Here is a 72,089-nt window from a genome sequence, read left to right on the forward strand (position 1 = left end):
CCGACGGAATGAATGTATTTAGTGCATGAATTAATGTAAAAAATGTAAAACGTGCAGATCGGTCCTTCGTACGAAGGCCCGATAGTTCGCTGTATTTCGTATTACTTTTGTGATATTCTTTTTCATTAGTTTTTATTTAGTTTTTATTTAGTCATTATAAAGTGTATTAAATGTAAAGAATGTATATTCCGTGCAGACATTTCGTGTAATAAATGTACAAAATGTATGAAATGAAAAGAATGTATTTCGAGCATGAATAAATGTAGGAAATGTAAAACATGCAGAATTCTTGACTACTGGCCATGGATGAGTTTTGTTGTTGATATATGTCTTGCGTTTAATACACAGGAACATCTTGGTTCCAGAACACTTCATTTAATGGCCTTAAAAGAAGATCCAAAATATGTTCAACTATGTATTGACCTTGGAGCAAATATAAACATCATGGATGACGTAAGGTTTACTTGCTACTACTATATAGATAACTTTGTTGCGCTGATAATAATGTAAGAACTTACGCCTAAAATAAAAGTAGTCATATAACGCTTCTGTTCCTCACAATATAATAAAATATTACGCCATTTCTCCATTTATATCTAGCTTGTATATCTTGACAGTGGGCACAATTTATCAAACTCGATATCAGCGGGAAATTTATCGTTCGAGACAAGAAAGCGATGTTGACCCCTAAGTAACCCATTTAATTTACTTAGCTATGGTCGGTAAGAAGATTATTACGTTTTCGTTGCTGTTCTATCAACAGAACGATCAAACACCTCTTTTCTATGCGTAGAAAAGAAAAATAAAGAAACTGTGAAACTACTACTCGAGAACGATGCAAACTTTGTATCAAAAGACGAGGTTAGTCTGACTAATATTGACGTTTCACATTCATTGTCGATTTCACTGTCAGGTATTGAAATGTTTATCACGAGAACATTTACGTTACTGTATAAAAATAAAAACTAATGAAAAAGAACAGCACAAAAGTAAGGAGTTCACTGCAGAAATTATAGTATGATTGATGCACGTAGACACTTGCAACATAGAATTGTCATGTCTTGGAAATTGCAATTGATTTGTAACACCTTCAGCATTCACTTTTAATCCAGCAAAATAACTTTAAGATGAAATACTGAACGTTTTTTCTTTATTTCAGATATGTGAGGAAGAAAGGTTTACAAGAACGAGCAGACCTCTATATGTTGCAGCAGCAAAGTATGAAAATGTTGAGTTTGTGGATTTCTTAAACCAGTTTGGAGACGGCATTGATGGTAGAAATCAGGTAATTGAGTTTCAGGTTTCTCTTAACCGATTTTACAAAAAATTCTTAATGGCAGTTGTTCATATTTCCATACAGTAATACGCTTTCAAGTAATTACGGTGATGCTTTGGGTATAATTTTCAACACAACATTTACAATGGTTCGTTAACAGTTACGATTTTGGACATTGGTACATGGCATATTATTAGGGTTTCGACACCATGGGTGCGAAACCCTCTTGTAATCGTTCTGTTTTTAGGGTTTCGAGACCACGGGTCCGAAACCCTCTAGTAATCGTTCCGTTTTTTATTATTATTATTATTATTATTATTAGGGTTTCGAGACTTTCGTCTCGAAACCCTCTTGTAATCGTTATGTTTTTTATTATTATTATTATTATTGTTCCGCCACCTTTACATGCTTGCCATTCGAACACCGTTATACCAAATGACTTCCAATTTGGCACATAGGTAAAACTCAAAGACCATATTTTTTATTTCGTTACCATGGCAACAGGTCACATGACCTGCCGTCAATCTTAAATTTAAACTTTTAAATGCCTCTCATTTGCATAAATATTCACGTATCAAAATTCCGCGAGGTCATTTTGTAGACCATATAGCCATGCTCCTTTATGCCAAAAATCAAGGTCACAGGTCTTGCCGATTTCGAGAAGAAGATTTTTAAAGTATTATTTTTCACATTTTTCAGTGACCTTTGACCTCGCCTATAGATTTACAAATGCCCATTACAGGCTACCCAATCGAGCTAGGAGTCTGGTTCTTTTTCGACATAGACGATCATTGGCTGTTAATGTTCACCAAAATATTTTGGGTCAGGTCACGTGACCTTGACCTCATTAATTAAGCACATATCTAATTCTAGGCTAACCAATAGGGCTAGAGATCCGAATTTTGGTACACATGGACTACTATGGGATAGAAATCTATTGCAAATATGTCACGTGACCAGACCTCATTAATTATGCGCATATCTAATTCTAGGCTAACCAATAGGGCTAGAGATCCGAATTTTGGTACACAGGGACTACTATGGGATAGAAATCTATTGCAAATATGTCACGTGACCAGACCTCATTAATTATGCGCATATCTAATTCTAGGCTAACCAATAGGTCTAGAGATCCGAATTTTGGTACACAGGGACTACTATGGGATAGAAATCTATTGCAAATATGTCACGTGACAAGACCTCATTAATTATGCGCATATCTAATTCTAGGTTAACCAATAGGGCTAGAGATCCGAATTTTGGTACACAGGGACTACAATGGGATAGAAACCTATTGCAAATATGTCACGGGACCAGACCTCATTAATATTATGCACATATTTAATTTTAGGCTAACCAATAGGGCTAGAGATCCGAATTTTGGTACACAGGGACTACTATGGGATAGAAATCTATTGCAAATATATCACATGACCAGACCTCATTAATTATGCTTATATCTAAATGTAGGCTAACCAATAGGGTTTGACATCCAAATTTTGGTACACAGGGACTACTATGGGATATAAATCTATTGTCAAAATGTCACATGACCAGACCTCATTAATTATGCACATATATAATTCTAGGCTAACCAATAGGGCTAGAGATCCGAATTTTGGCACACAGGGAGTACTATTGGATAGAAATCAATTGTCAATATGTCACATGACAAGACCTCATTAATTATGCACATATCTAATTTTAGGCTAAGGTGATAGAGCTAGAGGTCTGATTTTTGGTATAAAGGGATAACTATGATATTGAATTCTTTTAACAAAATGTGATATCACCTTGACTACTTTTGACCTTGATTTCATAAATACTACCATAGCCTCCAATCTTTTTGCTTATGTATATCTCTATTGCCCCTGTTGACCGAGATGTCTCGAAACCCGGTGATTGCTGCTTTGCAGCTATATTTATTATTATTATTATTATTATTTTTCTTCCGCCTCTTAAATGCGCTTGCCATTCGAACACTGTTGCACCTAGAGTCGCCAAATTTGGCATATAGATAAAACACCTCGCAAGTAATTTTTTGATCTCATTACCATAACAATGGGTCACGTGACATTTCGGCCATTTTGAAAATAAACTTTAAAATTGAGCTTATTTGCATAAAAAGTGATAAATCAAAATTCTGCTCAAGTCACTTTTTAGACCATATAGCCCTGCTCCCTCATGCCAAATATCAAGGTCATAGGACTAGCCAGTTTTGAGAAGAAGATTTTTAAAGTTTTCAATGACCTTTGACCTCCCCTATACCTATGCAGCTAAGCTATGGCAATGGCTTATTCTGGCATATGTTAAAGTCCAAGACAGCCAGCGTCTATTGGACCATGGCCAGCAGGGGTTGAGGCCGAGGGGCAGGGGACCAAATTGGACTCCGCAATTTTGGGGATTCCACGTGACCTTTGACCTTGGCCTTTCCTGCAACTTATTTATTATGTGCATATCTAATTCTGAGCCAGCTAATAGAGCTAGAGGTCTGATTTTTGGTATATAGGGATAACTTAGCAATACAAATTTTTTGACAAAATGTCATGTGACCTCGATGACCTTTGACCTTAAATATGAGTATATGTCCATAACTCAGTAACAACAAGTGCTACACCCTTCATATTTGGTATGATGGGAGACCTTATGACACCTCATCCTGTACCTCATTAATTATGCGCATATCTAATTCTGAGCCAGCCAGTAGAGCTAGAGGTCTGATTTTTGGTATATAGGGATAACTTAGCAATACAATTTTTTTGACAAATTGTCATGTGACCTCGATGACCTTTGACCTCAAATATAGATATATGGCCATACCTAAGTAACCACAAGAGCTACACCCTTCATATTTGGTATGATGGGAGACCTTATGACATCACATCCTGTACCTTATTAATTATGCGCATATCTAATTCTGAGCCAGCCAATAGAGCTAGAGGTCTGATTTTTGGTATATAGGGATAACTTAGCAATACAATTTTTTTGACAAAATGTCATGTGACCTCGATGACCTTTGACCTCAAATATACATATATGGCCATAACTAAGTAACCACAAGTGCTACACCCTTCATATTTGGTATGATGAGAGACCTTATGACATCACATCCTTTACCTTATTAATTATGCACATATCTTATTCTGAGCCAGCCAATAGAGCTAGAGGTCTGATATTTGGTACGCTGGCATAAGTATTTGATAGAAGTTTTATGCAAAACTACCAGGTTGAAAGGATGACTTTTAGTACCATTTTAACAAATGTGCCAATTATTCATTAGGTAGGTGCAGATCTAATTTTTCTTTTGCTCTAATGCTGCCACTTGTGTCGAAACCCGGTCATCGCTGCTTGCAGCTATATTTTATTATTCTTCTTCTTCTTCTTCTGTCGCACGTTTGGAACTCTGGAGCAAAAACCGCTGGACCTAGAGTCTTCAAATTTGGCATATAGGTAGAAGTCTGCGAAAGTAAATTTTTGATCACATGACCATAATCAGGGGTCACGTGACCTTTTTGCTATTTTGAAAATAAACTTTAAAATTGACTTCATTTGCATAAAAAATGATAAATCAAAATTCTGCTCAAGTCACTTTTTAGACCTTGTAGCCTTGCTCCTTCATGCCAAATATCAAAGTCATAGGTCTGGCCAGTTTTGAGAAGAAGATTTTTAAAGTATTATTTTTCTGAATTTTCTATGACCTTTGACCTCCCCTATACCTATGCAGCTAAGCTATGGCAATGGCTTATTCTGGCCTATGTTAAAGTCCAACACAGCCAGCGTCTATTGGACAATGGCCAGTAGGGGACCAAATTACACTCCACAATTTTGGGGATTCCACTTGACCTTTGACCTTGGCAACTTCCTTAAACTCATTTATTATGCGTATATCTAATTCTGAGCCAGCCAATAGAGCAAGAGGTCTGATTTTTGGTATGTAGGGATAACTTAGCAATACAAATTTTTTGACAAAATGTCATGTGACCTCGATGACCTTTGACCTTAAATATGAGTATATGTCCATAACTCAGTAACCACAAGTGCTACACCCTTCATATTTGGTATGATGGGAGACCTTATGACAACACATCCTGTACCTCATTAATTATGTGCATATCTAATTCTGAGCCAGAAAATAGAGCTACAGGTCTGATTTTTGGAATATAGGGATAACTTAGCAATACAATTTTTTTGACAAAATGTCATATGACCTCGATGACCTTTGACCTTTAATATAAATATATGGCCATAACTAAGTAACCAGAAAGGTTACACCTTTCATATTTGGTATGATGGGAGACCATATGACATCACATCCTGTACCTCATTAATTATGCACATGTGTAATTCTGAGCCAGCCAATAGAGCTACAGGTCTGATTTTTGGTATATAGGGATAGCTTAGCAATACAATTTTTTTGACAAAATGTCATGTGACCTCGATCACCTTTGACCTTGAATATACCTATATGTCCACAACTTGTTAACCACAAGTGCTACAGACTTCTTATGTGGTATGACGGGAGACCTTATGACACTGCATCCTGTACTTCATTAATTATGCGCACAATATCATTTTTCTTTTGCTCTTATGCTGTCACTTGTGTCGAAACCCGGTCATCGCTGCTTGCAGCTATATTTAAACTTAAGTTTCTTAAACGTAATATTAAGTACAGTTTAAACTTTTCTCAGGGTGGTCTTGCTGTTCTTCATGAATCTGCGGCGAATGATTTTCATAAAGCGGTGGAAATTCTCATAGATGCAGGATCGAACAAAAACATCAAAGATAAGGTTGGTTCTACTTACCGTCTTTTCACTCTGGAGATGAAAATTCACTTACAATTTGCCTCTTACAACTTTTGTAAAGTTGATTTAGCTTGTATGTTTTGAATATATTGCAATAGATAAAATAATAAAGTAGTTACGTATTTACCCTTGCCAATAATAAATGATTGATTTGTTAAAAAACAATATAGAAGCCTTGTCTGAGTCTTGAAAACTCTCATTTTCAGATTTTTTCCATTCATAGACGTTGTATTGACTGATTAAGATTTTGTTGCCATATTGAGCTTCTATCTTCACATTCATAAAATAGAGAAATAAGTAAGGTCGTATAAATTATCCAACTAAAAGCGTTAACATTGGGCAAAATACTTGATATACAACAATATATACACATATACTGATCCTGTACATGTGTCAATTACGTTAAGTATACACGTACGTTTTCTAATAAAATGCAAAACTACATTTAACACTTGGTGCACGTGCAAAGATCTGCATTACGTATACTCATTGGTCTGCATAGATATACGCTTCTTATATCAACGTATTGGAATGTTCCATATACTATATTTTGGGTATGCATATATATTGTGTTCCATATACGTCAATATTCGTCAATATTCGGTTCTAGGACAGTTACCACCCAAACAAATACCCTCTTGACAGTCACCACCGGACAATTACCCCTTGCTAATTACCACCAAGACATTTACCCCCAAAAACATTTATCACCCGGATATTTACTCCTAATACTATTTACAACGACAATATTGCTTTGTCGAAAATAATGTCAAATGGGAAATAATGAAAAAAGGAGGTTCCCGAACAATCGCAAAGACTGCCTTTGCATCTTTTCTAGTACTGTCTCCTGCTGGATGCCACATGATCTACCCTTTACTATGCCTGGCAAGTGATACTACATATTCTGCTTTTTGTTTTTAACCTTTCAAATTTTTACCCTATGCCTATCAGGGAAGCGAACACGGACGATACTAAAGACCCTCTCTCTAATCATTACGCCACAAGTTGTCTGCGGCTGTCAGTTTAAATGTTAATCTTGAACGTGACACTGTATGTCTAACCATGCAGTATATTATAAATGAATACTATAAATGAATAATAAAAATAATAATAATAATATAACATTTAAATAGATAAAAATACCAGCAAAGCAAAACAAGAAACGTAAACTGCAAAAACAAATAGGGTAAAAATGTACATGGTTAAAAATGATGTTATTTCTTCAGAGTAAAAACAGTCAAAGTAAAAAAATGATTAAAATTCTACGGCATTGATGGTAAATCACGCATAAACGGTTACTGAAAAATGGTGACCCTTCCAATACATTAGGAATAGTGCTTTAAAAAAGGTGTCTTTAAATCTCGCTTATGATGACATTAAAGTCGCACTCCCACTTGGTAACTTTTTTAAAACATATTTTTTAAATGCCAACAGTCGATATTTGACGTGGTGACTGGGCGCGGATCGCGAGATATCGATAAAAACATGTCCTCAAAAAAGTAAAAGTTTGAATTCCAGTGCCTCACCAAAATCAGCTTCGGAACATCGAACGCCCGGCACAGGGGCCTTTGTCAACTAAGCTATGGAGTACGAGTCTTCGCTAACGCTGGTGTACGCCACAGTACCACTCGCGTCGGTGATCGGTCATGCCTCGTGGGGGAAAGCCGAGTCTTACTGACTCGGGAAAAAAAAACGGAAAACAAAGTTTGCTGATTCCACCAGAATTCGCATAGGTGACTAGCACAGATACGTGCGGTTATACATAGCGGCCGCAGCGTGGTATGTGTGCATACCACGCGACGGCCGCTATGTATCGAACCACGTGTAAATGTGTGGCAGACAACAAATTGTAATCATCGGAGGCGGCTAATATATTACACGCAAAAACTGATGTCTATGTGGTATTTGTTAAAATATGATAGAACTGATTGAGAATAATGAAAACGACAAAAACTAAGGAGAGGCTTTAAAAAAAACGTACCTGAAGTGAAGGCATAATGCTGTATATAAAGTCTTCGTAGCGGGAGGTAAAATTGTGTCGTTCGAACTTATTATGGACTTACTAGAATATCGTCAATCCGCACGACAAAAACCTTCGGAGGATTTCGGGTCTTAATCAGAAACGATCGTAAACCTTCGGGATGTGAAAAATACGCTCGGGAAATGACATGTTTTATCGATTTCGCGCAATCCCCGTGAATTCGCCACGTCAAATATCGACCGTTGGCATTTATAAATTGTGTTTTGAAAATGGTACCAAGTGGGATTGCCTCTTTACATAACAACTATAAGATGTCAAAGGACTCAAGTGATGTCTCTATACGAATCATTTTATTGCGTTACCCTTGACCTAACCGTTACCTTAACACAGACAACTCGTAATATTTGTCTCTTTTAATTTTTATTTTTTTAGTCAAAACCGGGTTGCATCGGAAGTTACACATCTTCAGCTTCATGTTGTACGGGTAGAATGTGTGTTAGATGTTTCATAAAATATTTACTAATTCCCTCTCACCAACATATAAAATACACTCCATAGCACTGTTTGAATCGTAGACAGTGTCGATACTATATCAAAACAAAGTTGAAGCTGTTTAAAAATGAAGATAATCAATCAGGCATCCTTTCAAATTAATTTTAAGAGAGGGGGCAATTGTCCGGGTGGTAAATGTCTTGTGTGGTAAGTGTCTAAGTGGTAAGTGTCTGGTGGTAAATAGCCGGGGGTAAATGGTAGGTGGCAAATGACCGGGGACTAAATGTCCGGGGGGTAACCGTCCTATTACCTAATATACTAAACGTATATCAGGCATTTTATCTAGTGTAATATATTTACACGTATCGGTTCCGGATTATATTTGAAGGAGTCAAAGACTTTAGTATTTTTTTCGCTTTTGGTAACGTTTTCATTTCCTTCTCCCTTAGGAATGCATCACTGAAAGCTAAAAATTGTTAATCTTGTTTTCCTATGTTTAATGAAAAGTTATATATTTATACGAATATGAAATGAACAAGGAATTGCTTTTAAAATTTAATTATCAATAGAAAAAAAATATTCCATAGTTTTCGAACAGGAGGTTATTACTGGTAACAAATATCGCTGACAAAAGTCTCAAGCCTAATATTGCAATTAGCAAAACTTCATTAGAGACCATTACTGATAATCAATGGCCTTGTCTTCCTTGATGCAAAACAATTCTAGGTTACATTTTATAAACATATTTAAAATTTACCAAAGTCAGTAATTAAGATTTTTGCTACACTTTAATAAACAAAGTGTAGGCAATGAAATGTAATATTCTACTTGGTCGAAAATTATTCAAGAAAAATACAGAAAAAAAATTAAAACATGATAAAATTCTTTATGTGCTCACAATTTCAATTATGCAAGTCTTTTCTTTGACATTCACATGTGAGTTAGGATGGCAATACAGCTCTTCATCATGCTGTCTATAAATCCAACAAAGAAGTTATCGATGTGTTGACTAAGAAGTGTGTCGATGTTAACATAGTAAATACGGTAGGATCATGTTTCTATTCTTTCGTCTTTTTTAATCACTAGACACATCATACATGTCTTAAACAATCAGTTTTTATGTCTATTGAAAAAATGTTTTTCTAAGTTCAAGCAATTTTTTAGTTCTTATATCCGGTATTTTGGTACCTCTCTCGACCTACAGCTTCAGTGAAATTGATTTGATTTTCGCAAGCATCGGTCACAGTTGTTCGGTAACATAGTCACATCTTCAGGACTATCTTGTTGTTGGTCTGTTTTTGACTGATTTAGTTTTCTTTTTAAACCATAACACTGCTGGTGCTTTTCAAATACTTGTTTTTCACCGAAAGTTATTTTATTATCTTTAGTGGATGGCAATCAATGTTTCGTTTAAGAGAAAGGAGATGCTAATTTACTTGTCTTCTTTTTAGCTTGGTGAAACACCCCTGTTCTCTGCACTTAAGAACCGAGACATCGAATGTATGAGACTATTGCTGAGAGAAAATGGCAAAGTGTGTAAAGACGTGGTAAGATACCAATATTTGTAAAATGAACGTGTCATTAAGTGCGAGTGCTGCGTAATTAAGATTGACATTCACTGGGCAAAATGCTAGAGATAGAACAATACCTACACATATACTGATTCTGTACATGTGACGAATACGTTCAGAATACACGTACGTATACTGATAAACTGCATAAGTACAATGTACACCTTGTGTAAAAACATCTGCATTACGTATATTCTTGATCTGCATAGATATATTCTACGCATATCAACGTATTAAAATGTTCCATATACAAAGATAAATATTACGTATACATTAACATTATGTTCCATAAAATTCAATATACATAAATATACTGTACGCATGTAAAGCATTTTGTCCGGTGATTTTTCCCTTTTGGTTTGAATTTTCTGGAGAATGCATTCACTTGCAACTGTTGGCCTTCTTTGTTGAATCCGCTGTTAGATATTACGCAAGATGTACTTAAAGCTCCATAAGCTGTATCTTATTGCTATTTTTCAGAACTTTTGTTTTGTGGTTTCCCTACACTTTCTGCATTGAATCCCTAAACTGTCACTTAATGCCAAGTATTTAAGCATATCAACACAACCAATATGAGTATAATCTCCATTGGTATTATTGAAAATTGTATTCAAGTCCGGACTAGAATTCATTTGTAAACAATAAACAATGATCTCTACACACATACAAGCAGTGTTGACAAAAAGAATACTTGAAATTTCAACATGACAAACGGATTAGGGTCAGACACGGTAGTTGATGTATAGAAGCAGAATACTGAAAAACTTGTCACAAGTTACGGCTTATGTCCATTTAATGAAAGGCAAATATTAACTTCAATAATAGTGAAACATACTATAGGCTCAGTCGAAACTTAGAATTCAGACTTAAGTTGATGATGTTTCACTGTATATAGCATACAATGATCCTGTAATTTGCTAAGAGAGCAAATGATAAGAATTGGGCGTCCTGCATTCCACTTTAATTGACAAACAGATATAAATCCCGAATAACCCAGATTATGTTTTTCAGGGTGACACTTCTAATGTTTCCCAACTGCTGTGGGTTGTGGCCAATCATGATAAACAAATGACTGAAGACCTTCTTGAGGCTGGCGTGAATATAAATGAGTTAAAAAGGGTAAGATGTTCCCTATCTCCACTGCGAAGTGATGTTTCGTTGGATATAGTTGTGGAGTGGTCGCGAGGGCCCATAAGATGGGGCCTCGTATACTGCGCAATGATAATGTATGTGCGACTCACGGTACCATACCCAGCTAGTCCCTGTAAAGGGTGGGTGGGTGGGGGTGCTGCACCTGCTCCGCCGTGTGATGTGACACCTGGATCACTGGGTTTCCCCCTTTTATACGTATCTCATGAATATTAATATTTACTCAACCAATCACAGCACAGTGGAGATAGTTCCCTATCTCCACTGCGCAGTGATGTTTCGTTGGATATAGTTGTGGAGTGGTCGCGAGGGCCCAATCGCTTCCACCCTACGTTTTAGCTTATTCCATTGCCTTCCTCTCCAAATCTCATCAAAACAAACCCATCAACAAACATAACTAAACATACTAAGGCAAGCCCAGGAATCAGTTTCTCATGAATCATTTTATTTGACTGGTTAATCATTTCAAACTTCTATCTGGGAAATTCCTTCCTCTCTATATACATTTGATATCTCACACAGTTTGATCAGCTCTGATCGTCATAAAGAAAGGATGAATTACAAGGGTGGAAAAGCCTGAGACACACCCGTCAATTCATTACTTGTGGTGAACACCCTCTGTATTTCGTCAAAAGAGGCAACGCTCAAAGTACTTGCTGTCGATGAGGGCAGCATTACCTTTGAAAGTTGTGTATAGTATGATGCTGTTTGTGGCCTTTTCCATCCGACATGTTGCATGATTTCATCATGTGGGGTACCTGAGAGCGCCAATGCAATAGCACAAGAACTACGAAATCCATGTATGGTTTCACCCTGAAATATATCCAACTTTTGCAAGTAAAGTTGCAGTCTTGCATTCGCTGCATTTGTCGTAATTGGTGCATTAACAATTTCCCTTTCTTTATTGGTAGATCGAAAAAGAAAACCTGGTGAAAGGGTCACCCCCATAGACCTACTCATGTCAACATATTGATGGATGGCTCTGACTGGGCATAAATGAACATCAGTGTTGGGTAACAGTGCCACCAGCCGGGCAGTCCCGTCTCTCAAAGTCTTCCCCCAAACATGATTAAGAAGTAGGCCCCCATTTGACAATGTTACTATTTCTTCTGATTTTACAGATATCGCCAAGTCATTCGCACGATCTCCCGTAAACATGAGAGCAAGAATAAACGCTTTATCTCTCAGCATAATAAAAGCATGAAATGGGCTTGAACGCAGACAAGTCTGAATCTCCCTGTCGATGTAGGAAACGACCTTCCGAACTTTCCCTACAAGTATTGGGGTTGCCTGTTTAGGTACAAGATTTAGCTTCAGTTGCTCTTCAGTAACAAACTTCAAGTAATCTTTAACCATCCTACTGGCGGCGGGATTTCCTAAACCCAGTCGAGGGTCCCACTCCCCCCCTCTACCCACATCCTCAAATATCGTTCTTATCTGTCCTATATATGAATCTATTGTTTTGAATGCTAATCGACTAGGACAGTCACATGATGTTACCCTAGTATCGCAATCCTCTTTATGGAGTATTGTCCGTCCATCCTTATCTTTCCATATGAGAAAACGTAAAATATCTTTAGGAGAGGCCGCAACAATGTGTTTGGGTGGCGTCATGCCCTTCAGGAAATCTTCCATTTCCCTCCGGAGGCGTGTTTTCCTTGTATTGTATGGTTTTGCTTGAACTGCCGTGGTCACCTGCAACAGCCGCTCATCAATATTATCTATATCAACGGCAGGAATCACTTGTCCCGGTGTACTTTCATGTCTGGGATTACATGCATACCCACACTGTTGACAAAAGTTGTACCCGACGTCATTTGGGTATTCACATTCTGGGCAATGAACTGCTGGTAACCAGAGTCGCGGCGCTCCTACAGAAGGGGCCTGGAAAAAATAAACCAAATTCTACCAATCCCTATATACATAACACAAAAGAAATATCTCAACACAGTAGATATACCCACACAATTAGGGACACAAATAATCATCGATCCTTGTCGTTGATCATCGATCAGCGTCATTTGCTATCTGCAGAGGGCGCTCTTCTCCAATGCACAGATAGGTATAATCCTAACGGAAATCTAAACGAAACGCGTACATATCATAAAAGGCCGACCTTGGCACCCATCCCCCCTCTCGTGTTGGGACTTCAAACGCCACTTCCCCTGCTTTAGCCAACCTTACCCAGCCAATAGCCCTTTTTTCAATTAGCGGCCACCAATATTTCCTAGGGCATGTCTTTGGGACAACAATTGTGACTAGCGCTCTGTCTTCCTCTAAGAACTTCAAGACCGGACCAACCAGGGAAAAGGGAGGGAAAACGTAACAATTATGACCCTTCGTCGTTTGAACAAACATATCAACTCCACTGGATTCTGGAGTTTCCCATGGTGTGAAATGTTTCAAAGGCACCCCCAACCTATCGTTTTGCGCATTTGAATCAAGGGCCATTAAGTCAAGGGAATGTCCATTTGGCCCACCAAACCGTATTTCTACAGTCTCCCATAGATGCGGAAGGAGTCTTGCATCTGATGACGACAATTTCCGCGAAGGGCGATCAGCCGGATTTTGATCCGATCGTACATAGAACAGCTTGAGGAAAATATCGAGACCTTCTACCGTATCAAACAATTGCTTGGTGGCTTCATTGAGATCAAGACTACGGCTACCCAAATTTTCCCAGCAACCAATGAGAGCTGTGCTATCCACCCGGGCAATTACCCGCGTATCGCGAACCCGATGACGTAGGGCTTGGAGGACCTTAACCAGCGCCAATATTTCCTTATATGCAATGGATTTGCTAGCTATACTATTTGGCCAATAATCGCCTATCTTTTCCGAGCTACCCTCAATTTCTATCACGCCTCCCCAGCCTGTCAGTGAAGCATCTGATGCTAGAGATATAGAGATGTGTTTCTCTGTTTTCCATCGTACCCAATCTTTACCCTGATCAATACGTTCCCATGATTTAATCTCGTCTCTCAGTTTGCCTGTTAAGGGAATTTTCCCTCTAGGCGCTCTATCTGCCTGTGCTATGGATAATGCCATATGTCTGATATGCAACCTGGCGCCCGGAAAGACCAAACGAAATGCCATACATTTCCCTAAAAACCTCTGTATGGTCTTCAGTGTGGAGTGTGGCTCTCGTAGTATATTCTCCCTCAAGTGCGCAAATTTCTGTTTTTTAACGTCGGAAATAGCAAACGCACAACGGATTGTATCAACCAAGAAGCCAAGGAATTCGAGGACCTGCACAGGTATAAGTATACACTTATCGAGCGCAATGAAATACCCCAGGGAGGTAGCCACATAACACATAATGTAGCAGGCCGCATCCGCCTTATCAAAATTTGACCAATTATTATCCAGAACTAATTGCCCTGCATGTCTGTCATCAATATAAAGAGATGAAGGTACTCCATATTTCCTAATCTCATTCATCACAGCAAGCCCTATTGTCTGATACACAAATGGCGAACATTTCCAACCAAATGGTAGTGTGGCATATACAAACCACCAACCTCCCAATTGAATACCTAACATCGCCCTTCTTGTAAGTGTCAAGTTAATATGGTCATATCCACTTTTATCATCAATCTTAGTTTGATAATGTGACTGACGCAAATATCTGGGCACATCGGTAATTTGATCAAGTGTAAAGGGAACATCTTTCATCCAATTGTTGAGATATCTTTGATCATGACATAACCGTGGTTTGGTAGGTTCCACGGTTAACGGCATAACTATATACGGAGGCCTACATTCACCTACTTTCCCCCAAATCTCAATTGCTCCCGTCCTCACCCTCTCCAATAACGTGGCAGTAATAAAATTAGAGTATTGTTGACAAACTGGATTATTCGGGAAGTAAACTGGTGGAGGAAATGCACAATCATAATACTCCCCACGGAACTGACCCTTAAATGGTCTTAAAAAGTCAAATATGGAAACCCCATTCCGTATCCTTTTTAATACTTGGTGTTTTTGATCTTGATCGTTCAGCAAAGCTTCCCACTGTTCCACGTGGTTGTGCACCTCTCCTGCCTTGAAATACTTAGGGTCCCGAAATGGTAAATCCCTTGCCGAGGCTTTTACCAAACCAGATGAAACTAATCTTGGGTGAGGGAGTGCCGTCACTGGGGGCGCTGTTGCGTCCCAACTCGTCCAGGAGATTTTCCTAAGCAGATTATCAAGGGCAGCGTTACTTGGGTCAAGGTTAATTTTCCTCTCCCATTCCGGCATTTTTTCGGAACCAGCGAATGTCTGAAAATTATAAAGGGGAAAATTTGACCTTCCTCTCCCCTAGTCATATCAAGAACCAGATAGATATCTTACTCATTAAAGCAGATTTTCAGTATGTAACCAAAAAGCAAGGTGGCAAGCAGTCGCAGGTGGTAATTTACCACCATGTGCAGCCAAATACTCTTTTCTTGGATGAATGGCGTTAGTTCACCAGACTCCAAGGCTGCACTATATTATGTATCATGGACATGTAAATAAATATCAATATCGAAAAATCGTCACAATCATCCCACAAACTTCCGATCGGTCATCCGTGAAACACCAGAAACGTAAAAAGAAAATAAAAAATGTTTCCATAATTATCATTGCCTCATCTTTATTATATTCATAGTCATCATGTTACAGTCAAATCCAAATCAGTCCGTGAAAGCAGTCATTTGTTCCTCTATAACTGAACAAAAATGAGCATCCAATTCACTCTTTCTCATTATAATAATCTATTTTCTTTCCCTAGATCTATCTCGCTCTCGCTCCCTTTCTCTACCTCTCTTTGGATAAGGAGAACTATAACACTCTCTAGCAAAATGACCCGTTAAGCCACAATTCCAACAACGCGTTGAGATACGTCTCCGTTGAGTCTGACTACGTAATCGGGTATCCCTTGCGCCACCTTCCCCTACTGCCTTCTTTATTTTCGCTACCTTTTCTATAATATCTGCCTGACTTTTATTACCGACTAGAGCCAACAACATGGTGGGCAAGCCCTCAGAATCTTTCTCTTTTCGCAAAATTCTTAACATTATCAAATATCGTTCATATTCTGGATGACGGGCCTCCATTGCCGTGTCTACCACCAGCTGCAATCTCGCCAAGGCCTCTTCTGCCTGAAAGATCACTGGCTCCCGTTCCGCAAATAGTTTCAGCTCTGATAACGCACGCTAAAATCGTTCGCCGCCTCCTTTTGTCTAGTCACCATCTGGGCAGCAGTGAGAACATCTTGCTGCACCACCTGTGTAAAATACAAAGACATACGGATCTTACCAGTCACATACTTTGCGTTCGATGCTGGTCATTACACGCCAGAAGTCCAATATACGGCTACGCCATTTAAATCGCAGTTACTGCATTATGACTCTCCCTTCACATGCTGCTGAAGCAAGGCCATGTTTCCCTGTCACACATTATTGACAATCTTTGCGTGTCAAACCACTCAGGGGACACCAAATATCATTTCCACCGTGTCAAACCATCACATGGGACACCTATATAAGTATAATGTGTCAGACCACCTCGTGGGACACCTATCCGCTACTCAAACCACGTGTCAAAACCCCATTCAGGCGACACCAGCGGTAACCCGTGTCAAAAACCCATTCAGGCGACACCAGCCGTCTCCTTTTATGTACATCCTATTGTCAGCCAAAATTTCCATGTAATAGGCTCACATTCAAGTAAATCTCGTGGCAGAGTAAAGTTGTGCAATGCAATTACCCGTTGGCAAATAGTTCCGAAAAATTTTACCGCAAAATGTGCAGACTTGCTATACAATATCACCTGTGGTCGTGCAAATTCCAAAACGTGCAAAGAAAAGAAAAAAAGGAAAAAATTCCATAGCACTTTACGTCTTGACAAGCTCTCATTCCAATCACAGCTTCCATCCGTTGTATCCTTGTACTGGCAAGTACACGTTGACAACTTTTTTTTTTCCCCCGTAATAATTTAACAGCTAAAACAAGCCTTTACATAACCGTTCCACAAGTAGTTATATTTCAACCTGCCATAGCCCTGACCGCCAACATATATGCAAAGAAAAGTGCTTCATTCACTATACTCGTAATACTCACCATAGTCTGTTGAGCTGAAGTCGACGCAGCCCCAACCGCCTCTGTCACAGTAGCCCTTGTAGTCGGAGTAGCCGTTTGCTGTGCGCTAGTAGATGGTTGGCTCGTTGGCGGTCCCATCGGGGAAGGTGTTGTGGGCGGAGTCTGTGGATGTTCAACGCTGGCAGCAGGTGGCGGACGAGGTCTCTGTGGCTGACTCATGGTACCGTGAGGAGCAGTAGAAGAAACCCTCGTGCTGCACTTGCTCCGCCGTGTGATGTGACACCTGGATCACTGGTTTCCCCCTTTTATACGTATCTCATGAATATTAATATTTACTCAACCAATCACAGCACAGTGGAGATAGTGATAATACACACTATTGACCATCACAAGATTAAGTTGAACATGGAATATAATGGTTGAATATTTCACTGTAATGTCTATTGACTTTATAAGAACATATCTATTGTCTTTCGACGTGTAATTTGATTTTCCTGTATATTTTGCTTGATGACTGATGACGTAAATTATATTATTTTCATTAGAAATGTATCGAAAGGTCGCAAATTGATAGAAATATTGGCGTTTCTATAGATGAGTGTATATATAGATGGGATGACGGATCGGATTTTTTGTTTGTAAAACTTAAAATATATGTTCAAATGTTTTATGGTATAAATATTTTTAACGGTCTTCATGTATCATTATATGTTCCAAAAAACATTGTTTTATACATTCTTCACTTCTATGAACTGCAGTTACTAATAGACGCTTCATTACCTTGCAGTGTAAAATTGTAAACTTTTAACCTAAATTTATACAGGATGGCAAAACCCTTTTTCATCATTTTGCTAAAGCTGGCGATGAGAAGGCGATAGAAATACTTCTGAACAATAAGGCAGACGTGAATGGGTACTCTGAGGTAAATATACATAAACGCATTTTTTTTCATTCAATACATTGAAATCAAGAATTACCCATGAGTAACGTATGGAATAATTTCTTTTTTAAAATATCACATCATGTTGATATAATGACATTCCTACTCACGTAAATGGTAAAAAAATCCCTCTTTTGAAATTCACTATGACGCATTTGAATAGTGTACAAAAAACACTAACAACGTCGTTGGAACATAAACCTTACTAATATTATGCTCGCTGTTTAATCTTTCTAGGACGGATATACTGCTCTCTTTTTTGCTGCGGAAGGAAAACATTTGGATATTGTAAAATCACTACTGAAAAATAAAACAAAAATTTGCATGAAGGAAATAACGTAAGTTCAGATATTTGTTAGTTAAGCAAATTAGCCGAGTAAATTCTTTGATAACTGTTTGGTCAAATTAAGCGTTAATTCGTAATAAAGTCTCAATGTACTTATTCACATATACGATGAAATCACAGTTATATTGCAGTGACAAAATTTATGTATTTATACATGTTCTGAAATTGACGTGCAATTTCCACACAGACTACAATGTACACTGGGCTGTGGACAATTACCATACAAATGTAGCTGAAACACTTGTTAAGGCGGGGAAAAATATCGATGAAAAGGTTACTGCTGTGCAAGAGGTATGGTCTTTTCATTTTGCATCACGCAACACTGTACAAAACGAACGTATGTACTGTCTCAATTTGCTTCGTTGGTTTGTTAAGAGCTAACTCCTTATAAGCACCAATCGACATGTTTTATAACAAATGTAAATTGTAATACTAATAAACCTGTTATATTCATTACATAGGAATGGTTTGTTGGTGCCCGAACACTGCATTTAATGGCGTTGAAAGGAGATCCAAAATATCTTCAGCTATGTTTTGAACTTGGAGCAAATGTCAACATCATGGATGATGTAAGGTTTCCTTGCTATCATATAGATAACTTTGTTACGCTGTTTCTTGGGGCTGAACACTTCATTTAATGGCCTGAAAGGAAAGTTCCAAAAAATATCTTCCAATATGTATCAAACTAGGAGCAAATGTCAACATCAATGATGTGGCAAAGTTTTTTGCTAGCATATACTTACCTCTGTTGCGCTGTTAACAATGTATTCTCACAGAGTGACTTTAGATGAGGACAGCTATAAAATTATTCCAGCCGTCAAAATATATATATGTTTATGCTTACGAGACGCCAAATGTTAACAAAATTAATCTACACAATCATACATACACATACATACATACATACATACATACATACATACATACATACATACATACATACATACATACATACATACATACATACATACATACATACATACATACATACATACATACATACATACATACATACAAACATACATACATACATACATACATACATACATACATACATACATACATACATACATACATACATACATACATACATACATACATACATACATACATACATACATACATACATACATACTGGCCAATTTGCTTTGTGAAGAAGTTAAATGATCTCTGCGCAAGAAGGAAATTAAGTAAAATATTGTCAAATATTTAGTCAGTGTAGGCAAATTTGAGGAGTCCGTCTTGCGGGATTGTATGTCTGAATCCACAATAGAGCTGAAGAAATTTGGATTAGAAATGCAGGCTAATTTGGAGTTTAAAAGGATAGAATTGCAAATGAAAGAAAATGAATTGCAAATGAAAGGAAGGGAACGACAGGAAAAATTACAAATGGAAGAAAGGTAGAAAGAGAGAAAATTAGAAATGGAAAAAAGACAAAGAGCGAAAGGGAGAGAGGGAATAGGGAAAAACAATTAGCAGAACATCGAATACAGTTAGAAATTAAAATTGTAGAGCTTGGATATACAGGAAAATTCTCCCCTTCGACAATTTTGACATTACTAAGCATTTCAGGTTAGTTCCCCTTTCAAGAAAATGATGTTGACAAATACTTTCTCCATTTTGAGAAAATTGCTAAGAGTCTGAATTTGCCTTGGAAGTCTTGGTCTATGCTTTTGAAGAGTGCTTTGCTGGTAAAGCCAGAGAATATTACATTCAGTTGTCAGTAGAGCAGGCTTTAGATTATAATTATGCGAAGTAATTAATCCTCAAGGGTTATGAGTTGGTGTCTGAACATTACCATCAGAAATTTGGGGACTGTAATCTTTCTCGAAAAAAAGATCAACTGTTTGACCGTTGGTATCCTTCTTAGAAAATTTGTCGGAGGATCATGAAAAATTACTCCAGAGTATTTTGATTCAGGAATTTAAAAGGTGCATTCGAAGTGATATTCAAACATTTATCAATGAACAGAAAGGCCGATACATTAGAGGCTGCGCGTCTGGCCTATGATTATTCATTGACCAACAGCAAACCATACCAGTGCTTTTCATACCGAAACAATACAGGGGAATTTAAATCCTACTTTTCACCCAAGAATTTCACAAAGGAGAGTAGAAAATGAAAATAACAACAGTTCACAAAATTCAAATAACATTCCCATGTCATCAGATCTCAAGTCTCAATCTCTTTCTGGCAAACAGTTTGGTACACTTTTTAAAAATTATTGTAAGAAAGACGGCCATTTAATGTCAGATTGTTTCAGGGTGGAAAGACAACGTGAAGGTCAAAGTGGTCAAAGTGGATCTACTACACTGTAAAGTTTAGTGTTCAAGGATAGAACACCAATTATACGCCTTTTTGTAACATTTTTGAACGCTTCTAGACGTTCAGAAATTTAACTCTACGTGTTCAACGAACGTTAAGTTTTGGAACACACGTGTAAAGATTTTTAACACTACGTGTTCATCAGACATTACATTGAACACATTGTGTTCCATATATGAACACACGTTGCTCATGAAATGTGTTTAAAAAATTAAACGCATTTACGCGTTCAAAGGCCTGTAACACTTTTTTAACGCATGGACGCCGTTCAACGACAAGTGTGTTAAAGGCTAGAACACATGATATGCACTTGTTGAACAACTTTAATTTTGGGCGTTCAGGGAGTGTTCAGGCCTGGAAATAACAGAGCAGACCACTGATATTCAGTAAAATTATTTTATTTAAAAATACACTAAATTTCCTGGGTATTTTACAATAATTTAGTGTGAAATGGGCAAATAAACACGGCCAATTTGTAAAGTGTATCAGAGGAAAACACAAACGGTGTTAACACCTTCCTGTCAAAACATAAATAACAGAAAATTCACATAAACACTGTAGATTTTTTTCAAAAATATGAAAAAAAGTAATAACACACAGGTTTTACTTAAATATTATGGATTACGTTGCAAAAACGTACAAAAAACATATGTTTTGAAAAACGCAAAATTTGGCTTACTTATTGTGTTGAAAACAGGTATTCGTATGAAATGCATACTTGTAAGATGCAGTCTTTAAGGTGAAGTACTACGAATTACGTCAAAATTAAGTTGTGGTGTCATTTTCTTGAAACTTTGCACAAATATTCTTGGAAGTTGTGCAAGTGCAAAAATAAAAATAAAAATGGGGGTCACCACGCTCGTTTCCATGGAAACGGACGTTAAAATGGCGTCGTTAGAAATAAATAAAAATGATATAATTCACTTAAACTAAAGAAAGCAATTATAAAAAGCTTAGCAAATGAGTTAATTTTAATAAATACCAAGACTTAAGATCCATATCTATCGAATGTATAGTTTTCATGATGTTTGTAAAGAAATTTCTACATAAGTATCGATTTCAAAATGACGATATCGAAATTATATCACTACATAATTTTCGAACTTTCTTCCTGTCGCTTTGAATGGTGTCATTTTGACCAAACTTGGCGAATAAAACCCCGACATAATACCATTTAGTTTACACTTTTAATAAAAGGGTGTCACCTCGCTACTTTTACAATATCTCCAGGTGAATGGGTAATATGCACCATGTAAATGGGAGAGAAATGTGAATTTTTCGCTCATGTTAAATAAAAACCAGCTGCCTAGGGGGGTCAAAATATGACAAGGTTATAGGTCACATGTATCTCTAAGAGACTGGGTCAAAACATTGGGTAAAAGCGCAATTTCAACAATGACAGGTGATGTTAAATACATGCGCCACAAAGTAACCCATTTGCGACAGGCTGGAGTTAAATCTGCGCAGAAACGTTCTAAAGCGTGTGCGCGTCCGAATTCGTCGCCCTTTACCTTAATACATTTCCCCGAGACAATGGTAAATTTAGAAAAAAGTTAGTCAATGCTTCTCTTATGCACATGGTACATAGTTGTTCACACTAAAGTAAGCAAAACATGTCAAATTGTCAAAAAGTGTCACAGTAAGGCACAACATGCAGAAAATGGGTAAAGGGGTCCTTGGCATTGTAAAACCTATTTCCTTGTCCATCAAAGTCTTTCATTAACGGAAGGGTTTGTTTGTTTGTTTGTTTCTAATGTCTTTAAAATAAACTGTGAAATAAATCAGCGGCATTTCAAAATCTACTTCTCAGAAACTACTCCTCGGAAATTAAAAACACATTAACTAATTTTGACTTCGTTTAATAAGTTTGTTCTGTGTGTCAATGCGCATTTGCCTTTGAACCTGAAAAGTTCAGTCCTTACTGGAATTCACTTGTAAAAGGAAACTGCAGTCTGAAACCAATGGCAACAAACCTAAATGCGAGCCATTTCAGCACAAATATAGGAATACAACAAGCCACCTAGCGGTCGAAAGAGCTCGCAGTGTTAAGGTATCTTTGACAGGTCACTTCAGGATGGGCTGACCAAAAATGGGGAAATAGCTGCCAAAAGTACAATTAAAAATGTCACCATGATTGGACATACTAGATTAAGATCATCTCATACAACATGCAGGAAATATCAAAGCTATAAGACGGGTAATTTTTAAGATATAATTATTTTATAAAAAATGATAAAAATTGGCCCCCTCCCATAACAAACATTGCAGATTTCATCATAACGTGAATATATATGATTACAGTAATCTCTGGGAACATTAACTACAAATATTAAGGAATCGTACCGGCCGTTTTGAAGAAAAAGCTTTGGATGTAAAATTTTGAGGACGATACCACACATTCATCTATTAGATAATCTCTGCGTCGCTAACTGTAAAGCTAAAAAAGTAACAAATCGAGAACAAAAGACGTGTTGATCTATATACAAAATAATATAAAATTTGGTAGCAGGCTATGATCAACTAAATATTACAGGAGCATAAGCCTTCAAAGATGCGATGTCTCCTTCATCAGATGCAAGGGAGGAATGAAGAATTGAAGCAGAAAGCGACAGAAAATTCAGAAAATTCAGAAATTCAGAGTGTACATTTTTCACTCTGCATTTTCTGTCGCTTTATTATTTAATTATTCATTCCAACCTTGCATCTGATAAGGGAGAACTACGCGTATTTGAAAGCTTATTTTCCGTTAACATTTGGTGGTCATAGCGTTCTACCGTAGGTTGATGATGATTGGGCTATAAAATTTCAAATTGCGGTTCCGAATTCCAATTGTGCTAATATAATGCGCCTGGCCCATGTAACTCCCTGGGCTGGTCATTTAGGAGTAAGGAAGATCTATCATAAAAGTCTCAGCCATTTTTATTGGACTGATCTCAGCCGGGATGTAGCACACGTTTGTAAAACTTTTCATCCATGTCAAATGGTAGGAAAACCAAATCAGACCATTCAAAGGCCCCTTTACAACCAATTCCGCATTCGAGAACTATTTACTAGGATACTCATAGACTTGATGGGCCCCTACCGAAAACAAGATCAGGAATTGAGTACATATTGACAATGATCTGTACATCTACTCGGTTACCAGAAGCCATACCACTGAGAAACATAAAGACAATGACTTTAATGAAAGCTTTAGTCAATTCTTTCTCTTTATTTGGCCTCCCTTAATGTGTTCAGTCCGATAAAGCCTCGCAATTTATGTCTGAATTTTTCAACAAGTCATGGATCAGCTAGGCATTAATAGTATAGTTCATCCGCCTGTCATCCAGAAAGTCAGGGTGGTCTCGAGATATTTCATCAAACTTTGAAAACATTATTAGGACCTACTGTTTTGACACTGGTATGTAGGTCATTTCCCCCAAAACTCATCATGACCAGAGTTCAATTAGTCTAGAACATTCTCAAGGTCACTGCCTTAATGATCTCACAACCTTGAATTCAATTAGTCACGTTTGGAATGTTCTGGAAATTTACTGAGTTGTGCAAGAGAGATAATTTTAGAACAGTAATTATCATGTCAATAAAAGTTATAGATTGTTCTTTTATGCTTTTATGTAAGCACATGGGTATCTGCATGAAATCAGCCGTTTACACTTCCGGTTCAGCAACGGTTTATCACCGGTTCGTCACCGGTTCAGTGGCTGATCCGACTTGACCGGAAGAGAACCTTCGGTTGTTTAACTAGCGATACGTTATTTTACCGTCAGCTTATCCGCTTCATAGGCCGACGTACACGACATGGCTTAAATGTCCCTAAACCGCCACGGTTAAGCTAAGCTCATGCATCGGATAGAGCCAAGTCGGTAACGTTGAATCAAATACTTTTAACCCGTTCACAACATCAAAATTCTGTTAAAGCATATTTGTAAAATAGAAGTACTTGCTAGCATGACGTCACTAACTGATATCATGTAACATGCTAAGGTGTCGGTATCTGCGCGTGTGATTTTTGCAATTTACAGGACATAGTTGTACCATTACCTCCATGATTGCACTGTCATAGAGGGTGGAAGCGAGAACTGACTTCTACTGTGTATTGCACTAATACTGTAAGTTTATGTAGGCCTAAGTTTCGTGTGCCCTTCAGTCAAAGAAACGGCTATATGGGGTGAAACACACGTGCTTCAGAAATTACAATATTCAATCACAGTGGGTGGAGGGACTGTGATTTAATGTTTGTCAGTCAGGCAGTCTGTTAAAGAAATCGGACACTGCATACAAAGCGTCGGTTTCGACTATTAGGAATCGAGCGCGGAATATACAGAGCGCTCAATCTGGAGAGAAAGCTTTAATTACTTATTTATATGACCGCAGTTGCAGTGGGCTTTGTCCTTCAGACTGACAGTCTGTATCATCTAAATGTAACGTTTCAAAGTAAGATATTGATAATGATCTAGTGGTGACAGGAACAATGTGAAAAAGCAAATTAAAATCAATAACTTTTCATGCAAGTCACACCGCCAGGAAGTGTCCTGCCAAAAAACACTTTCAACCGGTGAAATTTAGGATTACCAGCTTATATGCATTTATGCAAGGATTTGCCGTGACGCGTTCCGCTTTGATGCAAAGGGCCGAACAAAAAGCTGCCACTCTTGTGAGTGATTATTTACTTTGATGACAAAAGAAGACAGGTATCAGTGACAAGCGTAATATATGGCCACGTGGTTCGTTGTCCATACGTGCAGCCTCATCAGCTTGATCGGAGAAACGTAATTAAACTTATGTGTGTCTGATTAGCCTTAGCTAACAAGCCCTGAGGCGTAAAAACACAAAATTTGTCCCATGATCACACAACAGATCCAATTCAAAATTGTGGAAAAAATGCCAGCCACGCAACAAATGTACCTGTAATGTGCTTGAGTCGGGCATATAGACTGATCCGCAACACAAAATTACACGGACCAAACTGACGCAAAATTCCTCTCCTTGCAAATACTCTCCATATAAAAACCACATCGATTACACAACAAACAATGCAACGTGAAGGATGAGCGCAACACACCTCTAAATCGAAGCCAGCCGATTTTTCGTATGGCAGGCACATTCTCTTAATTTCGCCAAATGTAAAATTTTCAGATTTATCCCGTACTTCACAACGATTGTAAAACTTCAGTGTTTTGTTTAAAAAACGGGGACATTGGGATATTTAGAAATTCTGCCGGTTTTCAGACTACTGATTGTTCATCGGGGTTGACGTCATTAGTGTGAAATCAATGTGATAACGATTGAAAACCTGAGTTTACGGTTCTCTTTTTGGAGGAGGCGGTGGCCCTGAAAAGAGCGGTTTGGTCTGATTTTGATGGTTTACTCGGTTTCTTCGGGACCCAAGAAAGCGTCGGAAGTTAAAAATGCAAACATATTGCAATCGGAACTGCCGATTCTTTATCTTTTACGTCCTTTTAAGCCACATAGTGAGTACAGGTAATAGTATTTTGGCAAGGTTGGTGCCATCATGACAACTACATCCCAAAACGACATAGCCATCCATTCGCTTCGGCTGCTGGACTCATTTCCTTCGATTCGCCAAAAGAAAACGTCGACCAGCGCATGTGACCGCACGATGCAAGTAAACGTGTGAAACGGAGTAAAATTTAATGAAAATTCTATTGCGTACGCAATTCAGGGGGTGAGCGAATCCACTTGTCCACGGTTACCGTGACTAGTCCGAGCTCAATGAAATAGCATTTTTCACCATTTTGTAGTATTTAGTGATGTGCCGTCTCAGTACGTCTTGCCAGGACGCCTTTGCAGTATGCAAAAGACCATCCAAAGATCAAAATAGAAACGGTATGGCTGTGACATTCGTAGAAGCCATCATTGATTTTCACCGTTATTTGAACCATGACTTATTAGATAGTCCGTGTTGAGCGACAAAACGAACGTCTATCGCAATTACAAGGTTGAGTTAGCTGCGCTTGCACGTCGAAGGCCTGCCATATCGGCTATGGTGGATACATACTAGTACATCATGGGTGAATATGACATCAAAATGACTCTTCTATTATCGAACGGGGGCCGTATTTTAAATATACTGCAAAATGTTTGGTTTTACTCGCGATTCCGTCACTTGAACTTCCATTCCACAAGCTGCCACTCATGTGAGTGGCTATTTACTTTCATGACAAAAGGAGACAAGTATTAGTGACAAGCGTCCAGTGAAACAATAGATGGCCAAATAGTTCGTTGTTCACACCTGCAGCTTCATCAGCTGGATCGGCGGAAAGTTGTCTGACCTTTTTATTAAAACCTTATCTATTTCTGATTCGCCCTTGCACGATAGAAGGACCGTGGCCCTTGCACACAAGTGCCGACACGCACAAAATACACAACTTTACAATGATCACACCACAGATCTAATATAAAATGCTGGAAAAATGCCAAGTACACAACAAATGAGTCTGCAATATGGATGAGCTTGGTCGACTGATCAGCAGTACCAAATCACAAGGCCCAAAACTGATGCCAAATTTCTCTCTTTACTTGTGCTGTCCATATTAAAACATTGATTGCACAACAAACAAGATAAGCGACTCAAATAACAGAAGCAACCAATTTATTTAAATTCTCTAAATGTAAAATTTTCAACTTTATTCCGTAAATCACACGCTTTGTAAAATTTGTGTTCAGTCTTTTGTGAAAATTGGGACAAATCCCCGTTTAAGATTTTTGACTATTCATTAAAGGTTGGTTAACATTATGATTGGGGAATCAAGCTGATAAGCATGAAGACGTGCGTTTACGGTAATTCTCTTTTGGAGGAGGTAATTGCCCTGTAATGGCTATTTACTCGGTTTCTGAGAAAACATAGGAAGTGGACCGTGCAGACATATTTGCAATCGGAACTGCCAATTTTTTAGCTCCACTGTCAGCGACGCGGAGCTTATCAAATAGGCTGATTTTCCTCCGTCTTCCGTCCGTCCATCAGTTGTCTGTCGTCCGTCAACAATTGCCTTCTTCTCTGAAACCGCAAGTCCAATTGCTTTGAAAATTGATATGCATTTCACTTATGGTGACCTCACTTGAGTTTGTTCAAATCTAATGAAATTTGCATATTTGTATTTTGGGGGCATTTTTTGCTGGTTTTGGTAAAAAAATCTTCTCTGAAACCGCATGTCTGATTGCTTTGAAATTTGATATGCAGTTTACTTAGGGTGACTTCAGTCAGATTTTACAAATTATGGTGAAATTTGCATATTTGTTTTTTTAAGGCATTTTTTGTCATTTTGGTAAAAAAATCTTTAAAAATCTTCTTCTTCAACACTACCCGTCAGATAGCTTTAATATTTGGTTCATGTGTCCCTAGGGATGATCTATTTCAGATTTGTTCAAATTGTGCAGAAATATTTAAATTTGCATTTTTAAGGCAATTTTTGCCATTTTTGGTCAAAAAATGTGTATTTCCAAAACAAATCATCTGATAGCTTTGCAAATTAGTATACAGGTTCCCGCAGATCACCTCAATGATATTAATTGAAATTATGATGAAATCTGCAATTATGAAATTTTGGGGCTATTTTTGCCATTTTGAGTCAAAAAATGTGTTTATCAAAAAGTACTGGTCTGATAGCTTTGAAATTTAGTATGCAGGTTTCTACAGATGAGCTCAGTAGTATATATTGAATTTCTGACGAAATCTGTTATTTTGTATTTTTGGGAGCAATTTTTGCCATTTTTTGTCAAAAAATGTGTATTTCCAAAAGTACTCATCTGATAGATTTGAAATTTGGTATACAGGTTTTTATAGATGAACTAAATGATATTTATTGAAATAATGATGAAATCTGCAATTTTGAATTTTTAGGGTAATTTGAACATTTTTGGTCAAAAAATGTGTTTCGCAAAAAGAACTGGTCTAACAGCTTTGAAATTTGGTATACAGATTTATATGGATGGACTAAATTTGATCTTTTGAAATTATGATGAAAACTGCAAATTTTATTTTTGAGGGCAATTGTTGCCATTTTAGTCAGAAAATTTTATTCTCACAAAACTACTCATCAGATAGCTTTGGTTGACATGTTTTTAGGGATGATCCGATGTGATATATTCAAAGTATAATGACATCTTCAATGTGTATTTTTGCAGCTTATTTTAGCCACTTTTTCTGGCCACAGCATTAAGCTATCAAAGATTTTCCACCTTCTTCATCAACATGTGTCAAAAATAGTATTCTCTACATAAACACAGCGGAGCAATATCGGCCGCGAGGTCGCTTTTTTCTAGTTTTGGATGACCTATAGGTTGTGCCATTAAGACAAGTATATCCGAAAGCGATAGCCATTCAGTAGCCCGAGATATAGTCTTTGCTTGTGGAGCGTAATCCATGCCAAAATTAACACCTTACATTTTGAGCCAAACTTCATTCGGCTCTCGCCCAATTCGACCCAACTCTGGCCGACTTCATTCGGCTCTCGCCCAATGCGACTCAACTGTGGCCGACTTCATTCGGCTCTCGCCAAATTCCATCCAACTCTGGCCGACTTCATTCGGCTCTCGCCTAATGCGACCCAACTGTGGCCGACTTCATTCGGCTCTCACCTAATGCGACCCAACTCTGGCCGACTTCATTCGGCTCTCGCCTAATGCGACCCAACTCTGGCCGACTTCATTCGGCTCTCACCAAATTCAATCCAATATTGTCGCCAACCTATCCAACTTTCATAAAACTCAATGCGACTCGTGAAATGCATTCGCTTTGCGTCATGACTCGTTTGAATCATGCTCCTTAGATTACCTTTAAAGCTCAACTCATTTGATGACTCTGTATTCGTCTTGCGTTTTGAGCTGAATGCATTTGTGTCGGGGGATATTCCATGTTTTGGGGGGCTTGGTTGGGGCGAACCATTTTTAAAATGGGCCCACAGCAAGCAGCATCCGATTCAAATGAAGACACTTTTGAGTTGAAACATACCACATGTGATTTAGAGTCCATTGCATTTACTTTACTTATGTGAAGCTGATTCTATGTTATGTTATCGACTCTGATTTTACTTCCAATTGACCGTGCCAGAATGTGGTTCATGGCAGCAAACCCATCATTAAATTGACCAACTTTGCCATACAACATGAGACGTCACAGCGCGTCATAGCGACGTCACATGACGTCATTTATACATTCAGGTGTTTTCTGTCATTGTCCTGGGGGATCAAAAAATTAACCCGAAAGTCTGTGGCGGAAGTCCAGATTTACACTTCCAACAATTTCTCTCTACCTCCATGGTTGTTGTCACAGTTAAATGCATTTTGTTTGTGTGATGTACACGTCACTCAACTTGTCATGTAATGAGAAAAGGATATCCGCGACACCTACGTCGCTAATCAAGGTCACAAACAAGTGCTATAAAAGTGAAGTATCAAACCTCAAAACAAGCACACTATGTTTGGTGTTGGAATATGTCAATCGGGAACGGTCCTATCGTTCCTGGCAATACAATTCCACTTGGATTTCGCTACGTAAATGAACATTAAAAGAGTTGGATTTTTGAGCGTCTCGATTGTAGTACAATGTAGTCTTTTCGTTACTGTCATTTTGCTAACGTCAAAATATGCAGATTTTTGAACATCTTTATCAAGTACGAATCAAATATTTCGATGCCATTTGGCTACCATGACATGAACATTACGATAGTCGGGTTTTTGAACGTGTCGATCAAGTCCGATTCGCTCATTTCACGTAGTGAAAAATCGTTCCTTTCCACGGGTATCGCGAATGCGATCGACGGAACTGAAGACAACATGATTTCCGAGGAGATTCCGGTACTCGATGACGACTTATCAAATGAAGCCCTTGGACTCGTGTTTGATGACAAGGGGGAAGATGACGATATAGAATCGATGGGTTTGACTTCGATGAAGAGGGCAATTGTATTGACAAACGCGACATCCGAAGTTTCTTCCGCGCATGAACTGAAAAATACTTTGAATTTCTTTCTTTATGTTTTATCAATTTTGTACATTTTTTTCTCATGTTATAAATGTATTTATTGTTTGAACGGCATGTCTTGCTTGAGTGTGTCCTTTTCCTGAACTAGTCCCGGCAATGAGTGGGCGATAGTGTAACAGATTTTCAAGATTATGCATGCTTTCGAAATTCTTGCGAGGGAAAAATACCCAACTTCCAAAACGTGCATGTTCGTACCATTCCGAACAGATGATCATAGATGACTGAATTCCACATCAAGAGACATTTCGTTCATCGATAAAAACAAAAAAAAAAACTTCAAAGTTTTATTGCTAAAAATTCAATTCATCAAATTGTGAGCATATTGGCGTAGCAATCTTTCATCTCGGCCAGCCCGCCAATGCTTCAAGACTTTATCAGTTCGAGCCACAGTTGCGAGTGTAGTGATATGTACGCGGCGGCCGGAAAGTATCACTACACTCGCAACTGTTGTGCACCACACTGTACGCATGTGCTGAACAGAATTTTACTCTGACCTCATGCACTGTCACCTTTGACCTATTGCGTGAATTGACCAATCACAGCCAGCGGAACTTTCAGGACTTTCCCTTTACTCCTTGTCTGACCTTTGCGGCCATGCTATGCATTGCTATAGGGAGCTAGCTACTGCTGGAGCGTACTTGTTGCAACGAAGTATCGTGGTGATTATCTATACACAAAATACGAAGATTTATTGCTATCGTATTTTTTAGCAAAAGAGGGTATGGCAAATACGCTAAATTTCAAAACTTGTCGATCTCCATTAATTTATATGGTACAGATCGACTGTCAGTACGACACAGCATGGCCATGACACAGTAAGTGAGGCTACCTCACTAAACTGAAGCAAATTTCTTCTGTACACAGAACAACTCGGTTCATATTTCAAAATTCTGGCAACATAGTTCTGATAATCATAATTTTCTGATTTCTCATTGTGAACAATGAGAAGATCAACCCCTTTTCCGCGGAGGAGATAGCAATTTTGTAATTTTGTCGACATAGATTTTTGACAGCCATACACAATATTTTCCAAGGACACTAAGTGAATAATTTGCATCTGTGTTGGCAAAAGAAAGGGTATTGATTTTTTTTAATGTTCGTGACAAGGGAAATTAGCATGTCTAACAGGTGGCATGATGAGACCATCTTAGTTACTGATAACTTTATCTTGAAAAGTGTGCAATTTTTAGCACCTCCAAACATCGACTTCTCATTCAATTTACTCTTGAATTTTAAACATGATTAATAATTTTGGAACACAGTTTTAACAAATAATCCTGAACTTCAATTGTAAGTCAAAAATTGTTAAGAAACTGATAAAATTGAAAAAGCCTTTAGCAAAAAATGTCTGAGTGAACAAATCAAAAGGATTGAGGGTAGCCTCACTTACTGTGCATGAGTCGATATCACAAAGTATGAGTTGTGTGCAGCGCTCACATGAATCAAAAACATTGCCATAAAATTTGCATAACATTGCACAATTAGCATAAATTAAGTACGACGTTCGATTTCGCGGTAACATCCGTTTATACAACCCCCAACAAGTTTTCCGTCATCTTTCGTTCTGAAAAGGGGGTTTAGAATCGGAGGAATACGGTATAGCTAGACGACGTGATAACAAGAACTATGTTGGAACTGTAAATCTGGACTTCCGCTACAGACTTTTGGGTTGAATATTTGGATCCCCCAGGACAATGACAGAAAACACCTGAATGTATTAATGACGTCATGTGACGTCGCTATGACGCGCTGTGACGTCTCGTGTTGTATGGCAAAGTTGGTCAATTTAATGATGTCGTACTTAATTTATGCTCACATTCTGACACGGTCAATTGGAAGTAAAATCAGAGTAGATAACATAACATAGAATCAGCTTCACGAAAGTAAAGTAAATGCAATGGACTCTAAATCACGTGTGGTATGTTTCAACTCAAAAGTGTCTTCATTTGAATCGGATGCTGCATGCTGTGGGCCCATTTTAAAAATGGTTCGCCCCAACCAAGCCCCCCAAAAACACGGAATATCCCCCGACACGAATGCATTCAGCTCAAAAAGCAAGACGAATGCAGAGTCATCACATGAGTTGAGCTTCAAAGGTAATCTAGGGAGCATGATTCAAACGAGTCGTGGCGCAAAGCGAATGCATTTCACGAGTCACATTGAGTTTATGAAAGTTGGATAGGTTGGCGACAATATTGGATGGAATTGGCGAGAGCCGAATGAAGTCGGCCAGAGTTGGGTCGCATTGGGCGAGAGCCAAATGAAGTCGGCCACAGTTGGGTCCAATTGGGCGAGAGCCGAATGAAGTTTGGCTCAAAATGTAAGGTGTTAATTTTGGCATGGATTACGCTCCATACTTTGCTTGCAAAACTTGCAATTGTTTCGCGATTAGCCGATTCCTGCTTCTTCAAGGGCACGTGTGACGACGTGATTGTGGCCTGAGCGATGACAAGATCGTGTTGAAATTTGCAATAATGGCGACGTCATGACTCAAATAATGAAAAAAACCCGCAAAATTCCTTTGCTCAAAACTCTATGGCTTGCCTACGAACCGGACCTAGTCCGACAACGCTGCACGAAAACAATGTTTTCAACGCCAGCTTTTTTCCTGTGATTACCCAGCCTTGCCATACCGCGAACGTTACTCGGTTGATCTTCGGCATTGTTCGGCAATGGTCGGTTACCCATAGGTACAGGGTATTATTCATACTCGGATAGACACTATTCAAACGTCGGGGGAAATCGGATAGGGATCGTGACAGCTCATTTACATCGTCGCTTGTCAATGATGGCAATATTGTTACATCGGAAGATATTTCAATTCACAAAAGGTGAAACAGCCCAAACTGCGGTCAAATTTAATAAGTAGCCATAACTGTCAATTTTACTTGTGGTCAGCTAATCATAAGCCTGCCGCACCGGACAGCGTTGTCAGTTCTCTTCACGCTGGCTTTGCTCCACATCGTCTATTTTGCATCGGTCGATCTCTCATTCACATTTTCGAAGTGGCATTGTCATTGTGTCAATCGCTCACACAGAGCAAGCTTTGAAAATGCGAACCCTCACTGCAAATTAAAATACGGTCATTTAGGTAACTGCACGATACGATATTACAATGTCATTGTTCAGTACAAAAGACACTGACGTGCGGAGAAAGAAACAAGGACAGACGTAAAAAACTTGAGTAACTGCAGATTTTTAGGCTATATAGGATATGTTGTCGAGTTGATTAATCAGATATCAGCAAATGAAAATGGTATCATCCTCGATACGCTACAGACCCTTTTGAGAGAACAGTACATACGAACTGCCGGAATCAGTAGGAGGGCTTCGTATCTTGGCTAATCTAAAAAAGGCAAAACATTTACACTGTAAAGAAGTACCGGGTCGTTTGTTAAAACACATATTACCACAAAACAAAATTGCTACATTTACAAATCTCTGGGTAGTTTCCCAGTCTCCCCATCATGGAAAGGAACTTGCGAGTGAACAAAAGAGCTCGAGAGTAATCGATCTGGAACCAGCCTTTGTTTATCAGCTAATCTCAATTAACGAGGACAAGTTAGCACTTCCATAAAGTTCTCCTCCCGGCAACTGAGGGAAACCGTACTTGATAGTCCGACGTCATAGGCTAACCTGCCATCACACTAGTCAGCCAGGTAGACTGTTCATTTTCAGGCGGTAACGCACTTTTTTCATGAAATTTGAAACAATTGTGACATTAGCCGTCTCCGCGTTGCGATTTTCACCTCGTAGAAATTTGGTTAGGAATCCTAACTACTAAGAGCACAAAAGTAGTTTTAAACCTGTTCGTGCCGCACCTAATTGAGTGATATCTGGACCACACCTCATTTTAATAAAATTTCTAGGCAGCGGATGAGCTTTGTAAGACATTATAGTTCTAGATTTGTTTCTCATTGATTTCATGTACATATCATCAAAACTAGGCAATGATACGTCCATTGGGAAACGAAATATGATATAAATTACAAGCGGTATTCTTGTTTTGAGTGTCTTATATTGAACACAGAAAGAATTAAATATTAAAGTGACGACAGAGACATACCCGATACTTGAAGGAGACACCAAATATTGAGTGATGACCGAGAACCCGTAAATTAATATTAGCAAAATAAAAACATCGAAACGGCGAGAGAGAGAGAGAGAGAGAGAGAGAGAGAGAGAGAGAGAGAGAGAGAGAGAGAGAGAGAGAGAGAGAGAGAGATATTGAAGCGTCCACGTTTTTTTTTTGATATAAGCATCTTGTTCCACGGATTCGCAAATGTTCAAACGCTTTTCTAAAACTTCATTGACATTACAATATGCGTAAAACAAAACCAGTGTTACTCTTCCGATGTTGGTTTCGCGAGTATGCTGACTGAGAAATGAAAATGGTCGCCCTGGTTTTCTATTAAAATATGTTTTCCAACACTGGGTTTCTTACGATCGGTGATTCAATTTTTTCATAATTTTATGAACTTAGATGCACTACAGGTTTTCATTTAGACATGCCATTCACAATAGTAATTCTTTTCAAGGGCGACACGCTTCGTCCATCAATTAGTCGATCGCGACCTTTCACAGGGAGCTGTTAACTGTGACCTCGTTGATTTTAATCATAATTCCAATATTTAATATGTTAACAGCTTTAATTTGTGATCTACGGCATAGAAATACTTGATGACGAATTTGTCGATGTCGAGACCTCAAAATAATCCTGTAATAGGTGCTCATCTTTTTACCTCCATGCACATATTAAAGATGTTTTTTTGTAAAATTTCATGATTGTCCTGTCCACTTTAGATCGGTGGCGTTATTTTCCTATTTACTTCGACGATTTCAAATTTTAATCGTAGTATTTGATACAATCATATAGCGTTCAACTGTAATATTTGGTCCCGTACACACGGAGTACGCTGAGTTTGTAACCCCTAATTTGGCAATAAAGTGAATAAGCTTGCTTGGTGACGCACATGCACAAATTTCAGCCATCAGACAGGAAAGTGAACATCCACATGGTCTGAGAAACTAGCTATGAAATGGCTATGACTTCGACGGCCCCTGAAATCTTTCTTAATCACTTATCAAATGATAGATGTGTCAACAACATCTAAACAGTAGAGTGGGCTCCCTCTACTGTCTATAGTTAAATTGCGTTAATTTGGGAATCTTTACAGGGGACGGTGTGAGGGTAATAGAACCAAACCCATGATCTGTGACATAATTTTGTTTATTTTACTATTTTACCATGGGTTTGGTTTGTGTCGATCTGGTCGGTTTGCCGTCCGGGGCCTGTGAACAGTAGCTGCAGGCTTGTCAAACACTTACTAGTGTCAACAGATTAGTCAATTAGGGGGTAATTATCTGACAGGTATCTGTTGTACAAAGACAATGCACTGATTATAATAGGCAGGTGGCAAGGTGGTTGTTCCCACCACAGTGGATGAAGGCACGGTGTTCCTACCACAGATTCTTCTGGTCTTTCTCATTTCTTTCGGAAACTCTTCGTCGAAGAGAACCATCAAACTATGTAGCCAAACGGTTCACTCGGGTTTTGTGGGGCTAAAAATTCATGATAAATTTAGGCATAACACATGGTAAAATCAAGCCATTGAAATACATTCAAAATACAGGAATGGATACAGATAAATTTAGACCATAAAGTCGTTTCGGCCCAAGTCGTTACGACATCTCAATTTCCGGCCGCAGTCATTTCGGCACCCTGACCCAAGACGTTTCGGCATCCCTGTTTCGATTTGTTGTTTTGTTTTGTTTTGTTTTTCTTGTTGGGTTTTATTGGGGGAGGGGGTTTAAACTAACCAGTCATTGCCTTTTGCCTTCTTACCTTTACTTTTACATGCATTCTGATTTGTTTGTGAAATTTACCGTGCCGTTTCTCCAACCACAGTGGGTGGAGGGACGGTGCTCCAACGGATCCGCCTTCAAGCTAGCGACGGCTAGCGCTATCGATAAACTTGTGTCACAGAATTAAAAATGATGTGAAGATTTTTTCTTACGGTCTTTTACCAAGTTCTCAGTAAGATAGAACATGCTAATGTTGATACTATATATTTTAGAGCTATATTTTGTAATAACTTTAATCTTAAGCTTTGTATGTTGTTCCTCAAGGTAGCCAGTGATAAATAGATTTATAGCGAATTTCTCAGGGATTTCCCACTTTTCACTGAAGCGCCATTATAAATTGACAAAAGTCCATCACGTCTTTTATGATAATTGCTTATTGCATTTCACGTATGTCTTTGAGGTTGCGGTATTTTGTAAATTATATCATAGTTCCCTGCGATATAATCATGATAGCGCTGGTTTGCTTACAGTGTTAATAAAATTCAGATCGTGCAATTGCAGATTTCATGAGGTGTCAAGAGGTGAGAACTACATTTACTCATAAGTAAGCTTACCAGATACACTTCCATGCTGTACTGTATTTCACATTCAGAACAGGCGTGATAGGCGTTTGCGAAGAAACGTTTTGTGTTGTTCATGTAGTTGTGTGTTTAGGGACTGTCGTTGTACATATGATTGTCAAATTGATAAATTGATGTATAAATTAGCGACATTTCCTATAGAACATGTATTCTTGGCAGCTATTCTTTTCATTCAAGGATAGTTTCGGGAGATCACTCATGAAAACACGGTACCTCGTTCGAAGTGTCAGTTGTACCGGCTTACAGTCACTCACAACTTGTTATCCAGTTCGTCCTGTTAAACATCGGAACATCGGAACATCGCAACTCGCTGAAACCACAGTATTTAGCGGTTCATTGACCCGCAAAAACAAGAACAACTGTTTTCAAAAGTTTGTGTAATATGCCAAACTGTCTTTTTTTCTATAATCCGACCCTAACTACAGTAAACCCATTTTTTCGCATTAAAATTTACTGGTGTAACTTTCATAATTTCATATTTTTTTGCATACACTATACACCTGCCAGCGTTTTTGAAAGTGAGTTCCGGGAAACTTACTTTATGCTCAAATCAGAAGTAGCACGCGAGCCCCCAAGGACCACAGTAGGTAACGACATAGTCCAATTATTGAGCAACATCAAGCCAGAATTTTGTTACTTAGACTCTGATCATTCTGACCGACAAGCCGTTTGTGTAAGCAGGCAAACAGTGGCTTATTACAAAATCAAATCAGAGTGGGTTGAAATGATCCAAAGAAGGCGCTAGGCGATAATGCGTGCTGATAGACACTAATGAAAGCCGTGCTGCCGTGCCTCTGTTTGGCTGCTGCTCAATACTTGAAGTGAGAGTAAACATGTTCTTGAACATACCTGGAATTAGAATACGTTAACATGAAGAAAGGGAGTGAAATGAGAATTTCCCTTGTTGGAAGTGACTGAAAGGGGGAATCAATGTGGCCGGCAAAATTGAGGTCAAATAACTCCTGTCGAATTGGTCAGGGTGTCTAAGTGAAGCTGGCTACTGTCAACGTTTAGTTACTGGGAAGACTACATGTTCATCGGTGCTAAAATTGACCGAGGCCCGCTTCGATATTAATGTTCCTTTATACAAGTATATGATTGGGCATACCGTATTAAAGGGCTGGTGAAGAGTAAAAATGAAATTTTTATTGCTTGTTTATTTTGACCAATAAAATGGTCAAAAAGAGATCTGCATTGGAATTTTTCAAAACTGCGCTCCCAGTTCCGAATAAAGGCCCTAGTGACGCCCTTGGCAACGGAGATACAAATCTTCGGCAATCTTCGGCAAATGTCGGATATGACGTCATTAGAGTACATTGACCGCCGGCGCTATTCACGCCAGCCAGTGCAGTGCAGTGCTTTTGTGTGCATTCTCCAAACCATTGTAAAAAGTTTTAACAATGCCTAAGCGTTGTGTCGCTATGCATTGTTCTCATTCGGCCTCAAAATTGTTTCTATGGCCAAAGGATGAAAATCTGTCCAGAAAATGGACCAAGTTTGTGAAAGCAAAACGGGTTAATTTTACTCCGACAGCCACAAGCGTGCTTTGCTACAAGCACTTTGCTTACGATTGCTTTGCCAACCGCATGGAATACGATCACGGATTTTCCAGAAGGTAAGCCCTAGTTTACGAGATTATTAATATAACCAAAGACCCTAAAAACGGATAAAACTATTGATTGGATAGATAATTTTGGTACTGTAGTCCTGTCTAACGAGTTCAACGTAACCGAAGAAAACGAACGACTGCTGTCATGATTCCTTTCGGAGCATTTCTACGTGGCTAAACCATTTGTTGCGCAACATCGTATAATGATGTACTTCGCAGCGAACGATATCCGCTCATACTTGACGACGTATTCAGTGTAAAATTACAAGTCACAACTAAAACTGACCCAAGCTTACATTGCCGAAGAAATTCATCTGTGAAAGCTATTCTAAATTCACGGTTGCATTTAAAACGAGCGGTGTAAAGTTTCACTGAAAAAACGTATGTGCCTTAGCTCTGTGTTGCGTAGCAAGGCTGTATACGGGCTACGGGTAGGCCTCGTCGTGGACGCGTAGCCGGGCCGTATGGCTATTTTGACTTGTCATGTGCAGTTTTTATTTCCCTATCATTTTTGTAATTCACAAAATTCGCCAATACTCTTGGTCACTGTCTTTTATATACCAGACTGATGCTCGTTGCAGATGCCGTCCCAACAATTCAACTTCGTCCATCTCCAAGTCCTTCAACTCACCGAGATCAGGGTGCTCACCTCAGCCCACCCACTCCCCGAGCTGCAGCTGCTAAACGTGAACGGAAGAGATTGGTGGATGTTGCTATCAGTTCATTACAAGAAGCAACGAGTGAAGAGCCAACAGTTATGCCAGAACCAACAATCCAAGCGGATGAATCACCTTGTGTCATCAGTCAGCCTGAGCCATTGCAATCATGTGAAATGACACCTCCTTTGTCAACTGACAAAAGTAAGTAGACTCACACAACAGCAAGACATCATCATATCAAATTCAGGCACATATCTTTCAATCAACCATGGTGTCATTCATTATTGATCTTGTAATTTTTCAAATTTCTGGAACAATTGCATTGAATTGTTTGTAAAATGTTATATATGAAATTCCTTCATAAATGTAATAAATTATTTCCATGTTTTTTTCGTTGTACAGAAATACAGACAATGAAGTACACTCCGCCATGTGAAAAATGCAAGTATGAAAAGCCCGTTGTAAATCCACTGGTGTGCAGTGTGACTTACATCTGCAATCCCCATACCCGACAAAAAGAAAGAGAGTAGCCAGATCCACTACATATGATGAGCCTTTGTCTGACATTGATGAAGATATGGAAATATCAGAGGGAGAGGATGCGGAAGAGGAAGATCCAACCTACGGCCTTGAGGAAACTCCTGAAGATGGAGACACATCAGAGTCTGAAGATGATACATCGGGAGGTATCAGGTTTGATGAAGTCAGGTAAGGTCATTATGTGATCACTTTGTGAAATTTCCCTTGGCCGTTAGCAATTTTAACCACTGTCATTTTATTAAAATTCCACTTCATAATGAAAGATTAATTTGTAATTTACTGGTTTTCCTCTTTCAAATGTGAAACTATATACAAATATGCATATTTGTGTGACATACAGTTATGTTTAATTTTGATGTATATTTGGATTTTCAGGAGCAATGGAAATGAAGACCTACACAAACAGAGGAAATATATTGTCTTTGAGTCTTCACTGATGGCCCTCTTTGCTCTTTGTTCAGTGTGCAGAGCCACAAATACATGTCATCGCTATGTGTGTGGAACCCTGCTAAAGGTCAGGGCTGTATGCAACTCCTGTGGTAATAAGCAGGAGTGGTGTAATCAGCCATTCATCAGAAACATACCAACCCTGAATCTGCTGCTGAACTGTGCAATTCTGTTCACTGGGAGCATGCCAAGAAAAGCTTTAAGGATGTTCAGGTATGCCACATTCACAGCAACCATAGAAAAATATAAATCACTTTGAATTAGTGGCATGCTTATGTAACAGTTTTGGGCTTTCATTCCAATCAATGGGTAATTCATACTTTTGTATCAGTTTTGGACTTTCATTGCAATCAATGGGTTTTAATTTACCTTTTCTTTCAATTAATTAACAAACATGCATGTTTTGCATTCGCAGCTTTCTAAATATCCAGTGCCAAACCACGAGGACATACTTTCACCACCAGGCATCCTACATGTATGATGCTATAGCCACTGTCTGGAAAAAGAAACAGGATGCTCTGTTCACTTCCCTCAGGCATAAGGAGTTGATACTTGGTGGCGATGCAAGGTGTGATTCCATGGGTCACTCTGCCAAATATGGAAGTTACACTTTAATGGAACTCGATGTTAACAAAGTGTTAACCATCCAGTTGGTCCAGGTAAACATGAAATAGACGACCGAACAATAGTGTCTGTTTGTTGAAGGAAGGGTGACAAAATGTTACCATTGCAAACTTACATCCCGTGTCATATAGATGTTTTTGTTCTTGCATTCACTTACTATGAATATGCTTATATATGAATATGTCTTCACTGAAGTGACACTAGCTGTAACTATTAATATGTTATTGTTGTTATTATTAATATTAACATTATGTTGGTCCTCTTTCATCCTGCAGAGTAATGAGGTTGGAAGTAGCTATGGAATGGAGTTGGAGGGCTTAAAGAGGTGCCGTCAAGAGTTGGAAGCATACAAAGATGTCAAAGTAAAAGCTATTATTACTGACAGGCATCGTCAGGTAGCAAAATGGATCAGGGAAAACTGGACCAATGTCACCCATTACTTTGATTGTTGGCATATTGTGAAAGGTGAGATCATTTGTAAACATGAACAGTTTTTTACATGTATCTATTTCATGGCTTGACTGTATCAGAGTAAAGTAAAGGGAATTGATATGATTCAGTATCTATATAAATAGAAAAGAAAGTATGTATGACTTCCATTGTTTTTCCGTATGCACTGTACGTCAACACACAACGGAAGTTTACACCATCACCAAAACGTTGGGTCTGTTGTCCTCTTTAATGGAAGAGTAGTACATGCATTATATGTATATGATCACATGTCACTAATTACAACAGAAGTGCATCATAATACATGTATTGACAACACAGTATAATTTTCAGGGTATGCAAGAAGCTGATGGCACTGGCCAAAATAAGAACATGTCTGTATTGAAGGCGTGGATCATGAGCATCAAGTGCCATTTGTACTGGTGTGCGCTGTCATCAAAAACAGCAGAGGAGAAGAAGAAGAAATGGCTTGCTTGCGTTGACCACATACAGAATTTTCATGAAAACTGTTCACATCCTCCAATTACTAGGGACAAGCAGTGGCTATTACCAGGTAAGCTTTTTCATACCAGTGTCAATACACATGGTTCTGAGACATGCCTGTAACAAACTCTGAGAAATAATAAAAAATTTAGGAAATAATTTTGCAGTGTGCACAGTCCTTTTCTTCCAACTTCATAATGACAGGTTACTATAAATCAGTGCAGCTTTTCATGCCTGTGACCATTAATACTGTAAATAGATGAATATTTTGATAACTTATGAAGCTTGCATATTTTATTTGTAGGTACTGATGTTAATGTCAAAGTGGTAGACCTCCTTACCAAGACCATGTTTGTAAATGATGTACAGAAGATGTCACATCATGGGCAGACCAGTGGTGTAGAGGCTTATCATAGTATTGTTAATCATTTTGTACCCAAAATGTACACGTTCTCCTACAAAGGAATGTGCAGCAGGTGGGTGGGTTGTCTCTCGATGTTTGGAAGTGAAATTCATACCAGCAGTACCAGTACATTCTGCCTTTTTCTTGTTTATGGGAGCAATGCAATGGAATAATTCAAATACCAGGTAGTAATTGTGAACTCATTAAATGGACATGCATTCCCATTCAAAGAGTCTCCTCATTTCAGATTCTAACCAAGAACTACCAGCACATAATTTTCTCGACCATGCTCTTATTTGCTTTTTTTGTGCTACTTAATACAGAGTAAGACTTGCTGCAATGCATTACAATGAAAATGCTGGGAGGGGACAGAAAGTGACGAATGAAGGAGTTAGCTGTTACAGCATTGCATATCCTAAGTACAAGAATGGTGGCTATTCCCTCAAAAAGGTCATGGTTGAGGCAACATATGGTAAGTATTTCAGTGTACAACCATGCATACTTTGTGAATTATTTTTGTTACCAGAGAATCTTTCCTCCATGTGGGCACATAGTATTCAAATATTGGTGCAGTAAATATAAGTTACTATGTGAAATTAAGTGATCATCTTGATTTGTAAGCACATCTTTTCTAATTTGTATAGGTTACGTGAATGACTGCTTCTCTGAGGCTGTGAAACTGGCTCAAAACCCCAAGAAACACAGGACTGATGTTATAAGAGTGGAAGACCCACCATTCCTTACTGCAGCTCTGTCCAAGCCGGACAAGGAAAGTGTCATTGCCGAACACTGTGCACGCTTTTGTGACAATTACATGTAATTAAACTGGCAAGACGGAGTTTGACACACAACTGTCGTATGAAATTCTTTTATTCACGCATTGAAATGTAATTTCTCAAAGCTGACAATAAACAACGGTCTAATATTTTTTTTACGGCCAAATGCAGGCTTCCTCATTTTTTGGTTGACATTACGTGAATGTTCAATGGGTACAATCAGTGGTTCCCCATTACCTGTTCGACTGAAACTTAAGTGTTCAATTCACAGGAAAAATTCACTAAAATTTCAAACAGAACCAGTTACTTAGAATACCAAAACAGAGGCAACTTGGGTATGATTTGACAATATGAATGATGTATAATGTATCAGTGTAGTTCTGGAAGATTGTTCTTAGCAACAAGAAACCCCTTAAAAACAAAATTATCTTCTTCACCTGGTGGTGGAAAGTGTGCCCTGATACAAGACACAGCACAGGCTGGTAATACAGTCCGGTTTTCTTTGCCAAGGAACTTCCAGCACCAACGGACAAACTGTCTATACGCAATGTGTCTATACTTAGCATCCTGGGGTCCATTGAATGCATTTCCTTTGTACTGGTACTTGTATGTTAGCCACGCCACCTCTAATGCATCTGGATAAAGGCACAGTGCATGCATTCCAGGATGGTCTGTAATACAGGTCAATCCTCCACTACACTGCTCCTCCCCTTTCATCCTTCTATCCACCACTTGCGGAATTTCAGCACAGCAAACACACTCAACAGCTGTGGGCATTGTTTGGCAGTGGTTGCACATGCACCTGTGAAATAGCATGAGATTGGGCTTTAAAATAACTTGAGTTAAATCACTTACATCACTTTCAGCCCAAATTGTTTCGGCCGGTAATTTTTACAACCCCGTTTTTTCGCCCTGGCATCATGGCTGTTTCGGCTTTATCAGCGCAGCCTATACCCAATTCGTTTTGTCATGACTGACATGAGAGACAACAGTACGACAATACAGACAGTGCAAGCGAGCATTTTGTCATAAGGACTAACATAACAGTGGAACGACAGTACGAGTGTTTTGTCAGTAAGGCTAACATAACAGTGGGACGACATTCACAGTATGATAGAACGAGCATGTTGTGAGTAGGACTGACGTAGCATGAGACGACAGTACGACGGAGATGGAACGAATACGAGCGAGCGTTTTGTCACTATGACTGACATGATTTGCTAGAGACTTACAGCTACCACGTACAGCCCGAAATCTAGCCCTACCACTTTAATTCTGTGCACAGGGATCGTGTTCTGTAATAGCCTCGGGTAAAATAAATGCTCAAGTTTACTCAGGGCCGAAACAGCCTAGGGTGGCGAAACAACCGGGGCCGTGCAAAATTACCAGCCGAAACCAACAATTGCTGAAACAACCTGTTACTCTTACAAATGTAGAGACGAAAAACAACTGACAGTGACTTTCTTCATCGCCCCTTTTTATCCCTCGTGTGTTTCTGATTATGAACAATTTGTTAAAATGCGAAGAGTTCGCGTTTGTTTGAGACAATTTGACAATAGTATCTTACCATTCTTGCAGTTTTGTCGGGTCTAGCCGCCATTGTAGGTCGGCTCGCTGTGGTACAATGTATTCGGGATTTTCAACGGCATCAGGTTCATACATGTACGGACCGACGTACATAACTTCTTGTACTTCTTCTTCTTCTTCTTCGCCTGGTAATAATTGTTCGTCCTCAGAGGACGAACAAGCACTGTCTTGGTCGTAGTACTCGACAGAGGCCGCCATCTTGCTCCCAGGCGTGGAGTTAGCGCCAAGCAAGCGCAGACAGGGTTATCATCTATTGACGTCACACTTCCGGGTTTGAGTTTTTCGCGGGAAAATGTGACCAAGCTTCGGAAAAATGCAATTTTTTCGGTAAATACGCCCCTAAACCATTTCTCTGCTGTAAATTTTTTTGCTTTTGCTCTTCCATGCATTATTTAACGGGTGAAAATCACCTTTTCAGCGATTTCATTTTTACTCTTCACCAGCCCTTTAAATGAATGTGATCATAGTAAGGCACGTAACCGAAGTGATTCATACTTCCTGTGTGATATCCGAGCGCATCACTTATGTATTGACAACAGGCAGAGGTGACAAAGGCCCCCTCTGTCCAATGATGCCACTCGCTAGCAACTTCGACATAGATGATAACCCTGCTCGAAACAATATGCATATTTTCTCTCTACCTTCAGCTCCGTAAACCACAAAAATGTATGTTAAAGACAAGGTAAATCACTATGTACATACAATAATTGAAAATTGCAACAAATCCTCCTGCTGAAATGTTCATTGGGGCGTATTTGTAGATTCGACGCACACGGTCTGTAACAGCTTAAGTGTGAGATTTAGGATGTGTAAGTTTCTGCCGGTCACACCCCTAAGGAATTTAAGCCAGCTTAATCGATGGGATAGGAGGCGGATAAGGCGCATCTACGTTAGCTTATAAAATCGTAAACGCCCGATTTCATGCTGTGAAATAGGGAATGCACAGCTTGCAGTCAGACATTTTGTATGTTACTTCAAGTCTTTGAAAAACTCCAGCAGTATTAATTTCAAGACTTTTCAAGACCTTCACTGCCATGCTGGATTTATGCTGTGGACTTTGTGCAACTTCAAGCCTGCAAGCCAAAGGACTGTTCATTCATCGGACTGACTGTTACAACTCTGAGACTGGAGCTTTGCCGTCCCAGCTGAGATAAGTAGTCTGTACACTTTAACAGTTTGTAATCTATCCCTGACTTAGCAAGAAGTTCTATATTTCTTAATAAATTTCGTTTTACACGGAAACTGCTGAGCGCACCCTTTTGTTCGCTTTCTACACGTATCAAATTGGGGGCTCATCCGGGAGAGAACATTTTGAGCCGTTTGACAACATTTTGCCAGCCTTTTCAAAACTACCGTAGACTCTGAACTCAGCGAAAGTAAATCATGGCAGACTTTAAACTAGAGGAATTGGATGACCTTGATCAGGACACATTGATTTCTTAAGAAAAGACGACCTCATAGCACTGGCCAATTTATTAAAGGTAGAAGTAAAAAGATCTATGCGCAAGAAGGAAATACAGTACCATATTGCAAAACATTTAGTTGATTTAGGCCAATTTGAGGAATCCACCCTGAAAGACTATGAGCCCGAGTCTACCGCTGAACTCAGAAAATTAGAATTAGAAATGTAGACAAAGTTGGAGATCAAGAAACTAGAATAACAAATGAGAAAGAAAGAATTACAAACGGAAAAAGAGACACAGGCATTAGAAAAAGAAATAATACAAATGCATTTAGAAATGAAAGAAAGACACAGAGAGAAAGATAGGAAGGAAAGATTAGAAAGGGAAGAAAGACAGAGAGAGAAAGAAATAGAGGAAAAAGAAAAGGAAAGAGACTTAGCAGAACGTCGACTGCAGTTAGAAATGAAATGTCTAGAGCTTGGAAATGGAAATGAAAGAAAAAGAATTGCAAATGGAAGAAAGACAGAAAGAAAAAGAATTGCGATTAGATAGAAGAACAGCGATTACAGGTAGAAATAAAACGTTTAGAGCTTGGACAGTCAGGAAAATTCTTCCCTTCAGACAATTTTGACATCACTCAGCATTTCAGGTTAGTCTCCCCTTTCAAGAAAAGGATGTTGACAAATATTTCCTTCATTTTGAGAAAATTGCTCAGAGTCTAAATTGGCCTAGGGATTCCGGGTCTATGCTTTTGCAGAGAGCTTTGGTGGGTAAAGCCAGAGAAATTTGCATTCAGTTGTCCGTAGTGCAGGCTTCAAATTATGATTCTGTGAAGGAATTAATTATCAAGGGCTATGAGTTGGTGCCTGAAGCTTACCGTCGGAAATTTGGGATTGTGAGAAGGCAAAGGATCAAACTTATGTTGAATTTGCTCGAATAAAAGTACAACTGTTTGATCGTTGGTGTTCTTCTGAAAAGGTCAGTCAGAATTATGACAAATTACGACAACTTGTTTTGATTGAGGAATTTAAAACGTGCATTTGGAGAGACATAAAGACGTTTATCAATGAACAAAAGGCAGATACATTGGAGGTTGCTGCACGTTTGGCCGATGATTATTCTTCATTGATCCACAAATCTTCATTTCTCAGCAAGCCATTCCCGTCCTTTTCATATCGAAACAATGCAGGGAAATTTAACTCCTCCTTTTCATTCAAGAGTTTTTCAAAGGAGAGTAGAAAAACAAATAACAACATATCTCAAAGTCCAAGTAACACTCCAACATCATCAGGTCCCCAAGTCTCAATCTCCTCCTCGCAAAGAGTTTGGTACACTTTCTTGTAATTATTTTAAGAAAGACGGCCATTTATCGTCAGATTGTTTCAAATTGAAAAGAAAACGCGAAGGTCAAAGTGGTCAAAGTGGATCTAAGCCAACCCGCTTTATTTCTTCATCATCTCAATTAGAGTCTAATATGTGTTGCATACATTTTCTGAGGTTAAACCCTTCTTATCCCCAATTAATGAGGTCAAAATCAATCCTTCTCAAGATAGCATTACGGGTATTTTCGAACCATTTATTCATGATGGTTTTATATCAATTTCTAGTGATTTCTCTTCAGCTACCACTTTCAAAATCTTAAGAGATACCGGGGCTTCCCAGTCTCTTTTGTGGCAGACACTCTGCCGTTTTCTGAAAAGTCATTTTCAGGTTCTAAAGTTCTTATTAAGGGGTAGATTGTAATGACTACATTCCTGTTCCTCCTATAATGTCTATTTGTCTTCGGACTTTGTTTCTTGACCTGTGACTTTAGGTATTATGCCGTTTTGCATTTTGAAGGGATTACCTTCTTCTTGGAAACGACCTTGCTGGGGACAAGGTCATTACAAATCCACTTGTGACTGATAATCCTGGTTTTGATCAGAATCCAGAGCCAATAGAAAAAGAAATTCCGGGCTTTTCCCTTCATGTGCTATTACCTGAACATGTCAAAGAAAACTTTAGAGAATCAAAATACTCTCAAAAATAATGTCAAAGATGTGGACTTAAATGACACCTTTCTCAGTCAGGTATTTGACACAGATCATTCCATATCCCTGGTGGATTTGAAACTTCAAGTAAATGTCTGCTGACCAATGTCAGACATTTACATCAAATCTCATTGCATAACAACACAAAGACCCATATATCTTGACTTGTTTGACAGGGTTGTTGACGAATCTGAAATTTCAGGTAGCCCTGTTTCCTATTATACAAAATCTGGTATTCTTATGCATAAATGGAGACCTCCAGATGTCTTGGTTGATGACGATAGGGCTTTAAAACATCAAATTGTGGTTCCAAAGCCCTATTGTGTTGAAATATTGCGCCTGGCCCATGAGACCTCTTGGGCTGGTCATTTTGGAGTCAGGAAAACGTATCACAAAATTATCAGTCACTTTCATTGGCCTAATCTCAGGCAGGATGTAGTGCATTTCTGTAAAACTTGTCATACATGTCAAATGGTAGGAAAGCCGAGTCAGACCATTCCAAAGGCCCCTTTATAGCCAATTCCTACATTTCAAGAACCCTTTAGCAGGATATTCATAGACTGCGTTGGACCCCTACCAAAAACAAGATCAGGAAATGAGTACATGTTGACAATAATGTGTACATCTACTCGGTTCCCAGAAGCCATACCACTGAGAAATATAAAGCCAAAGACTATAGTGAAAGCTTTAGTCAAAGTTTTCACTTGTTTGGCTTCCCTAAATGTGTTCTATCTGATCAAGGCTCCAACTTTATGTCTGAAATTTTTCAACAAATAATGAATCAGCTAGGCAATAAACAGTATAGGTCATCCGCCTATGATCCAGAAAGTCAGTGTGCTCTTGAGCGATTTCATTAAACTTTGAAAAATATGATAAGGACCTACTGTTTTGACACAGAGAAGCATTGGGATGAAGGAATTCATTTTCTGCTCTTTGCTGTAAGAGAGTCAATTCAAGAGTCTCTTGGTTTTAGCCCGTGTGGGCCTGTATTTGGACATACAGTCCGTGGCCCACTTGAGCTCTTCAAAGAGAAATTCCTATTAGACCATAATGATTGTCTGAATATTTTACAATATGTGTCAGATTTTCGTACAAAACGCTCTAAGGCATGTGAATTAGCTAGAGAAAACCTTGAGTCATCTCAGCAGTCCATGAAAGTAAATTACGATAAAAACACCTCCAAACGGAAGTTTGAACCTGGTCAAGAAGTTCTTGTTCTACTTCTGGCTCCTGGCTAACCACTCCATGCTCGTTACTTTTGACCATACCTAATTGATAAGAAATTAAGTGGATTAAATTACATCATAATAACACCTAACAGGCGAAAACAAAAACAGTTATGCCATATAAATATGCTTAAACCATATTTGGGTAGGGATAATCCTACTATAATAGCCTGTCAGTGCAGTCAGCATTAGCCATTATGATGATAGTGATACTGAAACTGACTTGAGTGAAAATACTCTAAATTCAAAGCTGGGCTCGGTCAAGCTTCAGAACTCAGAAATCCTGGAGAATCTGGAGTCTACAAAGTTGGCACACCTCCAGCCTAAACAACAACAACAGGAAGAACAAGAACAGAAAGAACTGCTTCACGAATATAAACACCTGTTTCAAGATGTTATAACGAGGACAAACGTCATCTATCACGACGTTGATGTTGGGGACAGTAAGCCTGTAAAACAACATCCATACAGACTGAATCCAACGAAAGTGAAATATCTCGAGGAAGAAGTCAAATACCTGCTGGACAATGACTTTATTGAACCCAGTAAAAGTAACTGGAGTTCGCCATGCATACTTGTGCCAAAATCAGATCACAGTTATCGTATGTGCACGGACTACATGAAAGTGAACACTTTTACAAAGACACCCTAACCAAATTCTGGTACAATAAAATCATACCTGTGGTATACTTTTTCAGACCAAGTAGGTACATGTTTGGTATACCAGAGGTATACCTTTGGTTTAAAAAAGCCTACCTCGGGTAGTCCAGATTTGGACACTTTTGCCAAAATATGTATACCTCAGATATACCTACTTTTGGCAAACGTGTCCAAATCTGGACTACCTGAGGTAGGCTGTTTTTTAACCACAGGTATACCTCAGGTATACCAAACAGGTACAATGTAGGTATACCTGCAATTGTCCAGATTTTGACATGTGGGTCCCAAAATAGGTATACCAGAAGTATACCCTACCAAAACAAATAGGCATAATTTAGGTATTATACCTGAAATGTACCTATTTTGTTTACATATTTGTGTAGCCGATCTGAACTATATAAACAAAATAGGTAAATTTCAGGTATTTACCTAAATCATACCCATTTGTTTTTGTAAGGTTTACTTCTGGTATTACCTACTTTGGTATGCAAGTGTCCTGAGATGGATCGGATCTGACTCTTTACCAGAAAAAACAGAGTCTATGCTGAAAACCAAAGAAACAACATACTCAGGTGACAGCAAAAATTATGCATTGTACCATGTTTCATCATTTTTTCTTTCTCTTACAATAATAAATTCAGTTCAGATGATAAGCACATTGAAGTTGTAAAAACACTTTTTGTAGACAATTGGCCAATGCCAACGATAATGACATGATTGAGAATGAGAAGCTGACAAATTTAACAGATTGTTGACAGCACAAGATATGTTTATCCGACTAAGCTTTGAAATACCAGCATCAGAAGAAACCATGCTATTATAGCAAATAAAGGTATTATTAAAAAGACAACGGAGAAAAAAAGGTTAAATTCAATTTGTGGTATGATTTATTTTCTAATGCCATGCTCATTTCATGAAACTTAAGTGTCTTCAAAAGACATTCATTTGACATATGAAGTTTCATGTAACACTTATATTACTGTCAAAGGCTGTGATTTAGCTTTCTTGCTCTCTGTATTTCTTGTCCGTTTACAGCACCAGCAATGCATTCTGCAAAATAGAATTATTGAGGATAGAGTGTAACATAGTCTTTCTTGTTTGACCAAAACCTGTGAACATCATAATTTGATGAAAGAAATCTGCAATTATTTGAAAATGAGACAAAAGCACATTGAAAAATTGAAGCGGAGAAACCAATGCATAAATAATTATGATCATTTATAGATAATGATTAAAATGGACAGCTAACAACTCGCAGTATGCTGTTTAAAAGGAGCTAGAAACGGAGGAGCACCATGTTTACATACACGATGGCGACAATGAAACAAATGAATTCTGTATGAATCCGTACTCCAACAAAACGCATCTGTTGTTTAACATAGCAATACAAGGGTTGAAGAACATAATAGCAATGTGTAAATAGACAGCACATTGACTTACATTCTGATCGGCTGGCAGGATAGACGCTGGACGGTTTCCATTTGCAGCGAGGTCTCTCCGAGTCTCCGTTGTGTGTCCATATATGAGAAAACATAGTTGGAATTTTTATACTGCTTTTCGCGTGCACAAATTTTGAACTCTGTCTGTCCCTGATACTGTATACACGTTTTTGCGACACTATGATATCATTTGGGTGGTAATTCCATAGAAAGATCACAAAATTGTCCATCAGATAACTCCCTGATCACAAATACACAGCAGACAACATTAAAATCTAAATTCGCGCCGATTGAGCCTCATGACATTCACGGAAGTGCTATCTATAAATCATTACGCGATCGATAAAATAGTTCCATTTTTAAACACATGGAATCGACTCTACATCTGCACAAATCTGTTTTGTTTCATATTAAATATAGCAATCAATTTATTATATGGATAAAAATGGTTGATTTGAATGATAGAAAGACTACGAAGAGAGTAAAATTCTTTCAGCACGAAGAATCAATATCAATGCGCGAAGTGAACTTGATGAACCCGTGACCTGAGAGTAAATATGATGGCTGCTCAAAGCTGGGCCGGCAAAACAAAACGTGTTGGACATTGGCAAGGTAGCATACTGGATTTTCGTTTAGCAGCTCGGGATGTAGTATCCTAAACTTCAAATGTGTGATCGGCAATAGCTCTGATGCTGAAAACATAGATAAAGGCCTTCACCTTAATCCATCTCATCAGATTTTGTTAGGGACATCGCTGCAGGGAGACAGTATACACATATTGACTGGCCATGAGGGCAACAGCATACGTCTGTACCCCGAGGGACTGAGAGTCACCCCCAAAAACAGACTGTTTCCCGAGGCTGTAGGCCGAGGGAAACAGTCTGTTTTTGGGGTGACTCACAGACCCGAGGGGTTAAAGACGTATGCTGTTGCCCTAATGGCCAGTCAATATGTGTTTTGTAACACATCTCATCCATAGTCATACATAAGAACGTACCATACACAAAAGTTGTCGCATGTAAGCTATATGATGTAGGCCTAATATGTTAGAGTGGTTCAGCAAGAAAAAAGTTTTTGCCGACAGGGTCGCAATACTTCTGCAAAACGTTCAATGCACCTTTGATTATCGTCTTCGTTCGTTTCGAGTCCTTGTTTGAAACCAGAGCATTCAGTTCTTCTTCAGAAAGTAGGATAAACCGAGAAATTTCTCGACTATTGTTTTGCTCGTCCGCAGACAGCATCTTTGTTTACATTCCAGTTCGCGCATGCGCCAATAATTTTTTGACGTCAGCGGGCATCATTTTTCGGAACTGATGCCTGGCAGGCAACAGTTCCGACAAATGATGCCTGATGACGTCGTTTACATGGATCAGCACAAAAGAACACATCCCACGTGACTGTCAATTGGCGAATTAGAACACAGATGGCGATGAGGTGTGTTACAACAGACCATGAAGGGCATCCTAAAATGAATGTACGGATCTTTTGCTCAGAGTTGTAATACGACCGCGGTCACATGCTGTGCTTGGAGGTAACGGGTCCTTGCTTTAGACATTGAATGCACTGACATTAACTTGTCTGTTTGTTAAATGAAAAGTTCTCGTCTGTCGACATTTGTAAGGTACAAATTTGCGGTATTGATTAAAACTCTACGACCTGTCCTTGCTGCTCATTTACAAAGAGTTGTCCGTACAGTAAACATAATTAAACAACTTTTCGTTTGAAATTGCATTATAATTTTGGTGTGAAAATATTATGACAAACTACAGGGCTAGACTTGCAAGACAGACAAGTCCCTGTTTTTAACAATTTGTTTTCCGAAAAATTCTACTATTGATCAAACTATGATTTACCCAATAGTTAATGTCACTAGACATGCAATACCCATCCTAAAATAGCAATGTTGCTGAGTTTTATCGATTTTTAGGAGCAGATTTGCGTTTACAATTTAATTAATAATAGATTCATCGGGTTTTTAAAAATAAATGAATATAAATGAAAGATAAATTTTGCATTGCTTGAATATGACCGTCACACACTGTACTACCTGGTAATGAAATATAGTTACTTCATATTTGCAGCAATAATATAGGAATCAGTCAAACAGGCAGAGACATTTCAGGTATATCACAAGAGTTTTCATCGACATGCACTGTACAAGCAGACTGGCATGGCAAAAAAAAACTAAGTCATGGATTGGTATATTTCTGGTATACCAGTCTTCAACTTGACCATACATAGTAGAAGAGGTACATAATAGGTACTACCTGTTTCCTACCTAAAATGAACTGGTACATGTTAGGTATACCTGATTTATACCTGATTACTGAGGTACAGCTTTGGTACACTGTATCAAAAATCGACCTTGAAAATAGGTACTCATCTGGTATACCAGGAGTATACCAGAAGTGATTTGGTATACCTCTGGTATACCAAAGAGATACCTAAGCTATACCTTTTGTGGCGAGAATTTGGTAAGGGCAGACACTTTCCCAATCCCGAGGATTGATGTTTGCATGGACCGAGTGGTAAAAGCCAAGATGTGAAAAAATTTGACTTAATGAAGGGACTTTGGCCAGTCCCTCTTAAGGATTGTACTTGTGAAATATCCGCCTTTGTTACATCATACGGATTTTTCCAGTACAAGGTAATGCCATTTGGAATGAAGAACTCTCTGGCAACGTTCCAATGGATGATTAATGACATCATATCCGGGCTAAACGGACGTGCAGCTTACGCCCATGACGTTGTCCTGTATAGTGACACCTGGGAGGAACATATCAAGCTCATGCGGAAGTTTTTTGAGAGACTGAGCAAAGCAATGTTGACTGTCAACCTTGCCAAATCTGAGTTTGGTTTGGCGAGGGTGACTTACCTTGGACATACTGTAGGACAGGGTGAGGTAAAACCTGTTGATGCCAAAATCAGTGCCATTTCAAATTTTCCCATACCAAATTGCAAGAGACAACTGATGCGCTTTCTCGGTATGGCTGGTTACTACAGAAAATTCTGTCCAAATTTGTCTACAATTACTAAGCCTTTGAATCTCTTACTTCAAGAGATAGTTAAATTTGTTTATAAGAACAATGCCTATAGGCATTTGATACACATTAAGCCGTACTTCAAAGTGCTCCAGTCTTGTCTGCACCAGATTTCACTTTGCCTTTCAAATTAGCAGTAGATGCTAGTGATACGGCTGCTGGTGCTGTTCTATATCAAGAGGATAAACTCTTTATCATATACCTATGCCCACATTATTGAATGAATAAATCTCGTATACTAAAATATGATACGTTTCACTGTGGTTTTTTCTTGATGGACTACATTTGTTTGTGTCATCTTGCTAAGGCGGATTGATATAATAGGGTCTGACGTAATCTATCAGCTGGCTCATTGACAACTATTTTTTACGGTTGAGCAGAGAAATGCTTGAACTCTGTCATTATACATGTAGGATATCTACCGAATTGGTACGGTACATGCAAGTGTTGTGTTTGGTATTATTTTCCAGAACGCATTTACCATGAATACATGATATTTTTGAAAGTTGTGCTTTGAATTTGCCGGTCCTTCGACATGTCCGATAGCACTTTGCTTGTCGTCTATGCGTCTGTGCTTATGCATGGACGGAACAGCTGGTCTGTCATTGATCTGTCAGTGCCCGTACGGTGTGATGCTCTGGTCTTTAATTAGTTCAAATTTGTAGCACTACTAGCAGGTTAATCAGATATCGACACATGTGTTTTATTTAGCTACCCTGCATTTTCCTATGCTTCAAAACCCTGCCACTTTTGGAGAGCAGACATGATATCATAGTCAAAGTCAAAATCATAGACGGGCATCATGGTTTGTTTTGATTAGGGCGCCACCATGTAAGTAGTCCAGTATGCAAATTAACAGGCCATTTAAGGCTTTGTTATGTAAATCAACAGGTTGTATCACTTTTTCATATGCAAATATTCAATTGAATGAAAGAAACACGCGCTTATCATTCCTTTCATATGCAAATCAACAAGGCATATCACTTTATTGACATGCAAATCAACATGATAAATCATGTCACTGAACTCAGTACACACACAATACAGGGCATAGGTATATGATAATCACGGGATAGATCATCCTGTTTGCTATTTTTCACGCAAATTTAACTAATCTCAGAGAAACTACTCTACAATCGAAAAGAGTGTTTATCTTTGATATTAGCTTTACAGCATTTAAAAGTTTATGTTACGTCTTCAAATCAGCCATAGTGGTTTATATTGATCATAACCCTCTTGTTTTTCTGCAGAAATTAAAAGGCAAAAATCATAGATTGTTAAGATGGAGTTAAATAATACAGCAGTTTTATCTTGATATTGAAGGTATCAAAGGCAGAGACAATTTAATTGAAGACTGTCTCTCTCGTATTCTGAGTTTATTTTTGTTCACACTTTTTATATTACATCTGCAAAAGAAGATTTTCTTTGATAAATTTTCTTTTTGAAGAGGGGGTGTGTTATGTAAGTCATTTTCTCCCACACTCATCATGACCTGAGTTAAATTGTCTAAAACATTCTCAAGGTCACTGCCTTTATGACCTCACAACCTTGAATTCAATTAGTCATGTTTGAAACTTGCTGGAAATTTACTGAATTGTGCAATAGAGATAATTTTAGAATAGTAATAAGCATGTCAATAAAAGTTCTAGATTGTTCTTATAAGTTCTTATATAAGCATATGGGTATAAATAGGGACGTGCACAGCTTGCAGTCAGACATTTTGGGATCGTGTCTCTTGTGTGTTACTTCAAATCTTTGGAAACTCCAGCAGTATTAATTTCAAGACTTTTCAAGACCTTCACTGCCACGCTGTATTTAAACTGTTGACTATTTGCAACTTCAAGCCTGCAAGCCAAAGGACTGTTCATTCATCGGACTAACTGTTACAACTCTGAGACTGGAGCTTCGCCATCCCAGCTGAGATAAGTAGTCTGTACACTTTAACAGTTTGTAATCTATCCCTGACTTAGCAAGTAGTTTTATTTTTCATAATAAATTTCGTTTTACACAGAAACTGCTGAGTTCACCCTTTTTTTGCTTTCTACACGTAACTAAACACAGAAGCAGTGGGATGAAGGACTTCATTTTATGATGTTTGCTTTTAGAGAGTCAATACAAGAGTCTCTTGTTTTAGCCCATTGGAGCATGTATTTGGACATACAGTCCATGGCCCACTCAAGCTTTTCAAATAGAAATTCCTATTAGACGAAAATGATAGTCTGAATATTTTACAATATGTATTAGAATTTCTTTCAAATCTTACAAAGGCATGTGAATACGCAAGAGAAAACCTTAAGTCTTCTAAGAAGTCCATGAAAGTGAAGTAAGATAAAAACAGATCAAAACGGTAGTATGAACCTGGTCAGAAAGTTCCTCTTCTTCTTCTGGTTGCTGGCAAACCACCCCATGCTCGTTATTTTGGTCCTTATCTAATCGATAAGAAATGTTATTTAAATTACATCATAATAACACCTGACAAGAGAAAACACAAAACAGCTATGCCTTACAAATATGCTTAAGAGAATGTTGAGATAGGAATAATCCTACTGTGACAAAACATGTCAGTGCAGTCAGTTCAAATCATTATCAAGGGAGCAATAGTAAACTTTCGTGCAAATATTCGAAATTTCAAGCTGGGCTTGGTCAAACTCCAGAATTCCGAAATCCTTGGGAATCTTCAGTCTACAAAGTTAGTACACCTCCAGCCTTCAGAAAACCAAGTGAAAGAACTGGTCTAAATATACAAAACTTGTCCCAAGATGTTCCATTGAAGACAAATGTCATTTATCACAACATCAATGTCGGAGACAGTAAGCCTTTGAAAGAACGTTCATACAACAAAAGCGAAATTTCTCCAGGAAGAAGTTAAATACCTGTTTGATAATGACTTTTTTTAACCAATTTAAAGTAAATGACGTTCACCGTGCATACTTGTGCGAAAAACCAGAACAAATTTATCGTATGTGCACGGACTACAGGGAAATGAACACTCTAACAAAGACAGACACTTTCCCAAATCCAAAGAATTGATGACTGCATCGATCAGGTGGGTAGAGCAAAGTACACTCCAGTCCAAAAGCATGTCTGTGTGTTCAGTATCCGTGAAGCATAATCCCTCCCTCACAGCGTTATCAGCCAATTGCAGTTGACAATGGCGAAAATTGTATCAATATATTTTCAATAGATTGGATGCCGCTCGTGTATACAGGTCATGCCATGATATGTCCATAATAACGCGTTTATTTTGACTTATTTACTATCGCATCAACGTTTCTGTTGGTTTCTTGTACTTTAATTAAAATTATGACACTTATTTCAATTTTGGTGATACTTTTACATTTCAGTGTATTTTTGGGCGCTTGGCCATGTTTGGCACCACTGTGAGCTGGGGACGACCGGCAAGTATGCAACACAACAATGTATCAATTTCCGACAAAAAAATATAGATCGATAACGTTCACTGCACGATCACAGTGGAGACCCTGCGTTCGTTTGCCTCCGTTCTGTGTTATTTTTTCAGTTTACTGGAATTTTCATCCTTCATTTTCGCTAAAATTGTGTGTAAATTACGACAACTTTACAGGTATTTGATCTGTACAACTTAAGAGACGCTTACTGATTACAATGCGTCAATTTAAGACCCTTGTTCTTATGTAAACGCCATCAGATCGCAATTTTATTGCGGGCAAGAGTATGTTTCAGTGATCGGAATAAATAAAATTCAAATAAAACAAGTATCGTGAAGAAATTCAAAAATCTAAAACCCCAGGAATTTTGTGTATCAATCAAAGGATCGAGGTGCCACTTTTCACCATCATTGGTTCAGAATTTAAAAAAATTAAACCTGACATAAGTGTGTTACCTCTTCGGTACATTAGACGCCATTGTTTTCTACGGGGAAATCAAGCTTATTCGCCACATCATAAAATGAAAAATTATATCTGAAAACCTGTTGATTTAACGTTTCCATTTCGCTTTCATTTCTAACAATATTTGAGATTACACATCTCATGAAGGCGAACTAAAAGTCTATGATTTTACTTTTTTTGAGTTTCTCTCTTATTTTTCTGAATGACAAATTAATGTTCGTTTGGCTGTTGACTGTGTTTTCACCTATTTTTGCACATGACTATTATCGCTTGGGTATTTTTGGAATTCCTCCTTGAAATTCTTGCCAAATAATATAATGGAAAGGGCATGATGTAAGTGGAAACGGAATCTGCAACTCTTTCTTAAATATTTACCTTTGCAGTGAGGTAATTCGGTGGAGTTTTTAACATGACGTGGAAGGTGGATTCGACCCCCTTGTACCCGTACTTCGCGTATATGTGGCAAAAAGTTTGGGCACTTTTCATTGCACAAAATGAGGGGCTTTTGGGCTGCATGTATGATACAAAATTTGATCTACTGGACAGATTTTGGCAATCCTTTTGACAGATCGTGCATGTGAAATATCCGCCTTTGTTACACCAGAAGGTTGTTCTAGTACAAGATAATGCCATTTGGAATACAGTACTCGCCCAAAACATTCCAAGTAATATTGTAATGTAAAAATGCATCGAAATTTAACCTTGTCTTGCTGTTCATAGCGGTGCTTACACGTTGTTTGTACTGTACGAATGAACACACTGTGCAATGCTCTAGTCATCATTTTTACTGCTATCTAAAAATCGTGTCAGTTCCTGATTTCGGTCATAATATATGATTACCATTGAACTGTATCACATCGTTCTTGTTGTCATTTATGTAACCATACTGCACCCAGGAAAATTATATTGCTCGCAACTTGCGAGGACTGGAGGAGTACGATGCCATATGAAGACCGTACGTTCGCATATATTCTCAGCGCCTTGGACGCTGTTTGAAATTGAGAGGAAAAGTGTATCATCATTCGTCGTAATTATGAATGAAACTTAAATCATAAACAACCACAGTAAATAAAGCGCAACAGGAACTTTTAACATTTGCCATATAATGTTCACTTGATCTCGATTTTACTCGTGTCTTATGAAAACACCTTATTGTGACCGCGGACTTCTATCGAGCTGTCGACGAAGAGGCACAAGCTTCTGAAAACCGTGTTTGTCGTAAGTTACTAGTAAACATTCTCTGTTTGGTACAGTGTACCGCAGAAGTTCAACACTTTGCCGATGCTAAGAAGTTAGCCTGTCACCCAACAGAATGATGTGTTGATTTCGATACATCATATTCTTAATATATATATATGTTGATTCTTGTTCGGTGATAAATTTGTCGATTTTGAGCGATGACTCGGCTGTTTACGGCTCGTGACGAAATATCACAGTACAGTGGTAGTAGCAAACGTAGGGAGCAGACGACAGTGAACGCTCTAATTTTACCCAGTCACAATCATCGCTACCAAAGCCTTGACGTTTGTGCTATTTATTAGCTTTACCGCATTTTTCAGTAAACTCCTTTGTGCCTACTCAATTTTCATCTGCACGAGAATGTTTACAAACAGGTCCAGTAGAAAAAAGTACCGACCCCGTACACCCCCTACTTCTGACGTCAAAAGTAGGCGTATACGGAAATCCTGTAAACCGTATACCTGTAGTGTGACGTCATGTATATGATATATATATATATATATATATATATATATATATATATATATATATATATATATATTGAAAATCCCTCTCCCTATACATTTTCATTCTGTTCTATCAATAAAATATATGTGATTCAGTAAATTGATTAGTTTACATTTGGCGCCTCGTATTTTGCTATCACTAAGTGTTTAGCAATAATATCATGATAATGAGCACCATGCATTAAATTTGATATCTCCTGGAATTTTATTATTCGAGACACAAGAGTGGTATTCGTCCTTTACTAGAGATTAAGACTTCTTAGCTTAGGTAGTAAGGAGGATATTTTGCTTCCTTTGATCGTACCTCTACAGAATCATCAAACACCTCTTTTCTACGCGGTAAAGAAGAAAAATACAAAGCTTGTGAAAGTACTACTCGAAAATGGTGCAAACTTTGTATCGAATGACGAGGTTAGTTTAATTTAGTATTTACGTTTTACATTGATTGTTTAGCTTACAATCAAGTATTACAGCTAATGCTATGCACAAGAACGCTATCATTACTTAATAAAACATTAAATAAATAGGGGAAAATATTACAATAACAAAGATTGCGGGGCAGATATGGAAAAAAGATCGATTCACTTATATATTTGCAAGTTCGAACTAATATCGCTAGGATATATTTCAGAATATTTGTAATACCTTAAACATTTACTTTTAATACAAATAAATCACTTTTAAGACCGTCTTCTTTTAATTTTAGATATGTGAAGAAGAAAGATTCACAAGAAAGCACAGACCTCTGTACGTTGCAGCAGCAAAGTATGAAAATATAGAGTTTGTTGATTTCTTGAAGACGTTTGGGGACGGCATTGATGGTATGAATGAGGTAATTGACTTTAGGTTTTATCTTAACTCATTTTACAAAAATTCTAAATAGCAACTAATGTATTTTTTACACAGCGACACGCTTTCCCAACAATTATGGTAATGATTTTGGTAGAATTTTCAAGACAACTTTGACGATGTTACGTTAGCAGTAAAATTCTGAATAAATAAAGTACAAATAAGTTATTTTTGTATACGGCATATTTCTGAACAGAAGTTTCTAAAATGTACCATTCAGCATAGTTTTAACTTTTACAGCATGGTCTGGCTGTTATTCATGAAGCTGCAGTGAATGATTTTCATAAAGCTGTGGAAATTCTCATAGATGCAGGATCCAACAAAAATATCAGAGATAAGGTCGGTACTACTTTTCATCTTCTAAGTCAGAAGGTTAAAATTCACTTTTGAATTTTACAATTCTTGTAAAGAGAGTTTATCTTGTAGGTTTTGAATATATCTGAAATTTAAGTAGCTATATATTTGCCCCTGCAAAAAAAACAACAATTATCGGTCCATTTGTTTGAAGACCATATAGCAGCTCTGCCTGAGTCTCATTTTTGCATTTTCCCATCCGGAGTCTTTGTACTGACTGATTAAAGCGACAAAGTCGGCCTTTTTTTCAAAAGTTTCTTTGATACAAGATGCTACTTATATTAGTTGAAATGTTGAGAGATACTGAATAATTGTGTGATAATGCGTGTATTCGACCCGTGTTTTACAAATGGAACATGAAACCATCGCGAAAATGAATAAATGGTCATGATCATTAATTAATATGCGCGATGGGGGCCATTTATTGTGTGTAAAACCAGGGTCGAATATACGAATGGTCACCCGTTCATTCAGTATCTTTCAACATGTCAACCAATATATGTTGTATCTGGTATAAAACAAAATTTATGAAGAAAATGGCCGACTTTGTCCCTTTCAGAAAAGGCTGTCATGCTTAGCTTCTCAACATTCATAAAATTATGAAAGTGGCAAACACTGGTCTAAATGCTTGAAATACATTAAGAATATTTACGTATATCGAACACAACTAGTTGTATACGTTACGTATATCTTTGTATATTGAAAGTAACAATACGTTAATATACATATCTATGCAGAACAATAGCATACGCAATGCAGATTTTTGCACACCAAATGTACACTCTACTGTGTATTTTATAGATATACGTATTTTATATAGATAATGTTCTCCACAAGTTAAGATAATCGGTATGTGTGTATATTGTTGTATATTAAGCTTTGTAAGCTATAAATATCCAACATTTTCTACCAGGTATAATGAAAATTCATTCAAGAAAAATATAGATAAAATCATAAAATGTGATGAATATTACACTTATATTTTGGTGTAAAATTTAAAGCGCTCAAAACGTCAATGTTTTGTGCGTCTTTTAATGGAAATTTCAATTATATGCAAGTCTTTTCTTTGACATTCTCATGTGAGATAGGATGGCAATACAGCTCTTCATCATGCTGTCTATAAATCCAACAAAGAAGTTATCAATGTGTTGACTAAGAAGTGTGTCGATGTTAACATAGAAAATAAGGTAGGATCATGTTTGTATTCTTTCCTCTTTTTAATCACTAGACACATCATACATGTCTTAAACAATCAGTTTTTATTTCTATGAAAAGTGTTTTCCTGAGTTCAAGCAAGATTATTTATTCAGATAGCCTGTAGTTTGGTACCTCTCTAAACGTGCCACTTAAGGTGAAGTACTACGAATTACGTCAAAATTAGGTTGTGGTGTCATTTTTTTGAAACTTTGCACAAATATTCTTGGAAGTTGTGCAAGTCCAAAAATTAAATAAAAGACGGGGGTCACCACGCTCGTTTCCATGGAAACGGACGTTAAAATGACGTCCTTAGAAATAAATAAAAGTGATATAATTCACTAAACTAAGGAAAACAATTATAAAACGCTTAACAAATTATTTATTTTAATAAATACCAAGACTTAAGATCCATATCTATCGAATGTATAGTTTTCATGATGTTTGTAAAGAAATTTTGACATAAGTATCCATCACAAATGACGATATCGAAATTATATCACTACATAATTTTCGAACTTTCTTCCTGTCGCTTTGAATGGTGTCATTTTGACCAAACTTGGTGAATAAAGTCCTGATATAATACCATTTAGTTTACACTTTTAATAAAAGGGGGTCACCATGCTACTTTTTACAATATCTCCAGGTAAATGGGTAATATGGCGCCATGAAAATGGGAGAGAAATGTTAATTTTCGCTAATATTGAATAAAAACCAGCTTCCTAGGGGGTCAAAATATAACAAGGCTATAGGTCCCATGTATTTCTAAGAGACTGGGTCAAAAAATTAGGTAAAAGCGCTATTTCAACAGTGACAGGTGATATTAAATACATGCGCTACAAATAACCCATTTGCGGCAGGCTGGAGTTAAATCTGTGCAGAAACGTTCTAAAGCGTGTGCGCGTCCGAATTCGTCGCCCTTTACCTTAAGTACAATTCAGACGATTTTCGCTAGCATTAGTCACTGTCTTTCGATAACATAGACACATCTTAGGCATTATCTTTGCCATGATGTCGCTCTATGTTGGTCTTTTTAGTTTTCATTTTCGACAATAACACAGTGACTGCAGGTTACTTTTAAATATTTTCTAAATATCAAAAGTTATTGTATTGTGTTTAGAGAATGGCAATCAGTGTTCAGTTTAGGAGAAAGGAGATGCTAATGTACTTGTATTCCTTTTAGCATGGTGAAACACCCCTGTTTTCTGCACTTAAGAACCGGGACATCCAATGTGTGAGACTACTGCTTATGGAAAATGGCAAAGTGTGTAAAGACGTGGTAAGATCTTAATATTTGTAATACGGTCAAGACATTTAATGAAAGTGCGCCGGAATGCATTTACTTACAAGTGTTGGCATTTTTGTTGAATCCACTGTCAGATATTATGCAAAATGTACTTAATGAAAGGCACATATTAACTTTCATAAACAGGGACGTAGTAGTGCGAAATAATACATAGGCAAAGTCGAAATTAGAATTTATAATCCAGTTGATGGTGTTCAGCTGCACATAGTATACAATCGAATGATCCTATCAATTTTTAAGAAAGCAAATTGTAAAAAATGGGTGTTCTGCATTATGCTTTCATTGACTAACAGATACTGCCGAAATAAGCCAAGATTTTGTTTTCAGGATGACATATCTAATGTTTCCCAACTGTTGTGGGCTGTGGCAAATCATGATAAACAAATGATTGAAGACCTTCTTAATGCTGGCGTGAATATAAATGAGTTAAAAAGGGTAAGATGTTATAAAACACTCTTGACCATCACCTGACTCAGGTGAACATTGAGTAAAATTGTAAAATCTTCCACACTCACGTTTGCTAAGTCTGTCAATGCATATATATCGTCTTCCCACTTGTCATTCGATTTTTACTGTATTTTTGACTTGATGACTGATGATGTAAATTATATTATTTTCATTAGGAATGTAGGAATTAGGCTTCAATATCTTGCACAATTGTAAAATCGTAATCTTTAACCTGAATTTATACAGGATGGCATGGCCCTTTTTCATCATTTTGCTAAAGCTGGCGATGAGGAGGCGATAAAATACTACTACACTATACGGCAGATGTGAATGTGTACTCTAAGGTAAATATACATACACGCAATTTTGTTATCTATTAAATAAAGATCAAGAAAGAGTAACGCATGGAATATTCTGTTTTTAAATTATCAGATCCATTTGATATAGACCATGGGCCAGTAAGGGTGAAACCTCCCCCCCTCTGGGGAATTTTGCAGACAATGTTTTTCTGAAAGCCTATCATGTAAGAAGTAAAATTCTGTTTGTTTGCCATCTGGGCAGTGGGGCGTTTAGAAGTTATATGCTTTTTAAAGTTCGGTGGGTAGGTACACAAGAAAACCTGCAAAATGCGATATCTAACAAGGGTAGGGGTAGGGTTGCCCTGCCAAATGCTCTTTGCATGCACTTGTACTGCAGGCAACTACGGTGTATGTGGTATCAATCAAAAGCTTATGAAACGGTCTATCATATTATTACTAATTTACATACATATCGCCGGATATTACGTAACAATGACGTCATTTCAAAAATACCGCCAGAAAATTGTATTTTAAACGCGGTACATGTTTATTGGTTATATCACACACCTTAAAGGTATACAGTCATCTATTCAAAGCTATTCTAAAGCTACTATACATACTTGACATTCAGCCAATCAGTGATTTTTACTGGGGTGGCCAAGAAAATCGATTGCGCCCTCTAATGTTCTTTTTAACTGTGTGCGCCCGTACGAAAGGAATATGAAAATTTTAGGTGACTGTATACCTTTGAGGGTCAACCTTGTCAAGTTCAATGCAAGTAATAATGTTAACTGTGATAAACTCATTGTAATGAGATTTATGTCATGATGACACAATTCCAATAAAAACTTTATAAATGATATTTGAGATGTAGTCATACGGTATTAAACACATGCTCATTCGACGTTGTAGGTGAAGTATGCTGATGCTCCATGATTTTCAACTTTCAAAACAACAGTAAAAAGAAAGGGATAGAATAATTAAACAGTGGACATGTTCATGGGTAATATGTCCTGACAAGTTCAAACATCACTTTCATCATCACTGTCCTCATAAATTATATCAACCATGTTGTCTGGTATTTCTACATCATCCTCATCTTCATTTCCATTAGTGCTCATGGAATCTTGCAAGTCTTCAGATTCACACGATGGAATGGACTGGCCACGACTTAACATATCTACTAATGCTTGGGGTAGAATATCACCTCTTGTCCATTGATATGTTAATATGCCACTCTCATCCTGTCTCCATCCGTGTTCTGAAGGAGTCGGAATATCGGGATAGTGAACATGGGAATGGTTCCATATCAGTGCTTGATAATTTGCCCTATATATGTGCATCAGTAGAGAACTTTTGCATGGTGGCAAGAGACTAAGATCGATGCCATCAAAACTTGTTAATAGGTTTCCTGACTTTGCCTGATACTTTTGTGTGAACATATCGTAACGAAGCTTGTCAACATCAACGTACGCTCTCTTGCCATACATATAGCAAACAAACTTTTCTAACTCTTTGATGGTTTTCTCACACACATCTCTTTGTTTTCCAAGGTTTGCAAATGTACTCAAAAATTCAGGATATTTCTCTACTATTTTCAGTGGTCCTACTTTACCACGTCGAACAAAGGCACTTGTTGTGTCGCAACCTGTAAATGAATGTAGAGCGGGAAGTATGGAACAGAACTCTGACTTCTTAGCAGAAATGATGTCTTTCACATTGAGCATCCGTCTCTTATTTCCAGTTCCTGTATCAAAGAGCACATTTTGCTCTATATTCTGCGTAAACTTAACAAGTAACACCAATACATCAGTATCAGGGGACCTGACAACAATGTATGTTGATGTTGGAGATGTCGATGCAATGTGGTTACAATGGAGGATAATGCGTGTGTCAGCTTCCTCTTGTGATGAATCAAGATCGGATTCAGGTCTAACCTGCACAGTTTCTCCATTATCAGTGCTCATGTGACAACACTTTTCACCACAAACAAAATACAAGTGTCGTCCTTGGAGTTTCGGGGCATACTTTGCTTGTTGCCATTCTTTTAATAGCAGTTCCACAAGCTGTGTCTTATTCTTTTCATTAGACAGTCGATAGTAAAACCAATTGACCAAAGATATTTCTTTCAGCTTTAAACTGAACAAGTTTGTTTTGTGAGCTCTTTATCTTTTTAGTTGCCCCAATAGCAGCAAATGTTTTCAGTTTCATGCGTTTTAGGGGATCATGAAAACTGGTTCTTTTATCAACAAGCCTTTCTTTAACAAACGTATCCCTTGCTTCTCTCCCAAGACTACATGCTTGCAATAGATCATGGGTTACATCTGGCGGAGCTGGAACACCAGATGATAGACAACACAGGTCATCCCTATTTTCTACTGCAAATGGATTCATAAAATTCTCAAAAGCTGCAACCATTCTCTGCACATCGACCTCACTGCTCTTTATTTGAGTGGGTCTCAGTTGCTTGTGTACTGAATCGTCAGTACATATCATATCAGCCATGATCAAAGTTGCTTCAACATACTTGGCTCTTGAGTGGCGGGTGACACACCACCTGTGGTATGCAGCATAGTTCCTACTGAAACCAATGATCCCTCCATGTGATTTGGCATGTCGATTGACAGTCTGTTCAATCGTAATATCTACCGCATTTCTGGATAAAGGAACACTAGATCGCGAGACACTGAATCCATTTCTCCTGAGAAGATCTTTAGCGCCTGGATGTGTCTGTGGCAGATTCATTAGAGTAATCAAATATACAGGAATGTATCGTGAATAATTGTGGTGATCATATGCAAAGAAAAGTGCACATAGTTCGTGCAAAGTATGAATGTGCAAGTCAAGATTGTTTTCCTTTGTTGCCCTGATGCATGAGATGATTAGCCACACTATGTCAATATAGCTCATCCAGAATTCTGCTGTCTTTCCCAATGTACCGCACCTAACATCATCTTTAAACCTGCAATACTGATCATAAAGCTGTTGGAAATTTTCACTAGCCATCACTTTCTGCATATTCTCAGAATTTTGTAATTGGGAAAGTTGATGAAGGGCTGCCTTATCTTCTGCGTTGAGCCCTCTAATTCCCTCTACTTTGTCCAAAAATACTCCAAATAGAAGCCTTTCTAATGCTTCAAAAGCAATCTTGTGAACACGTAACGCACGATTGTAATGTTTTCCAGACATAACTCTCTGGATAGAACCACTGGCACACACACCTGCCTCGATCAGAATATCCTCAAGACCACTACCTTTCATGCGCTTACCAAGAGCGGAAAACACTGAACATATGGTATGAAATACCCCCATTCGGACAATTACATTACTGAATTTTGGGTTTTGCCACACAATATGGTATGCTTTTTTTGCCACAGCCAAATCAAATGTCACAATAGTAAACTCCTGTCCAACACTTTCAGTTGCTTTCTGGGACACTTCGATAACATGCTGTACTGTAGCATTTTCAGTGATGGGAAATTTAACAGGAGCCATATACTCAACCTTAGAATGTGTATTCTGTGTTTCTGGCATAGTTTCGTTAGTTGTCACAGATAACCATCCAGCCCACGAAGGAACAGTTGGTGTTTCATTGAAAGGAGATTTCCTACAATATATCCAAATGAAATTAGACAAGCCAATTCTAACTAAATTTTCCGGTCTTGTCGGGACAATTGTGGTAACACTTAAGCAAGGTTCTGATTTTTCTTTCATAAAACAAGGTGGAAGCCCCTCTGGTACTTGAACACGCATAGACCTTTCACGAGATCGACTTGTATTTGATTGAGGGAAGGTTTGTTCTAGTGTGCCATTAACTTCCTGGATGGCAATACCATGGGCAGTGTGAATAGTACCAGAGCCTGACGGGGTTTCTTCGTTTAAGTCAAAGTTGTCCCAGCAGAAATGCAAAACTGCATTATTGTTTGTGGAAATGCCGGAAGGTAGAAATGAATAGTTAGCTGTGACACTGTTGATCATTGCAGTTTCCAGTTCTAGAGTGTGTGAATAAGACTGACAATGTCCAAAACGGTTTAGCATTGTAATTATCTCAGCACTACCAGTGAGATGACGGATAGTCATGGCAAGTAGGATGTGTTTTGGCATTTCCCATTGGCCATTAGTCACAGCATAGCAAATATCTTGAGAACAAGAACCAACAAATCTCTCCGCCTTTGCAGACAGGGATTCCCGTGGCTTCCCAGAAACAACATGAGAGAGAAAATTACAAAGCAAGACCGGTGGTTTTCTTTCCTGTGATAATAACCAAGGAATGGTCGGTGGCCAAGGCACGTCTTCTGATGCCTTATACGCACCTATTATTTGGCATCTCAATATCATGGCCACCTCTTCTATTCTTCGTTCCACAGATGATGCAAGTTCAAATGCTGTTTCTACTGCTTGGCCAGTAGCAACACTAACTGAGTATACCAATTCGGCACGGTATGACGGTTGCCAAAATGCTATTTTGTTTCCAAAGTGTCTTTTTATTTTGTCTTTGAGTTTATCAGTTTTGTAGTGTTCATTATACAGTTTTGGACTATTCTGCAACATAAACAGTAAGTATCTTTCCCGCAACATGGTCATCCGCTCAACTTTCTGAAGAAATATTATATTTTCTTCAATATAGCTGCAAATATACGCAAATGCATTTTTATGTGCCTCAAACATGTCAGCAGACTCATCTTTTCTACCGGTAGCCTGATATTTGCTAATCTCCCTAGTGTAGTTTCGTCGGCAATGGTTGTGATAATGTGCTTCACGGGCAATTAAATCTATGCCCCGAATTCGACACAGTAAATTTTCATCACCCTTTTGTTCTGCAGCTGCCTTGATGGACTCTTCTGCAGTTTTTGTGACACATTTAACAAGTAAATGTCGTGTACCTTTCACCTTTATGAATTTATTATTGCAGAACAAACACCTATCACATGGTAAGAGTAGAGATTTTGAATGTGGTTTGATTTGAGCTCGCCGCCTTCTCTTTGAACTGCTTGCTTCGTCCTCTATGTCACCTGTACATTTTCTCTTCAACCGTTTTATGTTTGTAAAGTTTTGGTAACACCAACGGTGGCTACCATGAATCGTGGTGTTGAACTGTTCGGGTATATTCTGGATGATTTCATCCAGTCGCACAGCAGGATCAGCACTGCTTTGTCTCAGTTTGGAAATTTCTTGTATCTTTGAAAAACTTTTGTTATACAGGGGATTCACCTTGGTGTCTGTCGTGTTTCTATCAAAATGAATTATACAAATCTTCCGTACTGGTAAAGATTTTGATCGCGATCTTTTTCTTTTCCCCTTTGCTGTCATATGAAGGGGTGTTTCCTTTCGAGACATGTTTGTCCGTGCTGGTATGTGAAAAATGTGAAAAAATTAATGACTTTTAGCCAACTAACGATTAACACATAAAGATATGAAAGAAGAGTTAAAATCTTGGATAAAGACAACAGCTCACTGCAAAAATATTCATATATGGTAAATGTAAACGTGCTTAGAGCTGAAACAACGATATGAGCTCAAGCACTATCGTTATTAAAAACGGAACAAGTTTTTGTTCACTCAAACTGGATAATACTAGATAGCTGATGAAAATTATGAAAGCTCTAGTGCATGTATAGAATCTTAAAGCAGGTCTATCACCTTGTAACAAAAAGCTCTCTGGTAGTATTAAAAGCTGTCAGAGTCTCACTGGATAAAACGTGCAACACCCTTGCGCCTTAAGGTTCTTTATTTTACGTGCTACTGTGAATACAATCTGATATGTATTGTAGAATTCAGGTTCATATGTCAAAGTTGAAGCTGCATCAATCAAAATATGATACGGGTGATCAGGAGAAAACAATATCACGCTTCAATGCTCAGTATATTTCATAAACATGTTCAGAAATTAACCCAGTTAAAAAGTTAAACGTAGCGGCCAAACTTTTGATGAAATGTAAAAATATACTAAGTTATGTACCTTGGCTAAAATAATTTACAAATTAAAAGGATAGTAATGGTAAATCAAGATGCAACTTTTCCTATACTCGAAATTATGTATTGGTGTTACTGTAACCCAAACTAAAGTGTTTTATCAGAAAATTAATTGAATGACTTGCCTACCACAATCAACACTTACTGTGACAACGAATTATAAAATCCTACAGCTGAAAACTTACTTAAACCGAAACTTAAACGCAGCTGCATAAACGCAGTGTAAACGTGATCAAAACGCCTGCCTGATATCAATGATTTTGGAATTTAAATTATTGGTTTGAGATATTTGTCACAAATGACATCACAGCTGGATGTATCAACTCATGCAGTGTACATTATCACCTGTATTGAACTTGACAAAATTCACCCTTAAGGTGTGTGGTATAAGCAATAAACATACTCTCTATACCGACGTCTAAAATACCATTTTCCTGGCGGTATTTTTGAAATGACGTCATTGTTACATAATATCCGGTGATATGTATGTAAATTAGTAATAATATGATAGACCGTTTCATAAGCTTTTGATTGATACCACATACATTGTAGTTGCCTGCAGTACAAGTGCATGCAAAGAGCATTTGGCAGGGCAACCCTACCCCTACCCTTGTTAGATATCGCATTTTGCGGGTTTTCTTGTGTACCTACCCACCTAACTTTAAAAGCCTATAACTTCTAAACGCCCCACTGTCCAGATGGCAAACAAACAGAATTTTACTTCTTACATGATAGGCTTTCAGAAAAACATTGTCTGCAAAATTCCCCAGAGGGGGGGAGGTTTCACCTATACTGGCCCATGGTCTAATATAGATGACATTCTTTTATCTAAGGTAAATATGATAAACCTCTTTTAAAGTTTACTATGACACACACACACACACACACACACACACACACATACATACATACATACACACACACACACATATATATATATATATATATAATATATATATATATATATATATATATATATATATATATAATGTAGAACAAAGCAGGTCAAGACGCACCAACTCAGACAACAAGCTCTTCATTTATAAAATTTGTTACAACGACATTTCGTGGGAGTAATCCCACATTATCAAGGTTAAAACAATCTGAAATAAAATAACAACAACAAACTTAATGTAAAATACACATGCTAAAAAGATTGAATCATACTGAGACTGGAAAACGTGTAAAAGTTAAAATAAAAATTGGCGCCAACATACAAAAATGGCGAGCAGAAAACTGCCCCGCTTTCCTTCGAACCCAGAAGTCGAATGGTCAAAGTA

General features: G+C 38.1%; 4 protein-coding genes across 4 annotated transcripts; 3 read left to right on the forward strand and 1 right to left on the reverse strand.

The window, feature by feature from the left end:
- Positions 1-444: 444 nt before the first annotated feature.
- On the forward strand, positions 445-12,221 carry LOC139145458 (uncharacterized). The gene is made up of 5 exons (XM_070716659.1): positions 445-453; positions 1,160-1,285; positions 10,003-10,098; positions 11,134-11,241; positions 12,183-12,221. Exons 1-5 carry the CDS (start codon positions 445-447, stop codon positions 12,219-12,221), a joined length of 378 nt encoding a protein of 125 aa, XP_070572760.1.
- A 27,914-nt stretch (positions 12,222-40,135) lies between these two features.
- Positions 40,136-41,796, forward strand: LOC139145469 (uncharacterized). The gene is made up of 4 exons (XM_070716670.1): positions 40,136-40,372; positions 40,580-40,864; positions 41,067-41,310; positions 41,551-41,796. Exons 1-4 carry the CDS (start codon positions 40,242-40,244, stop codon positions 41,794-41,796), a joined length of 906 nt encoding a protein of 301 aa, XP_070572771.1. The 5' UTR covers positions 40,136-40,241.
- A 324-nt stretch (positions 41,797-42,120) lies between these two features.
- LOC139140511 (uncharacterized) lies at positions 42,121-43,536 on the forward strand. Its single transcript, XM_070709827.1, has 4 exons — positions 42,121-42,278; positions 42,513-42,684; positions 42,935-43,083; positions 43,256-43,536. The coding sequence occupies exons 1-4, from the start codon at positions 42,122-42,124 to the stop codon at positions 43,429-43,431; spliced, it is 654 nt and encodes a 217-aa protein (XP_070565928.1). The 5' UTR covers position 42,121; the 3' UTR covers positions 43,432-43,536.
- LOC139140513 (uncharacterized) lies at positions 43,464-45,408 on the reverse strand. Its single transcript, XM_070709841.1, has 2 exons — positions 44,955-45,408; positions 43,464-44,189 (listed from the first exon to the last, which is right to left on the reverse strand). The coding sequence occupies exons 1-2, from the start codon at positions 45,170-45,172 to the stop codon at positions 43,757-43,759; spliced, it is 651 nt and encodes a 216-aa protein (XP_070565942.1). The 5' UTR covers positions 45,173-45,408; the 3' UTR covers positions 43,464-43,756.
- Positions 45,409-72,089: the final 26,681 nt, after the last annotated feature.

This window comes from Ptychodera flava, chromosome 1, assembly GCF_041260155.1.
Source record: "Ptychodera flava strain L36383 chromosome 1, AS_Pfla_20210202, whole genome shotgun sequence".
In the NCBI taxonomy this organism is placed as follows: Eukaryota; Metazoa; Hemichordata; class Enteropneusta; family Ptychoderidae; genus Ptychodera; species Ptychodera flava.

Bases quoted from the DNA above. Each gene is read 5' to 3' on its own strand.
- LOC139145458 (XM_070716659.1), top strand. The intron at 1,286-10,002 runs GTAATTGAGTTT...TCTTCTTTTTAG, and splicing joins GCATTGATGGTAGAAATCAG to CTTGGTGAAACACCCCTGTT. The intron at 11,242-12,182 runs GTAAGATGTTCC...CTTTATTGGTAG, and splicing joins ATATAAATGAGTTAAAAAGG to ATCGAAAAAGAAAACCTGGT.
- LOC139145469 (XM_070716670.1), top strand. From the start codon at position 40,242: ATGGAAATATCAGAGGGAGAGGATGCGGAAGAGGAAGATCCAACCTAC. The intron at 40,865-41,066 runs GTATGCCACATT...TTGCATTCGCAG, and splicing joins AAAGCTTTAAGGATGTTCAG to CTTTCTAAATATCCAGTGCC. The intron at 41,311-41,550 runs GTAAACATGAAA...TTCATCCTGCAG, and splicing joins TAACCATCCAGTTGGTCCAG to AGTAATGAGGTTGGAAGTAG.
- LOC139140511 (XM_070709827.1), top strand. From the start codon at position 42,122: ATGAGCATCAAGTGCCATTTGTACTGGTGTGCGCTGTCATCAAAAACA. The intron at 42,685-42,934 runs GTGGGTGGGTTG...TACTTAATACAG, and splicing joins TACAAAGGAATGTGCAGCAG to AGTAAGACTTGCTGCAATGC. The intron at 43,084-43,255 runs GTAAGTATTTCA...TAATTTGTATAG, and splicing joins CATGGTTGAGGCAACATATG to GTTACGTGAATGACTGCTTC.
- LOC139140513 (XM_070709841.1), bottom strand. From the start codon at position 45,172: ATGGCGGCCTCTGTCGAGTACTACGACCAAGACAGTGCTTGTTCGTCC. The intron at 44,190-44,954 runs GTAAGATACTAT...GCTATTTCACAG, and splicing joins CCGACAAAACTGCAAGAATG to GTGCATGTGCAACCACTGCC.